Consider the following 72,089-nt stretch of genomic DNA (forward strand, 5'->3'; position numbering starts at 1 on the left):
CAGTATATTGTGGATTTTCACCTATCGCTGATGGGTCTGGAACGTAACTTCCGCAATAGGCGGGGGATCCAGACCCATCAGCAATAGGTGAAAATCCGTGATATGGAAAGACCATATACATAAACTTTTTTATAGTTTAAGCCTTAAAATATATAGTGATCCTCCGTCTATCGCGGAAGGTATGTTCCAGACCCATCAGCGATAGGTGAAAATCCGCCATATAGAAAGACCATATACATAAACTAGAATTGCAATTCTGTGTTATTAATAATCATATATATCAGAACTGTAATACGTAATACACCTTACATATGCCATGAGGTACCAAACTGTGTTTAATAAAAGCTGGATAGGAAAAAAAAAAACATTGGACACGACATCAGGAATCAAATGTTTTTTTTCAGATAAGAGATACCAGCCTAAAAAAACTAAACAAAAGAAACCAATAAAAACATTGTGATATAATTTAAAACCACTAACTGTCTGATTTTTAGCTGCACGTCATGCCTTTCGGCGGAGAAGCAGCACAGACGCAGTGAGATCGGTTGAACGAGGGTTTATTAGAAGGAAGACAAAACAGGAACATCGAAGAAGCGCAAGACGGACGTCAATGACCGGACTTGGGAAAACATACCTAACACAGACTTAAATACATTAAACTAATGAAAACAACTAGAAACAGCTGATAAACACGGGGATTCCACACGGGGTTAACGAGGGGGCGTGGCACACGTCAGGAGCGGACGAGCGGGGCAGGACATACTGCACTTTTAATCAGATTTTTTTCATTCAAATAAGTTTTTTTTCATCTCTATTTTGCTTTTTTGTCTTGGTTTAACTTTTTAAAATCTTGTTTTTATAAAGCACATTAAATATAACCCCTGTGTATGATAATAACAACTTGCCTTGTCTTACCATAAGGAGACCGAGAAACGTTCTCCTCAAGACCACACAAAACTAAAAACTATATGCTGGAAACTAAGACATTCACAAGGTAACTCCATGAAAAGCCCTGTAAAAGTAGAAATGTGTTTATTTTATGATAAGATAACGTGAGCCAACTGGCCAATAGTTGCCTTTTAACTGAAAAAATTCACTCGTCATCAGAGAAAAAAGTTACTAACGCACTACATCAGAACATTTACATTGCAATAATGTATGGCATGAAATAAACTTGTAACTATATCATTCAGTAATACAAATAATAAAACAACATACCGTTCACATTGGCCTCAAGAACTAAGTTAGCGCTTGATTCCCCTGCACTTCCTGTTGTGGCTGAGCATGCACCTGACGTCAGTGGCTGAAAGTGCACGTTCTGCAGCCAGACCCTTCTCAAACTGTTTGTTTGCCTAGCTGCAGTGATCACGCAATGGGATTTGTAGTTTTATTACCGCGCAGACTCCGGTGCAGACCAGAAAACAAAACCAACGGATTAGTTTTACAGCGTTTTACTATTTTATTTTCTGCGGACAACGCTTTTTGGGAATAAACGGAGGTAAGAATTTGAAGACTTGGGTAAATTAAATTTAAGACCTAGCATGAAAATCTAGGCATTTTAAAGACATTTTAAGGCCTTAAATATAACTTTCTTAATTTTAGACTTTTTAAGACCCCGCGTCTGAGTCTTCCAACTCAGTGGGATTCAGCAGGTCCTCAAAATTTCTCCATTTGAGGTCAACAACATTCCATACCTGCTATAAACATGGGTCAAGTCCCGTTTCCCCCACCTGGGTTGCCTGATGGTTTACCAGAATCTTTTCGAAGTTGACCGAAAGCCATTATCCATGACCTCACTTAACTTCTCCCACACCCAATGTTTTGCTCCAGCAATGGCCAAAGCCACTTTCTGCTTGGCCTACCAGTACCTGTCAGTTCCTTCAGGAGTCCCACAAGCTATACTCACACTCAGAAGGCCTCCCTCTTCCCAGCAGCCCCCATTACCAGTGCTGTCTATTGCCACCATCGCCGTCACTAACAGCCTTATGGCCACAGCTTGGTACTGCCACTAATCTGTGCTTGCCCAATCCTGTTGGCTCATCATATCCATGAGGAGTGTACTTAAATCCTCAAGAATTAACAAAAAGTGTACGGACTTAAACAGTCCATAATATATGGACCAAAAACATTAGGGAGGTGGAAATTATTAAGTGAACGTTTTTATTGTTTTAATTATATGACCTTCTCTGTTTTATGCCCCCTGTATTGTGGGATTTATCTTTATTAATATGTGGTTTGTGTATTACTATATATTTTTGTTGTTGTGATGTTAACGTATTTTGAGCTGCATTCTTTGTATGAAAAGTGCTGTACAAATGTCATATTCACGGTCTTGGGGGGTATGGAGCCTATGGGTGTCAGGCAGGGAACAGGATAGGGTACCAACCCTTTGCAGGGCATAATCACTCACACATGCACATACACCTATGGGCAATTTGGTAACTTCAGAGGACCTTTTTTTGGACTGAGGGGGAAAATTGGAGAATCTGGAGGAAATCCCACAATAATATGGGGAGAACATGCAAACTCCTCACACATGGTATTGAAGAAAAAATGTATCTCCGAACGGCCCTCCTATATCTTAGCTCTACAGAGAAAAAATCTAAGTCCATAACTCAGGGTTGGTGAGGTTAAATCTTCTTTGTTAGTGAGATGATGCAAATTAGTGTAACAGAGTGCTCTCCATAACTTGGGTGCTTGCACACCCAACCAACAAAAAGTGTTGTACTTTTCCAACCCCTGCATATCACTGATATTACTGCATATTACTAGCTCAAACTATCACAAACAGTATTCCCCTCCCAGCTTCTCATACACTGTTCACCGTTACCATGACTACCTTCCCCCACAAAACCCGGCTTTCCCTTAGTGAGCTACTAGATGCATCCCCTTCTTTTCAATTATGACAGTTCCCCTAACTGGTGCGAGGTCAGCGTGCTCCACAGCATGTTCCACAAGAACAAGCAGTATATTCTGGCCTAAGCCTCAGGACAGAACAGCAATCCCACAGTGCAACAACACCTAAGGCCTAAGACAAAACATCAAACCCATAACCCACCTAACCACCTAACCATTAATCATTCTTCCATAACAGAGCCATGGCAGAGACTCAAACTCTGGTATCAGGTGTAAGGTAACAGAACTAACCACTGTGCCACCATGCATTAGTTATTATTGTTATTATTAATAATCAGGTACCTTTTTCAGGAACAAGTGCAACAGTAGACTAAGCTAATTTCCTAGATCATCATAAAATTTCCTAGATCTAATTTCCTACATCTCAGTAAAATGACATATTTGGTTAAGTATTTTAAACATTTGAAATATGTAAAACACAATCTCTCCAAATATTTTGTTACAAATTACATCTGTTTTTTTTATGTCCAGCAAAGTACAAATTACAAAATACTCAGAAGTAACTAAGTATATATTTAAAATACATTTCATTGAAGTACTGTCCCTCTCCTTGGATTGCCACCTTATCGTGGTGGAGGGGTTTGCGTGCCTCAGTGAACCTGGGGGCTATGTTGTCGGGGGCAATAGCCCCTGGCAGGGTCTCCCAAGGCAAAAAGGTCCCAGGAGAGGGGTCAGACAAAGAGCAATCCAAAAGAACCCTATGATAAAGCATTCTATCAAAGTCTCGTTTCCCTTGCCCGGACTAGGGTCACCGGGGCCCCACCCTGGAGCCAGGCCTGGGGGAGGGGCCCGTTGGCGAGCGCCTGGTGGCCGGGCCTTGGCCCGTGGGGCCCGGCCGGGCACAGCCCGAAAGAGGCACGCGGGACTGTCCCCAGGAGGGCCCACCACCCACAAAGGGAATGTCAGGGGTTCAGTGCATTGTGGATCGGGTGGCGGCCAAGGGAGGCCCTGGCGGTCCGATCCCCGGCTGACAAAACTGGCTTTCGGGACATGGAATGTCACCTCTCTGGTGGGGAAGGAGCCTGTGCTTGTGCGTGAGGTTGAGAGGTATCGACTAGATATAGTCGGGTTCACCTCAACACATAGCTGGACGCTCTTTTCTTCTGGAGTTGCAGCAGGTGAGCGACGCCGGGCTGGGGCTACTGGTGGCCCCACAGCTCGGTACATTAACACCGCAGTTTACCCCGGTGAACGAGAGGGCTGTCTCCCTGTGCCTTCGGGTCAGGAATAGGTCTCTGACTGTCATCTGCGCTTATGCTCCGAATGACAGTTCAGAGTACCTGGCCTTCTTGGATTCCCTTAGTGGTATGCTGGTTAGCGCGCCACGAGGGGATTCTATCGTTTTGCTGGGGGACTTCAACGCTCACATGGGCAATGACAGTGTGACCTGGAGGGGGGTGATTAGGAGGAACGGCCTCCATGATCTGAACCCGAGTGGTATTCTGTTATTGTGCAATACATGGTTTGTCCATTACGAACACCATGGTCGAGCATAAGGGTGTCCATAAGTGAACATGGTACGAACATGCCCGGGGCTACAGGTCGATGATTGATTTCATAAATGTATCATCTGATCTGCAGCCTTCTGTCTTGGACACTCGGGTAAAGAGAGGGGCAGAGCTGTCAACTGATCACCACCTGGTGGTGAGTTGGCTCAGGTGGCGGGGGAGGAAGCTTGTCAGACATGGTAGGCCCAAGCGCATAGTGAGGGTCTGCTGGGAACGTCTGGCAGAGGCTCCTGTTCGCCGGAGCTTTAACTCACACCTCCGGCCGAATTCCAACTGCGTATTGGAGGAGGTTGGGGACATTGAATCTGAATGGACACTGTTCCGGACCTCCATTGTGGAAGCGGCCATATGGATCTGTGGCTGCAGGGTGGTCGGTGCCAGTAGGTGTTGACCTCACCTGGGGACATCACCCAGAGGTGGAAGGAATACTTTGAGGACCTCCTCAACCCTGCCTCAGATACATCTACGCACACTGTCTTTGAGACATCTGAGGGCACAGAGCCCAAGGGTGCTGGGGGGGGCTTGCCCATCACTGGGGCTGAGGTGGCAAGGGTGGTTAAAGAGCTCCGTGGTGGCCGGGCCTCGGGGGTGGACGAGATCCGCCCGGAGTACCTGAAGGCTCTGGATGTTGTGGGGCTGTCGTGGCTGACACGCCTTCTCAACAGTGCGTGGAGGTCAGGGACAGTGCCGCTGGATGGATGAAGTACTGTACATCTCTGGTCTGTCTCAAGATCATCATCATCTAGTGGCAAAGTCACTTTGGTAGACTGTGGGCTTAATGTTGGCTCAGAGGAAGAAATGCTAAAGTAAGCCTTACTAACAATTGCTTGGCTTAGTATGAATGGTAGCTGACTGGGATGACTTGATTAAAGAAGCATTAGGCGATTTTTGAATATCCATGTTTTATCTTGGTCTACTTAACTATATAGGCTGTGTCCTGTGACCAGTGTTGTGGAAAGATGTTGTGGAAACAGTAATGTGGGCACATACACTCACCTAAAGGATTATTAGGAACACCATACTAATACAGTGTTTGACCCCCTTTCGCCTTCAGAACTGCCTTAATTCTACGTGGCATTGATTCAACAAGGTATTGAAAGCATTCTTTAGATATGTTGGCCCATATTGATAGGATAGCATCTTGCAGTTGATGGATATTTGTGGGATGCACATCCAGGGTACGAAGCTCCCATTCCACCACATCCCAAAGATGCTCTATTGGGTTGAGATCTGGTGACTGTGGGGGCCATTTTAGTACATTGTCATGTTCAAGAAACCAATTTGAAATGATTCGAGCTTTGTGACATGGTGCATTATCCTGCTGGAAGTAGCCATCAGAGGATGGGTACATGGTGGCCATAAAGGGATGGACATGGTCAGAAACAATGCTCAGGTAGGCCGTGGCATTTAAACGATGCCCAATTGGCACTAAGGGGCCTAAAGTGTGCCAAGAAAACATCCCCCACACCATTACACCACCACCACCAGCCTGCACAGTGGTAACAAGGCATGATGGATCCATGTTCTCATTCTGTTTACGCCAAATTCTGACTCTACCATTTGAATGTCTCAACAGAAATCGAGACTCATCAGACCAGGCAACATTTTTCCAGTCTTCAACTGTCCAATTTTGGTGACCAGCAGATTGTGAAATACTCAGACCGGCCCGTCTGGCACCAACAACCATGCCACGCTAAAAATTGCTTAAATCACCTTTCTTTCCCATTCTGACATTCAGTTTGGAGTTCAGGAGATTGTCTTGACCAGGACCACACCCCTAAATGCATTGATGCAACTGCCATGTGATTGGTTGATTAGATAATTGCATTAATGAGAAATTGAACAGGTGTTCGTAATAATCCTTTAGGTGAGTGTACATTAGCACAAACCTATTTATTGGAAAATCGACCACTATATGCTGTAACATTAAATATTCAAGGTGTTTTTGTCTATTTGTTTTAGCATGAATGCCTTTATTAAAAAGTAAAATTGAAATGAAAACCAGTTTTCTTGGTGGGCGGCATTCGGGGGGGGGGGGGGTATGGCCCCCACATGATGACGCATTTAGGGCTGAATAAATCCAAACAAACCCAGAATGACTAGCTTTCACTGGTAGATTCAGGTATGGGTTATACTGGCAGCCTCCCAGGACAGAGTATTGCATGGGGAGTGGCACAGGGTGCCCACACGAAAAAAGGCAGTGATGACATTTGCGTGATCAGATTTCTATCTTTTGTTGGTGTGGGGGCTGAAGGGGTGCGGATTCACCCAAGGCACCACAGCTACTTTGGCTCAGATGTTTTACCAAACCCTAAGCATGATTAGGTCTCTGGACAAAGCCTCAGATGTCCTAAGATCCTAGTAAGTCCCCTGGCTGCTGCTTTGAGTTACTGTTAATCTTTATGTCAATTTATGCCTATATAACCAAGGTTGTCAACTTTGGTCAGCATGCTCCTGTGAGATTTTCAATTCGAGACAACTCTGCACATGCATTTACATGTGTATAACAGTTGTATTACCCTGTAAATAGTCTGTAGGGTTTGCAAACTACCCCAATGCTTTTGATGTAGCTAACGTTAGTGTCATGCTCCGCTCGTCCGATCCTCTCATGTGCTACGCCCCCCCCCCCCCCCCTCCCCCCCCCGCTACCTCATGTGGAATCCCCATGTTACCAGCTGTGTCTAGACTTGTTCAATGTAGTCTGGTGTATTTAAGTCCTTCCCTGTTCGTCCTCCCACAGTCCTGTCATTGATATTGCTTTTTTTTATTATTATTATTATTTTTTATATTCCCTCCTCCACCCCTCCTCTGCGGAGGACTACTTTATCTGTATCTATTTATTTATTTATTTATTAATTTATTTTATTATTATTATTATTATTTTTTTATTATTATTATTTATTTATTTATCTATTTATTTATTTATTTATTTTATATTTTTATTTACTTCCTCAAAAGAAGGAGAGGGAGGGGGGGGACAAAGGAGAAGGAGGGAAGAGAGAGAGAGGGAGAGAGAGGAATGGAAAGAAAACAGAAAAAAAAACAAAAAAAAAAAACAGATAATCTGCTTCCATGTCTGTTGAAAAGAGAAAGACAACATACAACATCTGTACTAATCACAACGACCATCAAACGTTAAATGTTGTTGAACAGCACACACAACCAGCCTTACAACCCATGCCCAGAAACAAGAGCCGATCAAGACAGTGTGTGACCGTGAGCACGTGTCTGTGAGCACCTGTCTGTACACCTGTGTGTCAGCGCGCTGGTGTTCCTAAGGTTTCTCCATGTAATTGTCTAGTACTGTGTGTGGGGAGTCACAGCCCCGCCCACCCAGGACATGAAGTCGACACGGAGGAGACCCGGGCCCCAGATATCCAGAGGCCCCCCAGGGCACGGGAACCCCAGGAGGACCACCGCAGGGACAATTGCAGCCCCCACCGAGAAAAGGGCAGAGGAGCGCTCCGGAGGGGGGCCATCCGGCAGCCACATCACAGGAGCCCCAGGGGGTCGTGGCGACGAGCACGCAGGCCCCGCCGGCGGCCGGCCACACCAGGGCAGACCGGACCCCGGGCCCAGAGATCCAAGGGCCCCCCCACCCCCCAGCCAGGGCCCCGACAGAGCTGGAAGGGCCAGGCCCCGGCAGGCAACCGCCGAGAGTGAGCCAGCACACACCAGAGCATCCAGCCCCGGACATCGAGAACCACCAACGCATCGGCAGCCGGGGGCCTCATCCACCAGCAGGGAGTGTGGCGGGGGGGAATAGACAAACAGGCGTACACATACACAAGCATACGTTCCCACCCTCATGCACACATAAACAAATATTCACTCATTCCCCCAACATGAAGACACAGAAATGAACGCCGTACGCACATTCACACTCCCCATATATACTCTATACTCCGAGATCTAGGCACCACCGCCCCCAGAGGGGCAATCCGCCACCAGACCTCGGAGATGGATCCCTTTTTTCCTCTGGCATGGGGACAAGAAGACCACCCCGGACCCCACAGCAGCCGAGAAGCCCACCAGCCCAGACCCCGACCGGACGGCCAGCTCCTCCCAGCCCCCGGCCCCAGATGGTGAACAGAGAACGGGGGTGTGAAAAGACCCCATGCTTCCCTCCCCCCGCTCATATGTGGTGTTGGTGTGTGTTGTTCTAAAGTGCTTTAAAACAGGGGAAGGGCATGGTGCTAACCACCCTCTGCCAATCAGCAGCTGGTGTCAGCTCGGCCCCTCCCCAGAACCCTCAATGTCTATGTGCAACTTAAAATTGAGAAGTGGGCACTGGCACCAGAGGTAAGGCTGAATGAACAGACCGCCCTCTGGACGCCATTCCTTGTGCCCACCCCCAAGGCCCTAAATGTATGTGTCATGAGAGAGTAAGTAATGAGAGTGTCTAAGTTGTGATGTGTGATTGAGACACAGGTGGTCACGGGGGGACAGAGGAGGAATACCTCCCCTGCATCCCAGCGACGCACCTGCACCTCAAAGCCCTATATGTGTGTTGGGGTGACGGAGCGGGAGGAGGGAAGCATTTAGGGATGGGGAGGAAAGGATCGGGGGGGGTAAAGTACCCCCCCTCTGGAGCCAGCCCCCCCGCTGACCCCCATAAGCACCCCCGTTCCCCGAAATCCACCCAGGGCGGGAGAGCCAAGGCCCATCCAGTCCGGGGGCCCAGAGCCGCGGCACCACCGGGCACCACAGAGCCCGGGGCAGCCAACCAGACCCCACCACAGAGGGAAAAACTACACCCACCCCACCATTCAGTCAACTCCCAGACTACATAAGACAATAGACACCCAGGTTGGGTCCATTCTCCTACTCTATTGGATTCCCCCCCACCCCCGCAGAGTGGATACCCCTAAGGCAGGGACCACCTGCGGACAGATGGTAACAACCTCCCCACCAGCTAAAGAGGCCCCCAGCCCCTCCAATGCGCCGAAGGTCCCCGCGCCGGGGCCGGGCCCCAGTGCACGCGCCAGCCCACACCCCGGCAACCCACCCACCAGGACCCAAGCCCCCCCAGCCCAGCCGGAACCCCAGCCCGGAGGCAGAGCGCCCCCAGAACCCCAAGCCCGCGCTGGACCCACCCAGGAGCAGCACGGCCGCCAGGCCGGCAACCTACGTCCGCCGGCACAGGCTACCCCAGCAGCGCTGCATGCAGCCGCCAGAAAGACGCCACCCAAGAGCCACCAAAGCCCCATCCAGGCCAGGACCACAGTCCCAGCGCCGAACCCCCCCAGAAACCCCCCCCCCCCAGGGAACCCCCAGACACCCCAAGCCCATAAGCCCCCCCCCCACACCAACAACAAAGACCGAAGCGGGACAAACCTGCGACCCCCCACCGCCACTAGGTGATGGAGCTGATCAAAGGAGCCCAGAGAGATTGGTCTAATGTGGCGGCAGAAGCTGTATCAAGACTAATATGGTCCAGCAAACTCTCTCTATATTGGTTGATATTAAGGTTATTTTTATTTTTCCAGTTCATGAGGACAGTCTTCTTAGCAATGCATAAAGCGGTGAAAGCCATGTGGGTTGTGTTAATCTCGGTAGTGACACCATCTAAGTCGCCCAACAAGCAGACTGAAGGAGAGGCTGGAATGGTACATTTCAGACACTTTGATAAGTCCTCACAAATCCTGCGCCAAAACATCTGAACAGGTGGACAGAACCAAAGAGCATGGATGTAATTGTCAGGTGTATCCCCTTGACAGTGTGAGCAGTTGTTAGAAGATGTAAAACCCATCCTGAACATCCGATGCCCTGTATAGTGCACTCTATGCAGGATTTTGTATTGTATTAATTGTAAATTGGGACTTCTAATCAGTTCAAAGGTTTTTAAGCATGTCTTAGACCAGAAATTGTGGTTCCAGCAGATTGATAAATCTGCCTCCCATTTTGCAATAGGAAGGGATATTGAATCTGGGATATTGAATCTTGAATTTGGGGGTTTTGAGATTAAGGAATTCTGCCACCCTTGGTGGTATTTGTAATTTGATTTGATTAGACTTGAATTTCCTTTTTACTATAGATTTAACTTGTTGATATTCTAAAAATCTATTCTTGTTAATCCCATGTCTTTTAACTAATAAGTTAAAGGGGATAAAGTCTATTTCTTCGAATATATGTTCCAAGTATTTAATACCTTTACAACTCCAGTCCGGGAAATTTATCATATTATTGTTTAGTAGTATGTCAGGGTTGTTCCAGATGGGAGTACGTTTGCATGGGATTAATGAAGACTTTCATTAATGAAGAATTCTTTGATGAAGAATTTTAAGAAACTCCCACCATGCTGTCAGAGAAGAGCTGATACTGACGCTTTTGAAGCATTCATGTCGTTTAATGTTTGAGCTAATGAATGGTAGATCCGAAATCTCTATGTTATTGCATAGAGCCTGTTCTACGTCTAGCCAAGGTTCATCTAAGAGGGTATGTTTTAGCCATCCTGAGATGTTTTGAAGCCTGTTGGCTAAGAAGTAGTGGTGAGTTAGGCAGATCTAGTCCTCCTTTGTCCTTGGTCCTTTGCAGCGTTTTTAAGCTAATACGCGGTGGTTTATCTTTCCAAAGGAATTTAGAGATGGCGGAGTCCAGAGATCTAAACCAGTCAGGTGATGGTTTACTTGGAATCATTGCAAATAAATAATTAATTCTTGGTAACACCATCATTTTTATTGATGCAACCCTTCCCATGAGTGATATGGGCAGGGACTTCCATCTAACCAGCTCATCCTCTACCTTCTTTAAAAGTGGGATGTGGTTTAATTTAGTTAAGTCTGCCAGCCTAGGTGAAACATTAATACCTAAATATTTAATATCCCCAGATTGCAGTGGAGTGGAGGAAGAGTTCTGAAAGGAGCAGTTAATTGGAAGAACTGTAGATTTTAACCAGTTTATTGAATAATCTGATACTCTTGAGAAAGAGTTTATTAATGTAATTACCTCAGAGAGAGTGGTTTGTGAATGCTGGAGAAAGAGTAACACATCATCTGCATAAAGACTGACCTTATGTTCCACATTCCTGCATTTGATGCCTTTAATCACTATAGCCTGTCTAATTGCTGCTGCTAGTGGTTCAATAAAAATTGTAAACAGTGAGGGGGAGAGAGGGCATCCCTGCCTGGTGCCCCTCTTGAGACAGAAGCTAGAGGATGTTTGGTCATTTGTCCTAACACATGCTGTTGGGGAACTATATAATATTTTTAACCAGTTTATAAAAGAGGTTCCAAAACCAAATTTGTGTAATGTTGCAAATAAAAAACTCCAACTAACTCTATCGAATGCTTTTTCTGCATCTAGAGACAATATTATGATTTGAAGGTTTTTATTGCACGAATAGTCTATCAGATTGAGTAATCTACGTGTGTTTGTTGATGAGTGCCTCCCTTTTATGAAACCAGTTTGGTCAGGATGAATTATGTGAGGGGTTATCTTCTCTATTCTTTTTGAGAGAGCTTTGCAGATTATTTTAAGGTCAACATTAATAAGGGATATTGGACGATAGCTGGTAGGCAATATAGGGTCTTTGCCTGGTTTTAGCAAGAGACTAATGTCGGCAGAATTCATATTTGGTGGTAGTCTACCATTTTCCTTGGTTTCCTGCAACATTCTGTAGAATGTTGGTGACAGAATTGTCCAGAATTTTTTATAGAATTCTACTGGAAATCCATCTGGGCCTGGAGCCTTATTATTAGGCATACTGTTCAAAGCTTCCTGGAGTTCACCTGGTGTCAGCAGAGAATCCAGTGCCATCGTTTGATTATCTGATAATTTCGGAAGGGTTATACTATCAAGAAACTGATCAATTTCGTCTTTAGATGGGTTTATCTGTGGTAAGTATAAAGATTTGTAAAAGTCCCTGAAAGTGTTGTTTATTCTTTCAGGGTCATATACTGTATCCCCAGTTGAGTCTTTAACAGCACATATAGTTGTTTTTTCTTTATTTATTTTTAACTGGTTAGCTAAAAATCTACCTGATTTATTACCATATTCATAATTTTGCCAGCGAAGTCTTTGTGCTAAGAATTGTGTTTTTTTATGAATAATTTCATTTAATTCTAATTTTGCTTTACGTATTTTATTCAGCATTTCCTGTTCCTGGGATGATACATAAGCTTCTTCTAAGGATTTGATGTTTTCTTCTAATTCCTGAATATACTTGTTTTCTCTTTTCTTTTTATGTGATGAGAATGAGATTATTTTACCTCTCATCACAGCTTTGCCTGCTTCCCAGAGAACAGATGCTGATGTTCCAGGCAGGTCATTATAGTCTAAATATAAAGCCCACTATTTTTTGAAATAGTTAATAAAATCTCCATCTTTAAGCAATGATGTATTAAATCTTCAGTTTCTAATTGGTGGAATGGCTTTCTTATTTATTAGGGTTAAAGATACAGGAGCATGATCGCTGACAGCTATAGGGTGTATCTCAGTGTCTGAAATGTCACTCAGCAGTGAGCTACTGATTAGGAAATAATCCAGACGAGAGTAAGAGTGATGGACGTGTGAGAAGAAAGTATATTCCCTACGGTTGGGGTGAAGAGAACGCCATGCATCACGAAGACCATAGTCGCTCATGTACTGCTTAACTATATTTATGGATTCCCAATTGCGCTGAGCAGCTGTACTGAGCCTGTCCATTTCTTTATTTAGTGCGAAATTGAGGTCTCCCCCAAGAACGAGTGCGCTATCTAGGTGTTCAGAGAGTGCGGTAAAGAAAACGTGGAAGAATGAAGGGTTATCAACATTTGGACCATATATACTAACAATACATAACTTCTTGTTAAGTATAGATAATTTAATGATTATAAATCTACCTTCTGGATCTATAATTGTGTTGAGTAATGTGAAATTAACATTTTTATGTATTAAAATTGCTACTCCCCTTTGCCTAGAGTTATAACAGGCTGAGAACACATTAGGAAACTCAGGTGTTTTAAGTTCATCTGTAGCTGTGGCAGGTCTATGAGTCTCTTGTAATAAAACAACGTCTGCCTGTAGTTTTTTAAGCTGGCTAAATATTTTTAACCTCTTCTCTCTGGAGCCAGCTCCATGCACATTCCATGAGACAAACCTTAGTGTGCCCATAGACATGTGTGTGTAGCTAATATTGCACGTGCAAATGAGTCAGATACGAACGAGCGTGTGAGCGCTTGTGTGCGTGTGTATCCTATATGTCTGTGTGCACTATAAGGTCGGAGTGGTTGTGGTGAAGCTAAGTACATATGTACATGATCATGTCGTGCAGATGTGTAAAAATCGAGGGTGTTGTGTGTGATTGAGTAGAAATTTAAAGCAGGTGATCGGTGCAGGGAAAGCAGGGAGAAGTGAAAAAGACATACAAAGGGGCACGCGAGTAAGGGTATATGTGAGAAACATAGAAACGAAAACATTGTTAGCACTGTAGCGCTGCGGAGACTGACGGTAGTGTATTTATTATGACCTAACATTAAATTAGCGAATTAACATGTATAAGCTAGATTGATGTAAACAGAAGAGGATTTGGGAAAAGAAGAAAAATATAACAGGTTCTTATCTGGAGTGGCGTTAATATAACCAGGGAGTGATGTTAGGGTCGCGGTAGAGCTGTCCATCCACGTAGAGCCGGTCCACGGCGATGACAGCTCGGGAGCCCTTCTGGATGGAGCTGCGTCGGATTGGGAACAGAACTTTGCGTCGCTCCAGAATCTCTTTGGGGAACTGGTCGTTTACGCCAAAGTCCGTTCCTTTCAGCTCCCTGCCGCGGCTCTTCACCTGCTGCTTCTGTTTGAAATTCCCGAATTTGGCCACAATAGGACGCGGTCTCAGGGCACCAGGCCTCTTAGCTCCCAGCCGATGGACTCTGTCAAAGCAGATGCTTTCCACAGTGTCCTCTGGAAGCTTCAGGTGGGTCTTGATAAATGTTTTAACCGTAATTTCTGCGTCCTCTTCAGCAGATTCCGGGATGCCTGAAAACACCAGGTTATCTCTCATACTACGGGCTTGGAGATCGATGACAATCTCTTTTATTGTTTTATTTTCTTCTTTTAGATTGGTCACATTCTCAGTTAGAGACTTGACCGAGCCCCGTAGTGAGGCGTTTTCAGCAGCGAGTGTTTCCACCTGTTGCTGGCTGAATTCCAAAGACTCCCTCAGGGATGTGAACTCCTGATGCAAAATCTCGACCAGAGACAACCTCGCGTCGAAGCTGGACAATCGCTTGTCGATTGACTCCAGGATGTCGGCGAAGTCTTTACTAGTCAGCGAAGTTGCTCCGGGGGAGTCTGCCGGGCGACTTCTTTTGGATGACGGCGTCTCGCTTTTGCCCGGGGAAGATGTATTGAGGTTCTTCTTCATGACTGTAGTGTCGAAGTACCAGTCAATGTATTCTTCGAGTGATTCCAACTTCCCCTCGCTGTCCTCGCTCAGCTCGCTGTTCATTCAGATTTTTTTTGTCATTGATATTGCTACCTGTTTTGCCCTGTGTGCCTTGCTATTTCCCCAATAAAACCTTTGTTTCCCCAATAAAAAAGGGAATCGCTTCCACGACTCCCTGGACTCCTGCTCCTCTGTCCCCGCTCCATGCCCATTCACCGACGTAACAGTTAGGTTTATAACAGAATAAGATTTCTTGCGTGTGCGTGAGAGTCAGAAAATATGAGTGTCACGCCAGATGTGTGAGAGCAACCTTAATAAAAAGCTCCAGGGTTTTATCAAAATGATATGTCAAATTATTTTAAAATAAAAATAATACATTTTTAAATAAACAGTTGATTATTATTCCCACATAACAGACAGATACTGAGTGTGGTCAACACATACTCTGCTGTGATATTATGTTTTGTATTAGTAAGGTATTTCTTTTCAAGAAATATGATTGTGACTTTTATGACGGCTTGTTTGCAAATGCTCAGTGCCACTGTATACTAATGCAGAACTGGGTCAAAGAGCAGTCTCAATTGCCGTTGTGAAGAGATGCTTTTGGCAGAAGCAATTTTTATTAAATAATTTGTCCTGTAGAATTTTGTGTTGGAGTCATATTTAAACACTACTGACAGAAGAAATTGTGCTTTAAACTCACTGTGTCAATTAAACAATTAAATTAATAAAATAGGTTTTGGGCAGTTTGGTAGCAAAGTGTCAAATATAGGATTCTACCAGTGTAATGAAAAATGGGATGAAGCCTTTATACCTGGAAACCAGGGACGGATTATGGGTTGTGTGGGCCCCTGGGCAAAACGTTCGCAACCACCACCACCACCACCAGCACCACCACCACCACAACCACCACAATTCAAGGGCCCTTGGCAGCCAAACGCCCTCCCTCCATGTTTCCATCAGAAGCCCTATAGGGTCAGGGGCCCTTGTAGGCAGAGGATCAAAGAATGTAGGCCCTCTAAAATAGACAAACGAAAATACATTGTTGATAAGCGTTGCAAGGGCCCCTGGGCAGCGGCCCCGCTGGCCCGGTCCGTAATCCGTCCCTGCTGGGAACACACAAGACTATAAAGAAGCCTGGGAAAATTAAAGGAAAAGGCAAAACAAGAACACAAAAAACAGCTACGAACAATGAATTTAACCTCTGCTGCATGTGACAAGGTGTTTATTTATCACAGACTATAGATGCAACAGCTCTACACCCTATCTGCAAGGGACACCACACTTCCTGACAAGCGCAACAATTTCTTTGCATGCTTTGATAGAAAAAACAGTGAACCTGCCACCAGAACCACACCATAAACTGTCACTTGTCCTAGATATGAATCACATACATCACACCGTGCACAGGCTGAATGCCAAAAAGCAGTTTGGTCGAATCGAGTCACCAGATGAGTACTCAAGGCTGGCGTGGATGAGCTGGCAGGTATATTTATTCACATACAGTATTCAATCTCTCCCTATCTCTGTCAGTGTCTTGACATCTCGTAAATCAACAACCATTCTACTGATACCCAAAAAGCTGCAGTCAGTTCTCTGAACGGGTGCTGTCCATTTGCACTTACATATATGATTTCAAAATGCTTTGAAAAACTGGTACGGGCTCACATTAAAGCCAGTCTCCTTCCAGGAGTTCATCAGATGCAGTATGCCTACAAGGAAAATACATAATCAGACAACATCTATAGCAGGGGTGGGGAACCTGATCCATGGAGGGCCGGTGTGAGTGCAGATTTTTGGGATGACCTCTCAATCAGCCAATAACAGTGGGTCTCCAGGACAGGAGTTGAGAACCACTGTTTTATTATTGGCTGATTGAGAGGTCATCCCAAAAACCTTCACCCACACCGGCCCTCCATGGAATAGGTTCCCCACCCCTGATCTATAGCTATCAATATAGCCCTAACCCTTATGGATCAGGAGAACACATATGTCAGAATGCTTTTTGTCAATTTTAAGGTGAGCATTGAATTCAGTGATCCCTGCCAAATATGTCTCCAAACTCCTCTGTAACTGTATCATGGATCCCTGGAACATGCACCTATTCACTATGACCCTGAATGCGGGTGTTCCACAAGGCTCTGTGCTGAGCCCAATACTCACCTATGATTGCATATCCCCCAGCACAAACACATACCTGTCAAGTTTTGGATTTGAAAATAAGGGAAATTTTCCGGCACCCGCCGCAAGCCATCCCACCACCCAACCAAGCTCCAGTATCCCTTACGTTTTAAGACAGGTGTACAAGAAATCTAAAATAACCACTTGTCATTTACATTTTATTTTCATTATACATTTTCTTTTAATTTCTCATGTTCACTCATGTGGCTCTCTGGCATTCACTAATGACTTATTATACAGATTTGTTGCAGACTTTGTATCCTTGATGAAGTCGTCACAGAAGGTGAAAGTAACGTTGTTTTTCGCACACAGCATTGCCATTTTAATCTCCGCATTTATGACCTGGTTAATGTTGTAAATGACCTGCAGACTACTGCAGGTGGCAGTTCTCGCGAGGCTACTGACAGTTCAGTTTGGAGAGGCAGAGGAATTTTTTTTTTAAATGATATTATAATACGGGAGATTTATGGGAAAATACTAATATGGAAGGACGGCGGGAAAGAGGGGTAAAATACGGTAGTTTCCCGGCCAAAACGGGAGACTTGACAGCTATGCAAACAGTATTATCAAATTTGCAGATGACACCACCCTCCTGGGATTTATCTGAGTAATTTCAGCCTATAGAGAAGAAGCACTAAATCTAACCAGATGGTATTTGGACAACAACCTGTGGACAACAACCAATGAAGTTATGTTTTACTTTACTGTCTGCCTTTGCAGGATCCAAATTCCTCGACTGTAGTGACCCAGTACCAGGGGCGGACTGGTAGGCGGGGCAGCCGGGGCATCTGCCTAAGCATGAAATTGGGGGGGGGGGGGGGTCCATGATCCACCAACATTTTTTATCATAACCATCTGTTTACAGTAAGTCATCAAGCCTGTGGTATTTGTAGCTGCAAAGCTGAAATTCAAAGACTGTATCAAAGTCTTCACAGGATATCCGCAATAAAAACCTAAATATGATTTTGAATATGAATACAAACATTTATTAATGCATGAAATTACATGTTCATTAAAAAGCATACAGCAAAACCTATGCGTGTAAAAACAAATTATGAGAAAAACACTTCGTTATGTAATAACTCGACAAAGACATCCATTTTGATTGGTTATTACAAACTGCACTGTACAGTTACATTTTCATCATAAGAAAGCACAGTGGTCAAACATGCAAAAACTAAATATGCTAAACTGCAGCTTGGTTTCGCATATCCATGGCCTAAGAGGTAATCCAGGTGTCATTTATTTTACATTTTATGTTGTAGCAACCAGCAAATTGGGCCAGAAATGCAGACCTCAATACATGTAAGAGCACCTGAACTTTGTCAACAGGATAGAAAACTCATGGCACCACTCATCTGTCAAACAAATTTTTAAATTGTTCTAAGAGTGTAACAACATCTTTATATAAACTCTCTAAAAGCAAGACATTTATTTTTTCTGACCTGGACCCAGCAGACAGAAATTGTTCTATTATTTACTTATGTGGGCCCCGGAAAGCATGTCCGGGTTCCAAATGAGCATCAAAGACCAGCTGCACACGCTCATCTCAGTCCTTTCCTGTGTCAAAATAAAAACCATTTAACATTTATTCAAAAACTACTTCTTGCGACTCAGGGTGTTAGGAGTTAGAGAAGCATGCTCACTACTTAATTGTTGTTAAACTTTTTTCAAACAATGTTCCTCTTTAGGGCTTTTTGCAACAGGAAGGGGCAATCGTCTTATTAGGACAACCTTCTCTGGAAAAACATATGCCTGAGCTTTTCATTTCAGACGGCTGCGAACTAGACCATTTAATTAAACTGTATGCCTTCAGTATGTGGATTAGTGGCTCACAAGTTATAGGGAAATACAAAAATGTAACCACCATTAGTGTGAGACTCTCTTTGTTGGCTATGAAAGTGTCAGATCGTCCCACCACATCCGCCAGCTTATGCGACAGACTGTGGGCTACAGCACAGGCAGGAAACACCCCCAGAAACTCATCAGCAAACTTCTCATTCTATTGCAGCACAGGAGCCTCTAACATGGCCAATACCTTCCCTACTATGAGTGATACCCCTTTATGGGGAATCATGGGCAAAGCCGACCTTTAACATAAACAGATTTCGGCAGTGATTTTAAGTGAACACTATGTAAAGGAACACTAGCAAATCCCATTTCAATTACTGTACCAAATGAAAAGACTGTCAGAATGTCTCCTGTGAGAAAAGGGGTTCATAATTGGGATCAGCCTCACTGTTAAGATATAGAGCAGAACTGGGGCTGGACTACTAACTATACCAACATTCTCAGGTTTAGTCAGTTTCACAAGCTAATTTTCCATTCAAGGAATATGTCAATCTGAAATTATATGGTCCAGGTGATAACAAAAAAAACAAGTTCACATAGTAAATTTGCAAGGGTCAAATTAACACTGCATGGTGTTTATATGTGTCACAACAATCAATGTTACATTTAACACTTTAGAGAGTACAGTGACAGGTGTTTTTATAGTGTTAAACTTTATTAAGTCTTGTACTCTTGCCCTATTCAACACCATCATGCTGGATAAAAAAATCTGTTAAATCAAAGACCATACCATGTCATGCTCTGCAAATATACATCCAGCACCATCGGTTACAGGGGAGTGAGCGGTACTAGCAGTTGCACAGAAAAGGGTGTTGCAACTCTCCTAACACCTTTCTGCATATGATACCCATCATCCAAGGCCAGGACTGGTATATAATCACAATGGCCTTACATCAACAAATACACCTCTCCACCATTAAAATATATACCACTCTGCAGACTTGTTTCAACAGTGTTTCTCTGACTCAATGCCAATATAAAATCACAGGACAAAGCATCAATATAAAATGAGAAAAGGTGGAGATGACAGTAGACTTCCAGAGGTGCCCCACAGCACCGTCCCACCTCACCCTACACAACAGCATTCTGTCTGCTGTGGAAACCTTCAGGTTTCTGGGATCGACAATCAGGACCTAAGTGGGCCAACATTTGCCACAATTGCCAAAAGGGCCCAGCAGAAGATGTACTTCCTGCGCCAGTTCAGGAAGTTCAACATGCTTCAGTAGCTGCTGATCCACTTCTACTCTGCAATAAGCTGGTCTGTTTTCTGCACACCCATCACTGTCTGGTTTGGTTTGGCCACCAAACTGGACAGGAAAAGACTACAACGGACAGTCAGGACTTCAGAAAATATCATTGGTGCTGACCTGCCCTCCATTCAGGAGTCAGGACATATACATGTCGAGAGTCAGGAAACGGGCAGGCAAAATCACTGCAGACCCCTCACACCCTGGTCACAACCTGTTTGAACTCCTCCCCTCTGGTAAGTGCTACAGATCACTGTACACCAAAACAACCAGACACGTCAACAGTTTCTTTCTACAGGCCATCACTCTGATGGACACTTAAGTGTCAAGGACAATATATGTGCAATATCTGCTATTACCAAGTATCCACTGTCCCTCATGTATACACAACAAGCAGCATCTTGCACTATGTCCTTCTGGCTTAAGTCTCTTCTGTACATAATTTATTTAATTGTTTCATTTTTTTTCTGTATGTCTGTCCTGTTTAAGTACACCGAGAGTGACGATAAACCAGAGACAAATTCCTTTTATGCATAAACATACTTGGCTAATAAAGCTGATTCTGATTCTGATAAGGTTCATTTTGGTCAGTATTTCTCATGATGGTGGGTAAATCTGAGGTGGCTCTTATGATCCTCATATGAGTTCTTGTGTGCATAGTAAGATGGGGCAGATATGGGCCACCCATTTTGTACCTGTGTGCCACCCATATGGGTTTGCAATCTGGGAAGAGGTGAAATCCCAGTGACTTAACACTCTATGGTGTCAATTATACATTATAAGAACTAATAAAGTTTAACACCATAAAAACAAAACTCAAGGCACTCTGTAAAGTGTTAAATGTAACTCGGTGTGATACATATAAACACCATGCAGTGTTAGTTGCTGGTGTACAGCCTGCAGGCGTAGCAAACTGGGAGTGAGAAGCTGAATGTGTTGGTGGCTGAACTACTGTCTTATGATGTGAAATGATAACTCCCTTACATGTTAATGCAAACTCATCTGCCATCATCACAACCTTTGTTACAGACTCCACTTTCTGTTAATTTAAAACTGACCTCAACTGGGTTAGCATCTTTCATACTCTTCCAAACGCACTTCCACCCTAAGTGAGGTGAAATCAGAGACTTCACAAACAGCTGTCCCATTACCAAACAACACCATTTACTCTATGAATTTTTGGCTAAAAGATTCTTTCATGGTGCCGGAATCACTGCTTATACCATCAGGAACCAACTCATTAACATGGAGAGCAGAGGATTTATATCATAGTCTAAATCCTCTTTAATAGACAGGGCAGCACCATAATATGAAAAACTGGAGGACTCAGTGGAGAGACTATTGACTGCCCATCATATGAAAAAAATGATTGAGTGCCATCTAAGATGCCCCCTTCTTGGGAGTTGATGTGTGCTATAGAGCAACAGAATGTAAAATATTTTAATGAGTCCCCTTCGTGGAGAGAATGTGATGCAGTGCTGTATACCACGCTCTTACAATGGCCTAAACAGTTCCTGTGGATGCTCTTCCAATGGAAAAGAACGCCATTACAAAGTGCCCTGTATGCCACCCCTACATGAGTATCTCATAGGGTGCCCTTTCCAGTAAAGGTAATGGTATGCAGTGCTATTTAGGGTATCCGTCAATGTGTGAGAATGTGGGGGGTTGTTCTAATGAATGTCCCTCCAGTGAGAAAGTGTGATGTAGTGCGATATAAGGCGCCCTTACAATTGGGTAAACCTGAGGTGCCCTGTCGGTGCATTTCTGGTGTCTCTGGCCCTTCCTAGTGAGAAAACATGATGAAGTGACCTTATAAGGAAAAGAAAAATATCTCTAATGGGTGCTGTTCCAGTAAAGGAAATGAGATACAGCACCGCACTGTCAGACGTGTTTCCTGTACACGTGAGAAAAGCAGATGTGTAATCCATAAAACACTACTGAAGCGCTTTCATTTGAGGCCTTCATTCTTTTTAAAACCAAACAAAAATTAAGACTAAATTTTGAAGCTTGGTAAAAATACAAATAAAAAAATCGTCAAAAACTTATAAAGTAAAACTGAAATTAAACTGCAAAGGAAACAAAACTATAGAAAGCATAAAAAATAAAAATAAATTTAAAATAATGTAACTAAAATTACCTTGCAAGGGACTCAGATTTCATCAATTTCCACATTTTACTCATGAGTATATTAATCCTTTAATGCACAGATTTAATGCACAGAATGGACAGAGTGTACAAGGCTGGGCCCAACTGTGGAAAGAACTGGGCTGACAGTAGATAGGGAAAATCAGGGGAGAAGAACCATGTAGAAGCTAGAGGTGCACAGCAACCTCAGTATCCCTCTGTATCTGTTCAACTAACAAAATTACCTGCCTCTGGATCAGTATTCAGATAGTAGACCTGAAATGGGTGTGGTATACACTCACCTAAAGGATTATTAGGAACACCATACTAATACGGTGTTTGACCCCCTTTCGCCTTCAGAACTGCCTTAATTCTACGTGGCATTGATTCAACAAGTTGCTGAAAGCATTCTTTAGAAATGTTGGCCCATATTGATAGGATAGCATCTTGCAGTTGATGGAGATTTGTGGGATGCACATCCAGGGCACGAAGCTCCCGTTCCACCACATCCCAAAGATGCTCTATTGGGTTGAGATCTGGTGACTGTGGGGGCCATTTTAGTACAGTGAACTCATTGTCATGTTCAAGAAACCAATTTGAAATGATTCGAGCTTTGTGACATGGTGCATTATCCTGCTGGAAGTAGCCATCAGAGGATGGGTACATGGTGGTCATAAAGGGATGGACATGGTCAGAAACAATGCTCAGGTAGGCCGTGGCATTTAAACGATGCCCAATTGGCACTAAGGGGCCTAAAGTGTGCCAAGAAAACATCCCCCACACCATTACACCACCACCACCAGCCTGCACAGTGGTAACAAGGCATGATGGATCCATGATCTCATTCTGTTTACGCCAAATTCTGACTCATCAGACCAGGCAACATTTTTCTAGTCTTCAACTGTCCAATTTTGGTGAGCTCGTGCAAATTATAGCCTCTTTTTCCTATTTGTAGTGGAGATGAGTGGTACCCGGTGGGGTCTTCTGCTGTTGTAGCCCATCCGCCTCAAGGTTGTGCGTGTTGTGGCTTCACAAATGCTTTGCTGCATACCTCGGTTGTAACGAGTGGTTATTTCAGTCAAAGTTGCTCTTCTATCAGCTTGAATCAGTCGGCCCATTCTCCTCTGACCTCTACCATCAACAAGGCATTTTCGCCCACAGGACTGCCGCATACTGGATGTTTTTCCCTTTGCACACCATTCTTTGTAAACCCTAGAAATGGTTGTGCATGAAAATCCCAGTAACTGAGCTGATTGTGAAATACTCAGACCGGCCCGTCTGGCACCAACAACCATGCCACGCTCAAAATTGCTTAAATTACCTTTCTTTCCCCATGGAGCCAGGCCTAGGGGTGGGGCTCGATGGCCGAGCGCCTGCTGGCCAGGCCTATACCCATGGGGCCTGGTCGGGCACAGCCCGAACAAGGCATGTGGGTCCCCCTTCCAATGGGCTCACCACCCATAGGAGGGGCCATAGGGGTTGGGTGCGTTGTGAGCTGGACAGTGGTCAAAGGCAGGGACCTTGGCGGTCCGATCCTCGGCTGCAGAAGCTAGCTCTTGGGACATGGAATGTCACCTCTCTGATGGGGAAGGAGCCTGAGCTGGTGCGTGAGGTTGTGAAATTCCGGCTAGACATAGTCGGGCTCACCTCGGTGCACGGCTTGGGCTCTGGAACCAGTCTCCTTGAAGGGGGTTGGACCCTCTTCTACTCTGGAGTTGCCTGCGGGGAGAGGCACCGAGCGGGGGTGGGCATACTTATTGCCCCCTGGCTGGGCGCCTGTACATTGGGGTTTACTGCAGTGGACAAGAGGGTGGCCTCCCTTCGCCTTCGGGTGGGGGGACGGATTCTGACTGTTGTTTGCGCTTATGCGCCGAGCGGCAGTTCAGAGTACCCACCCTTTTTAGAGTCTCTGGAAGGGGTGTTGGAGAGCACTCCTTCTGGGGACTCTCTTGTTCTGCTGGGGGACTTCAATGCTCACGTGCAGGGGCGCCGTAAGGGGGAGGAAAGCTAGGACGATTCCAAGGGCCCCTGAGCGACAGGGGCCCTAAAAAATTAGGAAAATAACTGGATTGGTTTAGACTGGGGGGCCTAATATGATATGCTTTCATGGGGCCCAAAATCTCTAGCAGCGCCCCTGCTCACGTGGGCAATGATAGTGAGACCTGGAGTGGCGTGATTGGGAGGAACGGCACCCCGATCTGAACCCGAGTGGTGTTCTGTTGTTGGACTTCTGTGCTCGCCACGGATTGTCCATAATGAACACCATGTTCAGGCATAAGGGTGTTCATATGTGCACTTTGCACCAGGACACCCTAGGCCGCAGTTCGATGATCGACTTTGTAGTCGTGTCATGGGACTTGCGGCCGCATGTCTTGGACACTCGGGTGAAGAGAGGGGCGGAGCTGTCAACTGATCACTACGTGGTGGTGGGTTGGCTCCGCTGGTGGGGAAGGAAGCCGGCCAGGCCTGGCAGGCCCAAGTGTATAGTGAGGGTCTGCTGGGAACGTCTGGCAGAATCCCCTGTCAGGAGGAGTTTCAACTCCTACCTCTGGCAGAACTTCTCCCATGTCCTGGGGGAGGCGGGGGACATTGAGTCTGAATGGGCCATGTTCCGCGTCTCCATTGTGGAGGCGGCTGACCGGAGCTGTGGCCGTAAGGTGGTCAGTGCCTGTCGCGGCGGCAATCCCCGAACCCGCTGGTGGACACCAGTGGTGAGGGATGCCGTCAAGCTGAAAAAGGAGTCCTATCGGGCCTATTTAGCCTGTGGGACTGCAGAGGCAGCTGACAGGTACCGGCAGGCCAAGCGGGATGCAGCTTCGGCGGTCGCTGAGGCAAAAACTCGGGTTTGGAAGGAGTTTGGCGAGGCCATGGAAAACGACTTCCAAACGGCTTCGAGGTGATTCTGGTCCACCATCTAGCGGCTCCGGGTGGGAAAGCGGTGCAACATCAACACTGTTTATGGTGGAGATGGGGTGCTGCTGACCTCAACCCGGGACGTTTTGGGTCAGTGGAGGGAGTACTTCAAAGACCTCCTCAATCCCACCGACACGCCTTCCGATGTGGAGGCAGAGTATGGGGACTTGGGTGTGGACTCCCCTATCTCGGGGGCGGAGGTCGCTGAGGTGGTTAAAAAGCTCCTCGGTGGCCGAGCCCCGGGGGTGGATGAGATCCGCCTAGAGTTCCTTAAGGCTCTGGATGCTGTGGGGCTGTCTTGGTTAACACGCATCTGCAGCATCGCGTGGACATCGGGGGCAGTGCCTCTGGACCGGCAGACCGGGGTGGTGGTCCCCCTCTTTAAGAAGGGGGACCAGAGGGTGTGCTCCAACTATAGGGGGATCACACTCCTCAGCCTCCCTGGTAAGGTCTATTCGGGGATTCTGGAGAGGAGGGTCCACCGGATTGTCGAACCTCGGATTCAGGAGGAACAGTGTGGTTTTCGCCCCGGCCATGGAACAGTGGACCAGCTCTATACTCTCCACAGGGTTCTGGAGGGTTCATGGGAGTTTGCCCAACCAGTCTACATGTGTTTTGTGGACTTGGAGAAGGCATTCAACCGTGTCCCTCATGGAGTCCTGTGGGGGGTGCTCTGGGAGTATTGTTTCCGGTGAGGGTTGGACTCCGTCAGAGCTGCCCTTTGTCACCGATTCTGTTCATAACTTTTATGGACAGAATTTCTAGGCGCAGCCAGGGCATTGAGGGTGTCCGGTTTAGTGACCTCAGGATTAGGTCTCTGCTTTTTGCAGATGATGTGGTCCTGTTGGCCTCATCGGACCGTGACCTTCGGCTCTCGCTGGGACAGTTTGCAGCCGAGTGTGAAGCGGCTGGGATGACAATAAGCACCTCCAAATCCGAGACCATGGTCCTCAGCCGGAAAAGGGTAGAATGCTCTCTCCGGGTCGGGGATGGGATCCTTCCCCAAGTGGAGGAGTTTAAGTATCTCGGGGTCTTGTTCACGAGTGGGGGGATGATGGAGCGGGAGGTCGACAGGTGGATCGGTGCGGCGTCCGCAGTGATGCGGGCGCTGCATCGGTCTGTCATGGTGAAGAAGGAGCTGAGCCAAAAGGTGAAGCTCTCGATTTACCAGTCGATCTACGTTCCTACCCTCACCTATGGTCACGAGCTGTGGGTAGTGACCGAAAGAACGAGATCGCGAGTGCAAGCGGCCGAAATGAGTTTCCTCCGCAGGATGGCTGGGCTCTTCCTTAGAGATAGGGTGAGGAGCACGGTCATTCGAGAGGGACTCAGAGTAGAGCCACTGCTCCTCCGCATTGAGAGGAGTCAGATGAGGTGGCTCGGGCATCTGATTAGGATGCCTCCTGGACGCCTCCCTGGTGAGGTGTTCTGGGCATGTCCCACTGGGAGGAGGCCCCGGGGAAGACCCAGGACACGCTGGAGGGACTATGTCTCTCGGCTGGCCTGGGAACGCCTGCAACACGTCTCAAAAAAGTTGGGACGGGGCAATAGGAGGCTGGAAAAGTTAGTGGTACAAAAAAGCAACAGCTGGAGGAACAATTTGCAACTAATTAAGTCAATTGGCAACAGGTCAGTAACATGATTGGGTATAAAAAGAGCGTCTTATAGTTGCAGTGTCTCTCTGAAGTAAAGATGGACAGAGGATCACCAATCCCCCTAATACTGCATCGACAAATAGTGGAGCAATTTCAGGAAAAAAGGTCCTCGGTGTAAAATTGCAAAGAGGTCGAAAATATGATCATCTATAGTACATAATATAATCAAAAGATTCAGAGAATCCAGAGAAATCTCTGTACGCAAGGGACAACATAGAAAACTAATACTGGATGGCTGTAATCTTCAGGTCCTCAGGTAGTACAGCATTAAAAACAAACACAACCCTATAGTGGAAAACATTGCATGGACCATTTCCAAAAACCATTGTCTGTGAACACAATTCATCCCTGAATCATGCAGGATGAAACTCTACCATGCAAAGAAGGCACTCTATCTAAACATGATCCAAAATTTCAGATTCTTTTCGGAAATCATGGACGCCACATCCTCCGAGCTAAAGAGGAGAGGGACCATCCTGCTGGTTATCAGCAGACAGTTCAAAAGCCAGCATCCGTGATGGTAAAGCGATGCATTAGTGCCCATGGCTTGGGTAGCTTTCACATCTAGGAAGGCACCATTAATGTTGAATGATATATATTGGTTTTCGGATAACATGTGTTACCATCCAGAAAATGTCTTTTTCAGAGAAGGTCTTGTATATTTCAGCAAGACAATGGCAAACCACATTTTGCATGTGTTACAACAACATGGCTCTGTATTAGAAGAGTCCAGGTACTATACTGGACTGCCTGCAGTCCAGGCCTGTCACCCATTGAAAACATTTGGTGCATCGTGAAACAAAAAATATATCAAAGGAGACCTGAACTATTGCGCAGTAGAAATCATATATCAGGTATGAATGGGACATTTCACATTCAAAACTCCAGCAACTGGATTCCTCAGTTCTCAAATGTTTACAGTGTTGTTAAAAGAGGTGATGCAACACAGTGGTAAACGTGTCCCTGTCCTAACTTTACTGAAATGTATGGCTGACATCAAATACAAACTGAGCATATATTTGTCATAAAACAATAATTTTTTTCAGTTCCAGTATTTAATATACTGTAAATTAACATGGTCTTATATGATTTGTGAATCATTGCATTCTGTTTTTTGGAAACGGGGTCGTAGTCATGTTTACCTGTCCTCTTCTTCTCTTATGTTAAAAACTTAACTCCTCCTCAACCGTATTCTCTCTTGCTTTTCAAACGTGCTTTAAAATGTAACGAAAACCACAAAACTGTGGTACTGTACACAAACCACTGTGTACTGCACAGTTCACAGAGTTTAAGGCAGTAGACATACAGCTGGTTACTATAAAGCATTCTCCAGGAAAGAGGGATACTAGTGATCAATCTAGAATTTCAAAAATAAAGATGCCTCCAAGGTCTCACCATTTTGGTAAGTACTGACAAACACAAAGAAACCTCATTACCCTCAGCTGGATTGTCAGGGGAAAGCTAAGGGTAAATCAATTGAATGTTATGTATGTGTAAATATTAATTTTTAAAAGAGCTTTATGTCTTTGCAGGATACTTAATTTCCAAACAGTGTTTCCAAATGTTTTAATTTCCAAAATGTTTTAGAACCATGTATACAAGAACAGAGTATAGAAAATGGATGGATAGATTTTTTAAAATTTCTGAATATTATTGTACTTATGTGTACTTTAAATTATTCATAATTTCTTTATTAATTTACTACTCTAGGGTTGGTAATATTATAATATAGACTGGTAGTATACAGATTAGTCATATATAATTATTTCAAATCATGCTGATTATTTTCCAGAAAGCATAACAAGCTACATAAATTTCTTGACCCAGACAAATATCTGTTATACATATAACATTATTCAATTTATATTCTGATTTGTATTCTGCTTTCCAAAATTATTTTAGCAGTAATTGCATGATCAATGAATTATTAAGTTAAGCGTGATCTGGTGCTGGGAATGGAGATGGTGCCAGTAGGACTAACTCCAGTTTTGTCTGATTTGAGTCCACACTGTTCAATTAGATTTTATGTTTAGGGGAAAAAAGACATTGATGAAGAATACAAAATAGGAGTGTTGTGCATTAAATAACCAAGTGTATTGTAACACATTATGTAATAACACTGCATTATGTAATAACTTACCAAAATGCAACAAATTTTCAATTCAGTTATTTTATTGCATCTGCATTTTGTGATAATCTGTCGTATTTTGTAATAGACACCTTGAACGCGATAAGTAATAAATTTCCGCTACTTTTAATTATTATTTTAATAAATTATTACATATTGCGGTGGTTATTATAAAATGCGAGTCACACTTTTTTATAATGAAAATGTAATTATACAATGCATTATGCAATATCCAGTCAATATTGATGTCTTCATTCACACTTTGTCAAGTTATTACATAATGCAGTGTTATTATATAATGTGTTGTTACACACCATATTATGCAATAATTCAACCAAATGTAACAAATTTTCAGTTAATTTATGTAATGGCACCCGCATTTTGTGATAATCTGTCGCATCTGGTACTACACAGCTTGAACGCATTTTGTAAATAATTATTACCTACTGCAGTAGTTATTATAAAATAAAATAAAGTTTTGTAATAACACTTTTTATAATGAAAATGTAATACAGTGGATTATGTAATGACTAACCAATATGGATGTCTTCCTTCACACTTTCTTGAGTTATTACATAATGTGATGTTTTTACATAATGCATTGTTACACCCCCTATTCTCCCATGATCCCCAGTGATAGAACTGTTTGTGTCCCACCCAGTATCTGAGCCCGCAGGGAGACGACACTACAGACTGGCCACAGTGTGTCTTGGGATTCTGTGTTTGCTCCTGCTGTTGATCACAACAGTGCTTTATGTTTACTGTGAGTTTGTTTGTCCTACTTCAGTCTGAGTTAGGAGATTTTCTACATCTCACAATTTAGATTCCTTACCAGGCTACAAACAATTCAGCTCTTCTGCCAGCTGACCCCTGCTTGCCCACACTGCTGTCAGCGTACTCTCCTTTGTTGGCATCGGCACATGCAGTCCAGCATCACGCCTTCTAAAGTCCTCTAACGTGTCCTCATTTATGTCCAACAGACATCCATCATGCATGTAAATGTTACGCAACATACAACATGCCACAAAGAATGCCGTGACAGTCTGGAGGCTGTATTGTAATGTTTCATATTACATATCTAAATATCTGAAACACATTTTTAGCAATCTAAATATCTATATCAATCAGAGTACAGTACGTCCAAATTCACTATTCTAATTAATAACTCAAAAGATTTTTTTTAATTATACAGGTTGTTCTCCACTTAACGTTATTGTATATTTTTTCTTTTGGTGTTTTACTATACGATATGATTAAGTGAAATGACCAGACATACTCTATAATAAAACGCATATAGGCCTAAGTGTAATAAAATGATTTAAAAAAATGAGGGCACTTCGAGTGCGTACATGAGTCTGTACGGAGCATCGTGCACCCGCATGTCACTGACTTTAGTGGTTTTCGTTGGCCAAAAGTGTAATGATTTTATATTTTGAGCGTGTTTGCACATGGCATGAAAATAACCAATGCACTGCTTCCAAACTAGCAAAACCACTTTGCGCCGTGCTTTGCGCAGGTGGAAAATAGAGCCCTGTGCACGCCCCAATTGCCTTTTCCCCCATGTTTCCTGTGGTGTGGCACTAACGAGCCACACCTGTTCCTCGTTTAACCCTGAATCTCGTTTCAGCCCTCGTGTGGATGATCCCAGGTGCCTCTCGTCTGCTCCTCATCTGTGGTCTACATAGTGCCTCCTTGTCCTAACCTCCCCAGTCCAGTCATTGTATTGTTGCGTGTGTGCTCCTGCTGCCTGCCTGTGTGACCCCTCCGGTTATCCTAAGCCCTGTTTTCTTCCCCTGTTCTCTCAGCCTGGTTTTGACCCCTTGTGGTCTATTTCCTATTCCCCTTTGTATTGTGTTTTGGTTGGAATAAAGCCTCTTCCGCTTTCTCTGATACCTGCCTTTGCTCCCTCCTTCCCGAGTCGTGACACTGTGTGTTTACACTTGTGACATTTAAGGCAATATGTGTGCTAACTGCACTATGCACATCCCATAGGTCAGGTACTTAATTTGTTATTTGTTATTTAGGTCATGACATCAATGCCATGAAGTGACTTATGATTATTATTTTTTTAGATAAAGGAGCTCTAAGTGACATTGAAAAGAACCAAAAAATACTGACGAAAGAGAGATGCTTATTACAGACCAATTACAGCAGAGTGAAGGCAAAGAGGGACCAGCTACAGACCAATTACAGCACAATGTTAGCAGATGCTTCTCAGTTACTGGAGAAATATAGTAGATGCATTACAAAGAAGAAGCAAGGTGAGTCCACAACATTTAAATAACATTTATTTTGACTGAAAATTCTGCAAAATGAATGATAATCAAATTAGTACATTTACCTCCCCTTTATTAACCAGATATGTTTTACATTGTCTGTGCGTCACCTTAGCCATTATCTATAACTATGGAAGCTGATGAGGTAAACATGGCACAGAACATGACAGGAATCTCATAATGGGGAAATCAACCTGCTTTTTGAATGAGGACATGAAAAACTGATCACTGATTAGAAAAACGTAATGGTTGGCAGCCAGTGTTTCCAGTGCAGCTATTCATTGGCTACAGAATTTAGCCATTTTGAATTCTCTTCTCACTCTGTCTGGCTCTTCACTCACATGCAATGCTTTTGAACTCAACACAGCTGTACCAGATACCAAGTCCTGAATGCAAGTCCCAGAAGATGCCATGAGATGTACAGTATTTGTGTACATTTGTGTACCGCATTTTCTTGGATCACACTATCCTTAAGATTACTGTGTTTTTTTACTGCAGAACACAGATGTCCTGTGGATTGGAAAAGTTTCGATTTAAAATGTTATTACATCTCTAATACAAAGAACAACTGGGTCGACAGTCAGAGGGACTGTAGACAGAGAGGAGCAGATCTGGTGGTTATAGACAGCAAAGAGGAACAGGTAAGAGAGAGAAAAATGTAACAGTTGATTATATTCAAAGGAGTTTCTTTTATGTAAGATTATAAATGATGTCAAAAGACTGAGATGGAGTCCTGAATGTGACAGGAAGCAGGCAGAGGACCTGTAGATTCAACCCTTTTCACACTTTGCATTACGAAATGAATTTGCATTTTAGTAAATCAGATGTGTCATCATAATCATGCACAGATATTAATACAGCGTTTTCCAAACTCTAGACTTTTTTCAGTCAGTACCAGAGAACCTGGATTGGTCTGACAGACAGAGAACAAGAAGGCGTCTTTAAATGGGTGGATGGGACAGCAGTGGCCACGAGGTGAGAGAGATCGATATTAAACCGTACTGCTGCCTCATAAATGCTCATAAACATGACATTTTGTTACATCTAAATCAGTGAGCTCCGACTGGTTCGTACCAGTTCGTTCATGATTAGCTCTCATCATTTTGATGTCTCTTCTCCTAATTGGTTATTCTTCACGGGAATGAATAATGGTTTGCCTTTGTTGTAGTGTAAATGATTCAAAATATATACTTTGGCACTTCTATAATAACAAAAAAATTTGGTTGGACAAAAAACATGCAAATAACATGTACTCGATCTATAACAAACTAGAGGTGGAGATTGCAGGTCCAGAGAGTACAAATCCAGACCAAGATTTCAACCAATCAGTTGAGTATAAAGAGTCACAGTCACAGAGTACTGGACCAACCAGTTGAGTACTCTGTGACTGTGACTCTTTATACTCAACTGGTTAGTCCAGTACTCTGTGACTGTGACTCATTATACTCAACTGGTTGGTACACCTCTGCAACAAACAAACTATAAACTGTGCCACTTCTAAAAATATATTATAACAATATATTAACAATCACTCATATACAATATATACAATTACACAAATGCTAAAGCTAATTATTTGTGTAGTCGTAAGCTATGTCATTTGCCATTTTTCTAAACTAGTGATAACGGTAGTGTGGACGCAGTTCTTTTTTTCAGAAACTCCTGTAAAAAAATTAAATGTAATAGGGCAGCTGCATGTAGCCTTAGTTTCTTTTTATCAGGTTTGTTTTGACCCCTTGTGATGCCTTTACTTTCTGGTTCTCCCTTTGTGTTCTGGTTCATTAAATAAGACGCTGTTATGCTGGAGCCGCTACGTGGATTGTCTATCCCCTGCCATGCCACGCCGTAGCACTAAGAAGCCAAAGATTTACATGACGCTCATACTCAGGGCAGACGTTAATGAAGACACATACTCTACAATATAACACTACATGTGTACAGCACTTATTTGCAATATAAAATACATGGATACACACATTAAATACAATTACAAATATGAGCAGCATAAACATGCCAGTAATCTTCATAATCCGACCGACCACATGCCATCACAATAAGTTTGGTTATGGTGTATTTTGTTTCAGGACAAATATTGAACTCCTTCTTTGTTTTATAATTATCATTTTCTTGCAAAAATGTAAACTTATTCCGGTAACATTTTATTTGAGTGGACACTAATACACAATTATTTTCTTTATTAATCATAAATCAACTCCTACGTAATGTATTAAACTAAGTGTTAGTTACAAGCAAATTAGTGATTTTGTACTTAGTAGCAAGTCGGTGTCAACATAAAATTTAGTTAACTATTATTTAATAAGGGACATAATCATTATCTATCTAATAAAGACTGGTAATTATGCTTCTAATGAACCAAAAAGTAAGTTTGCTTAAGTAAAAAAAACGACGTTGGAAATTACCATTACTTATTTATTTGTTCCATTAATTAATTTAGTTATCTACTATATACTAACCATTAAGTTAAGTATTCTTGATCAAGAGATGTGCAAGTCACAAGATGACACAGTCTCTGGCTCTTCTGAAAATGAACTTGAGATGGTGGAATTAGTACAGGATTGTTTTTTTACTCAGTTTGTTAATACTCCTACCAGGGGAGAAGCCCTTCTTGATCTCGTTTTTTGTAATAACCAGGATAGGATTGGAAAATTAGAGGTTTTAGACCCATTGTACGGCAGTGATCATAACATGGTTAAATTCGAGGTTAATTTTAGTGTCCGAAGAGCAAAGTCTAAATTAAAAGTATACAATGTTAGGAAGGCTAACTTTAATGGTATGAGACGGAAATTAGAAACTGTAAACTGGACAGAGTTAAATAGCAAAACAGTTGAAGAGGCATGGGAATTTTTCAAAAGCACATTGTTGCAAGTGCAGGAGGACTTCATACCTGTTTCCAGCAAAACTAAATCTAGGAAACGACAACCAAGGTGGTTTACTAAGGAAATTAAGAATAAAGTCAGGAGGAAAAGGGCTCTGTTCCACAACTGGAAAATAACTAATGATTTCAAAATCAAGCAGGAGTATCTAAGTCTACAGGCAGAGTTAAAAAATGACATTAGGCTATCAAAGAGGGATGTAGAAAGAAAAATTGCATTGGAGGCTAAGCATGACAGTAAAGGTTTCTTCCAATATTTTAACTCCAAGAGAGCACTAAAAGCTGAAATCACTAATTTCCAGGATAGTAAGGGCCTTATAATTGATAACGAAATTGATATGGTAAACGAGTTTAATGATTATTTTTCAAGGGTGTTCACAATAGAGAACACAAGTAACTTACCACCAATTAATACGAATACAGCATCGTCTATGACCAATATATGTATAACTGAGGTTGATGTGATACTAAGCCTAGCTAAACTCAAAATAAATAAATCGCAGGGGCCTGATGGCATCTTACCTTTAGTCTTGAAAGAGATGAGGGATATTATTAGCCAACCTTTGACTTTAATATTCCAGAAATCGTTATCTGCGGGTGTGGTACCATCAGATTGGAAGCATGCTAATATAACACCCATATTCAAAAAAGGGGATAGAAGTAATCCAGCAAACTATAGGCCAATCAGTTTAACTAGCATTACTGGAAAAATAATGGAAGCTATAATTCAAGTGAAAATGGTAGATTACCTAGATGCAAATAACATTATAAAGGATAGCCAACATGGATTTAGGAGAGGTAGATCCTGCTTAACGAATCTACTTGAGTTCTTTGAGGAAGCTACAAGTGAAATTGATCACAAAAAGGCCTATGATGTGATTTACTTAGATTTCCAGAAAGCCTTTGATGTTGTCCCCCACAAACGGCTCTTGTTAAAGCTTAAAGCTGCAGGAATTTTAGGAACTGTGGCAGCTTGGATCAAAAACTGGCTAACTGATAGGAAGCAGCGAGTAGTTATTAGAGGCACTATGTCACAGTGGGCCTCCGTTTATAGTGGGGTACCGCAGGGTTCAATTTTAGGACCACTATTGTTCCTAATTTACATTAATGATATTGACACAAATACATACAGTAAACTGGTTAAATTTGCAGACGACACTAAGGTGGGCGGGGTAGCAGATACTAATCTAGCAGCAGAGAGGCTTCAACGGGATCTGGATTTAATTAGCGAATGGGCTGATACTTGGCAGATGAAATTTAACACAGATAAATGTAAGGTAATCCATGCAGGGAGCAGAAATATACAGTACAGATATTTTATGGGTTCCACTGAAATAAAGGTAGCTGATTACGAGAAAGATCTCGGTATGTATGTTGATGCTTCCATGTCCCACTCTCGCCAATGTGGGGAAGCAATAAAAAAGGCGAACAGAATGTTGGGTTATATCTCTAGATGTGTGGAGTTTAAGTCAAGGGAGGTGATGTTACACTTATATAATTCCTTGGTAAGACCCCACCTAGAATACTGTGTGCAGGTTTGGTCACCATACCTCAAGAAGGACATTGCTGCCTTAGAAAAGGTGCAACGAAGAGCTACGAGAATGATTCCTGGTCTTAGAGGAATGTCTTACGAGGAGAGGTTAGCGGAACTGAATCTGTTCAGCCTTGAGCAAAGGAGACTAAGGGGGGATATGATTCAGGTCTATAAGATTCTAACGGGTCTGGATGCTGTTCAGCCAGATGACTATTTCAATATTAGTCTAAATACTAGAACTCGTGGCCATAAGTGGAAATTAGCGGGAGAACATTTTAAAACAAATTTGAGGAAGCACTTTTTTACACAGCGTGTAGTCAGAGTATGGAATAGTCTTCCTGCTATTGTAGTGGAAGCTAAAACCATGGGTTCCTTTAAATCAGAGCTAGATAAGATTTTAACAACTCTGAGCTATTAGCTAAGTTCTCCCCAAACAAGCTTGATGGGCCGAATGGCCTCCTCTCGTTTGTAAATTTCTTATGTTCTTATGTTCTTATTTACAGAATATTTTTGCAAAATTAAAAAAATGGAAAAATTCCAAATTGTATATTATTATTATTGTTGTTGTTGTTATTATTTTTATTATTAATATTATATTTCAACAATGAGTATTACAACACCACCACCAAAAACGACAATAATAATATAAATTATTATTATCATTATTTTTATATATCATTACTATCATTATTATTATTAGGCTATATCGTATATTATTTGTGTTGTCTCAAGTAAACTGTGCCCCTTATTCCAATATCGTTCCGCCCTACTCCATACGTACAATACATTCTCAAAAAATATTATTTAGTTATTATGTACTGTTTTTTTTAGACCTATTATGTAAGATGATACATAAGTGACGGGACTGACCTTCGTAAAGTAAATTAAAGCAAAGTAATTTCAATCAAAGTGATGACAGAGACAGCTGTCTATTGTTATCTATGGCTAACCACGCGATGTTGATTTTAGTTTATCAAAATTGAATGTCTCCTTTTAGTATTGACAGCATTTTCATTCACTTTTAAGGTGAATCAACAGGTAGTTGGAAAGTAGGCAATATGCTACTAAAGCAAGCTGAATTGTGGTTTCTCATCCGTGTGGGGAGCAGAACTGTCATAAAAACACATGTTGATGTCTGGATATGCCATAGTTTTTCTAACCCTAACCATAGCCTGAGTTTGCTAACCCTAATTTGGGGCCTTAGGGTGAATCAACAGGTAGTTGGAAAGTAGGCAATATGCTACTAAAGCAAGCTGAATTGTGGTTTCTCATCCGTGTGGGGAGCAGAATTGTCATAAAAACACATGTTGATGTCTCGATATGCCATAGATTTTCTAACCCTAACCCTAGCCTGAGTTTGCTAACCCTAATTTGTGGCCTTATGGTGAATCAACAGGTAGTTGGAAAGTACTCAATATGCTACTAAAGCAAGCTGAATTGTGGTTTCTCATCCGTGTGGGGAGCAGAATTGTCATAAAAACACATGTTGATGTCTGGATATGCCATACTTTTTCTAACCGTAACCCTAGCCTGAGTTTGCTAACCCTAATTTGGGGCCTTAGGGTGAATCAACAGGTAGTTGGAAAGTACTCAATATGCTACTAAAGCAAGCTGAATTGTGGTTTCTCATCCGTGTGGGGAGCAGAACTGTCATAAAAACACATGTTGATGTCTGGATATGCCATAGTTTTTCTAACCGTAACCCTAGCCTGAGTTTGCTAACCCTAATTTGGGGCCTTAGGGTGAATCAACAGGTAGTTGGAAAGTAGGCAATATGCTACTAAAGCATGCTGAATTTTGTTTTCTCATCCTTGTGGGGAGCAGTACTGTCATAAAAACACATGTTGATGTCTCGATATGCCATAGTTTTTCTAACCATAACCTTAGCCTGAGTTTGCTAACCCTAATTTGGGGCCTTAGGGTGAATCAACAGGTAGTTGGAAAGTAGGCAATATGCTACTAAAGCAAGCTGAATTGTGGTTTCTCATCCGTGTGGGGAGCAGAACTGTCATAAAAACACATGTTGATGTCTGGATATGCCATAGTTTTTCTAACCATAACCGTAGCCTGAGTTTGCTAACCCTAATTTGGGACCTTATGGTGAATCAACAGGTAGTTGGAAAGTAGGCAATATGCTACTAAAGCAAGCTGAATTGTGGTTTCTCATCCATGTGGGGAGCAGAACTGTCATAAAAACACATGTTGATGTCTGAATATGCCATAGTTTTTCTAACCCTAACCCTAGCCTGAGTTTGCTAACCATAATTTGGGCCTTATGGTGAATCAACAGGTAGTTGGAAAGTAGGCAATATGCTACTAAAGCAAGCTGAATTGTGGTTTCTCATCCGTGTGGGGAGCAGAATTGTCATAAAAAGACATGTTGATGTCTGGATATGTCATAGTTTTTCTAACCGTAACCCTAGCCTGAGTTTGCTAACCATAATTTGGGGCCTTATGGTTAATCAACAGGTAGTTGGAAAGTAGGCAATATGCTACTAAAGCAAGCTGAATTGTGGTTACTCATCCGTGTGGGGAGCAGAACTGTCATAAAAACACATGTTGATGTCTGGATATGCCATAGTTATTCTAACCCTAACCGTAGCCTCAGTTTGCTAACCCTAACCGTAATTTGGGGCCTTAAGGTGAATCAACAGGTAGTTGGAAAGTAGGCAATATGCTACTAAAGCAAGCTGAATTGTGGTTTCTCATCCGTGTGGGGAGCAGAACTGTCATAAAAACACATGTTGATGTCTGGATATGCCATACTTTTTCTAACCGTAACCCTAGCCTGAGTTTGCTAACCCTAATTTGGGGCCTTAGGGTGAATCAACAGGTAGTTGGAAAGTACTCAATATGCTACTAAAGCAAGCTGAATTGTGGTTTCTCATCCGTGTGGGGAGCAGAACTGTCATAAAAACACATGTTGATGTCTGGATATGCCATAGTTTTTCTAACCGTAACCCTAGCCTGAGTTTGCTAACCCTAATTTGGGGCCTTAGGGTGAATCAACAGGTAGTTGGAAAGTACTCAATATGCTACTAAAGCATGCTGAATTTTGTTTCCTCATCCTTGTGGGGAGCAGAATTGTCATAAAAACACATGTTGATGTCTCGATATGCCATAGATTTTCTAACCCTAACCCTAGCCTGAGTTTGCTAACCCTAATTTGGGGCCTTAGGGTGAATCAACAGGTAGTTGGAAAGTAGGCAATATGCTACTAAAGCAAGCTGAATTGTGGTTTCTCATCCGTGTGGGGAGCAGAATTGTCATAAAAACACATGTTGATGTCTCGATATGCCATAGATTTTCTAACCCTAACCCTAGCCTGAGTTTGCTAACCCTAATTTGTGGCCTTATGGTGAATCAACAGGTAGTTGGAAAGTAGGCAATATGCTACTAAAGCAAGCTGAATTGTGGTTTCTCATCCGTGTGGGGAGCAGAACTGTCATAAAAACACATGTTGATGTCTGGATATGCCATAGTTTTTCTAACCCTAACCCTAGCCTGAGTTTGCTAACCCTAATTTGGGGCCTTATGGTGAATCAACAGGTAGTTGGAAAGTAGGCAATATGCTACTAAAGCAAGCTGAATTGTGGTTTCTCATCCGTGTGGGGAGCAGAACTGTCATAAAAACACATGTTGATGTCTGGATATGCCATAGTTTTTCTAACCGTAGCCTGAGTTTGATAACCATAATTTGGGGCCTTATGGTGAATCAACAGGTAGTTGGAAAGTAGGCAATATGCTACTAAAGCAAGCTGAATTTTCTTTTCTCATCCTTGTGGGGAGCAGTACTGTCATAAAAACACATGTTGATGTCTCGATATGCCATAGTTTTTCTAACCCTAACCTTAGCCTGAGTTTGCTAACCCTAATTTGGGGCCTTAGGGTGAATCAACAGGTAGTTGGAAAGTAGGCAATATGCTACTAAAGCAAGCTGAATTGTGGTTACTCATCCGTGTGGGGAGCAGAACTGTCATAAAAACACATGTTGATGTCTGGATATGCCATAGTTATTATAACCCTAACCGTAGCCTCAGTTTGCTAACCCTAACCCTAATTTGGGGCCTTAAGGTGAATCAACAGGTAGTTGGAAAGTAGGCAATATGCTACTAAAGCAAGCTGAATTGTGGTTTCTCATCCGTGTGGGGAGCAGAACTGTCATAAAAACACATGTTGATGTCTGGATATGCCATAGTTTTTCTAACCCTAACCCTAGCCTGAGTTTGCTAACCCTAATTTGGGGCCTTATGGTGAATCAACAGGTAGTTGGAAAGTAGGCAATATGCTACTAAAGCAAGCTGAATTGTGGTTTCTCATCCGTGTGGGGAGCAGAACTGTCATAAAATAACATGTTGATGTCTGGATATGCCATAGTTTTTCTAACCCTAACCATAGCCTGAGTTTGCTAACCCTAATTTGGGGCCTTATGGTGAATCAACAGGTAGTTGGAAAGTAGGCAATATGCTACTAAAGCAAGCTGAATTGTGGTTACTCATCCGTGTGGGGAGCAGAACTGTCATAAAAACACATGTTGATGTCTGGATATGCCATAGTTTTTCTAACCATAACCGTAGCCTGAGTTTGCTAACCCTAATTTGGGGCCTTATGGAGAATCAACAGGTAGTTGGAAAGTAGGCAATATGCTACTAAAGCAAGCTGAATTGTGGTTTCTCATCCGTGTGGGGAGCAGAACTGTCATAAAAACACATGTTGATGTCTGGATATGCCATAGTTATTCTAACCCTAACCGTAGCCTCAGTTTGCTAACCCTAACCGTAATGTGGGGCCTTAAGGTGAATCAACAGGAAGTTGGAAAGTAGGCAATATACTACTAAAGCAAGCTGAATTGTGGTTTCTCATCCTTGTGGGGAGCAGAACTGTCATAAAAACACATGTTGATGTCTGGATATGCCATGGTTATTCTAACCCTAACCGTAGCCTCAGTTTGCTAATCATAACCATAATTTGGGGCCTTAGGGTGAATCAACAGGTAGTTGGAAAGTAGGCAATATGCTACTAAAGCAAGCTGAATTGTGGTTTCTCATCCGTGTGGGGAGCAGAATTGTCATAAAAACTCATGTTGATGTCTGGATATGTCATAGTTTTTCTAACCGTAACCCTAGCCTGAGTTTGATAACCATAAGTTGGGGCCTTATGGTGAATCAACAGGTAGTTGGAAAGTAGGCAATATGCTACTAAAGCAAGCTGAATTGTGGTTTCTCATCCGTGTGGGGAGCAGAACTGTCATAAAAACACATGTTGATGTCTGGATATGCCATAGTTTTTCTAACCCTAACCCTAGCCTGAGTTTGCTAACCCTAATTTGGGGCCTTATGGTGAATCAACAGGTAGTTGGAAAGTAGGCAATATGCTACTAAAGCAAGCTGAATTGTGGTTTCTCATCCGTGTGGGGAGCAGAACTGTCATAAAAACACATGTTGATGTCTGGATATGCCATAGTTTTTCTAACCGTAGCTTGAGTTTGATAACCATAATTTGGGGCCTTATGGTGAATCAACAGGTAGTTGGAAAGTAGGCAATATGCTACTAAAGCAAGCTGAATTTTCTTTTCTCATCCTTGTGAGGAGCAGTACTGTCATAAAAACACATGTTGATGTCTCGATATGCCATAGTTTTTCTAACCCTAACCCTAGCCTGAGTTTGCTAACCCTAATTTGGGGCCTTAGGGTGAATCAACAGGTAGTTGGAAAGTAGGCAATATGCTACTAAAGCAAGCTGAATTGTGGTTACTCATCCGTGTGGGGAGCAGAACTGTCATAAAAACACATGTTGATGTCTGGATATGCCATAGTTATTATAACCCTAACCGTAGCCTCAGTTTGCTAACCCTAACCCTAATTTGGGGCCTTAAGGTGAATCAACAGGTAGTTGGAAAGTAGGCAATATGCTACTAAAGCAAGCTGAATTGTGGTTTCTCATCCGTGTGGGGAGCAGAACTGTCATAAAAACACATGTTGATGTCTGGATATGCCATAGTTTTTCTAACCCTAACCCTAGCCTGAGTTTGCTAACCCTAATTTGGGGCCTTATGGTGAATCAACAGGTAGTTGGAAAGTAGGCAATATGCTACTAAAGCAAGCTGAATTGTGGTTTCTCATCCGTGTGGGGAGCAGAACTGTCATAAAAACACATGTTGATGTCTGGATATGCCATAGTTATTCTAACCCTAACCGTAGCCTCAGTTTGCTAACCCTAACCGTAATGTGGGGCCTTAAGGTGAATCAACAGGAAGTTGGAAAGTAGGCAATATACTACTAAAGCAAGCTGAATTGTGGTTTCTCATCCGTGTGGGGAGCAGAACTGTCATAAAAACACATGTTGATGTCTGGATATGCCATAGTTTTTCTAACCCTAACCATAGCCTGAGTTTGATAACCATAAGTTGGGGCCTTATGGTGAATCAACAGGTAGTAGGAAAGTAGGCAATATGCTACTAAAGCAAGCTGAATTGTGGTTTCTCATCCGTGTGGGGAGCAGAATTGTCATAAAAACACATGTTGATGTCTGGATATGTCATAGTTTTTCTAACCCTAACCCTAGCCTGAGTTTGATAACCATAAGTTGGGGCCTTATGGTGAATCAACAGGTAGTTGGAAAGTAGGCAATATGCTACTAAAGCAAGCTTAATTTTCTTTTCTCATCCTTGTGGGGAGCAGTATTGTCATAAAAACACATGTTGATGTCTGGATATGCCATAGTTTTTCTAACCCTAACCATAGCCTGAATTTGCTAACCCTAATTTGGGGCCTTAGGGTGAATCAACAGGTAGTTGGAAAGTAGGCAATATGCTACTAAAGCAAGCTGAATTGTGGTTACTCATCCGTGTGGGGAGCAGAACTGTCATAAAAACACATGTTGATGTCTGGATATGCCATAGTTATTCTAACCCTAACCGTAGCCTCAGTTTGCTAACCATAACCGTAATTTGGGGCCTTAAGGTGAATCAACAGGTAGTTGGAAAGTAGGCAATATGCTACTAAAGCAAGCTGAATTGTGGTTTCTCATCCGTGTGGGGAGCAGAACTGTCATAAAAACACATGTTGATGTCTGGATATGCCATAGTTTTTCTAACCTTAACCCTAGCCTGAGTTTGCTAACCCTAATTTGGGGCCTTATGGTTAATCAACAGGTAGTTGGAAAGTAGGCAATATGCTACTAAAGCAAGCTGAATTGTGGTTACTCATCCGTGTGGGGAGCAGAACTGTCATAAAAACACATGTTGATGTCTGGATATGCCATAGTTATTCTAACCCTAACCGTAGCCTCAGTTTGCTAACCATAACCCTAATTTGGGGCCTTAAGGTGAATCAACAGGTAGTTGGAAAGTAGGCAATATGCTACTAAAGCAAGCTGAATTGTGGTTTCTCATCCGTGTGGGGAGCAGAACTGTCATAAAAACACATGTTGATGTCTGGATATGCCATAGTTTTTCTAACCTTAACCCTAGCCTGAGTTTGCTAACCCTAATTTGGGGCCTTATGGTGAATCAACAGGTAGTAGGAAAGTAGGCAATATGCTACTAAAGCAAGCTGAATTGTGGTTTCTCATCCGTGTGGGGAGCAGAACTGTCATAAAAACACATGTTGATGTCTGGATATGCCATGGTTTTTCTAACCCTAACCCTAGCCTGAGTTTGCTAACCCTAATTTGGGGCCTTATGGTTAATCAACAGGTAGTTGGAAAGTAGGCAATATGCTACTAAAGCAAGCTGAATTGTGGTTACTCATCCGTGTGGGGAGCAGAACTGTCATAAAAACACATGTTGATGTCTGGATATGCCATAGTTATTCTAACCCTAACCGTAGCCTCAGTTTGCTAACCATAACCCTAATTTGGGGCCTTAAGGTGAATCAACAGGTAGTTGGAAAGTAGGCAATATGCTACTAAAGCAAGCTGAATTGTGGTTTCTCATCCGTGTGGGGAGCAGAACTGTCATAAAAACACATGTTGATGTCTGGATATGCCATAGTTTTTCTAACCTTAACCATAGCCTGAGTTTGCTAACCCTAATTTGGGGCCTTAGGGTGAATCAACAGGTAGTTGGAAAGTAGGCAATATGCTACTAACGCAAGCTGAATTGTGGTTACTCATCCGTGTGGGGAGCAGAACTGTCATAAAAACACATGTTGATGTCTGGATATGCCATAGTTATTCTAACCCTAACCGTAGCCTCAGTTTGCTAACCATAACCCTAATTTGGGGCCTTAAGGTGAATCAACAGGTAGTTGGAAAGTAGGCAATATGCTACTAAAGCAAGCTGAATTGTGGTTTCTCATCCGTGTGGGGAGCAGAACTGTCATAAAAACACATGTTGATGTCTGGATATGCCATAGTTTTTCTAACCTTAACCCTAGCCTGAGTTTGCTAACCCTAATTTGGGGCCTTATGGTGAATCAACTGGTAGTAGGAAAGTAGGCAATATGCTACTAAAGCAAGCTGAATTGTGGTTTCTCATCCGTGTGGGGAGCAGAACTGTCATAAAAACACATGTTGATGTCTGGATATGCCATGGTTATTCTAACCCTAACCGTAGCCTCAGTTTGCTAACCATAACCATAATTTGGGGCCTTAGGGTGAATCAACAGGTAGTTGGAAAGTAGGCAATATGCTACTAAAGCAAGCTGAATTGTGGTTTCTCATCCGTGTGGGGAGCAGAACTGTCATAAAAACACATGTTGATGTCTGGATATGCCATAGTTTTTCTAACCCTAACCATAGCCTGAATTTGCTAACCCTAATTTGGGGCCTTAGGGTGAATCAACAGGTAGTTGGAAAGTAGGCAATATGCTACTAAAGCAAGCTGAATTGTGGTTTCTCATCCGTGTGGGGAGCAGAACTGTCATAAAAACACATGTTGATGTCTGGATATGCTATAGTTATTCTAACCCTAACCGTAGCCTCAGTTTGCTAACCATAACCCTAATTTGGGGCCTTAAGGTGAATCAACAGGTAGTTGGAAAGTAGGCAATATGCTACTAAAGCAAGCTGAATTGTGATGTCTGGATATGCCATAGTTTTTCTAACCTTAACCCTAGCCTGAGTTTGCTAACCCTAATTTGGGGCCTTATGGTGAATCAACAGGTAGTAGGAAAGTAGGCAATATGCTACCAAAGCAAGCTGAATTGTGGTTTCTCATCCGTGTGGGGAGCAGAACTGATATAAAAACACATGTTGATGTCTGGATATGCCATAGTTTTTCTAACCCTAACCCTAGCCTGAGTTTGCTAACCCTAATTTGGGGCCTTATGGTGAATCAACAGGTAGTTGGAAAGTAGGCAATATGCTACTAAAGCAAGCTGAATTGTGGTTTCTCATCCGTGTGGGGAGCAGAATTGTCATAAAAACACATGTTGATGTCTGGATATGTCATAGTTTTTCTAACCCTAATCCTAGCCTGAGTTTGATAACCATAAGTTGGGGCCTTATGGTGAATCAACAGGTAGTTGGAAAGTAGGCAATATGCTACTAAAGCAAGCTTAATTTTCTTTTCTCATCCTTGTGGGGAGCAGTATTGTCATAAAAACACATGTTGATGTCTCGATATGCCATAGTTTTTCTAACCCTAACCCTAGCCTGAGTTTGCTAACCCTAATTTGGGGCCTTAGGGTGAATCAACAGGTAGTTGGAAAGTAGGCAATATGCTACTAAAGCAAGCTGAATTGTGGTTTCTCATCCTTGTGGGGAGCAGAACTGTCATAAAAACACATGTTGATGTCTGGATATGCCATGGTTATTCTAACCCTAACCGTAGCCTCAGTTTGCTAACCATAACCATAATTTGGGGCCTTAGGGTGAATCAACAGGTAGTTGGAAAGTAGGCAATATGCTACTAAAGCAAGCTGAATTGTGGTTTCTCATCCGTGTGGGGAGCAGAACTGTCATAAAAACACATGTTGATGTCTGGATATGCCATAGTTATTCTAACCCTAACCGTAGCCTCAGTTTGCTAACCATAACCCTAATTTGGGGCCTTAAGGTGAATCAACAGGTAGTTGGAAAGTAGGCAATATGCTACTAAAGCAAGCTGAATTGTGGTTTCTCATCCGTGTGGGGAGCAGAACTGTCATAAAAACACATGTTGATGTCTGGATATGCCATAGTTTTTCTAACCTTAACCCTAGCCTGAGTTTGCTAACCCTAATTTGGGGCCTTATGGTGAATCAACAGGTAGTAGGAAAGTAGGCAATATGCTACTAAAGCAAGCTGAATTGTGGTTTCTCATCCGTGTGGGGAGCAGAACTGATATAAAAACACATGTTGATGTCTGGATATGCCATAGTTTTTCTAACCCTAACCCTAGCCTGAGTTTGCTAACCCTAATTTGGGGCCTTATGGTGAATCAACAGGTAGTTGGAAAGTAGGCAATATGCTACTAAAGCAAGCTGAATTGTGGTTTCTCATCCGTGTGGGGAGCAGAATTGTCATAAAAACACATGTTGATGTCTGGATATGTCATAGTTTTTCTAACCCTAATCCTAGCCTGAGTTTGATAACCATAAGTTGGGGCCTTATGGTGAATCAACAGGTAGTTGGAAAGTATGCAATATGCTACTAAAGCAAGCTTAATTTTCTATTCTCATCCTTGTGGGGAGCAGTATTGTCATAAAAACACATGTTGATGTCTCGATATGCCATAGTTTTTCTAACCCTAACCCTAGCCTGAGTTTGCTAACCCTAATTTGGGGCCTTAGGGTGAATCAACAGGTAGTTGGAAAGTAGGCAATATGCTACTAAAGCAAGCTGAATTGTGGTTTCTCATCCTTGTGGGGAGCAGAACTGTCATAAAAACACATGTTGATGTCTGGATATGCCATGGTTATTCTAACCCTAACCGTAGCCTCAGTTTGCTAACCATAACCATAATTTGGGGCCTTAGGGTGAATCAACAGGTAGTTGGAAAGTAGGCAATATGCTACTAAAGCAAGCTGAATTGTGGTTACTCATCCGTGTGGGGAGCAGAACTGTCATAAAAACACATGTTGATGTCTGGATATGCCATAGTTATTCTAACCCTAACCGTAGCCTCAGTTTGCTAACCATAACCCTAATTTGGGGCCTTAAGGTGAATCAACAGGTAGTTGGAAAGTAGGCAATATGCTACTAAAGCAAGCTGAATTGTGGTTTCTCATCCATGTGGGGAGCAGAACTGTCATAAAAACACATGTTGATGTCTGGATATGCCATAGTTTTTCTAACCTTAACCCTAGCCTGAGTTTGCTAAGCATAATTTGGGGCCTTATGGTGAATCAACAGGTAGTAGGAAAGTAGGCAATATGCTACTAAAGCAAGCTGAATTGTGGTTTCTCATCCGTGTGGGGAGCAGAACTGTCATAAAAACACATGTTGATGTCTGGATATGCCATAGTTTTTCTAACCCTAACCCTAGCCTGAGTTTGCTAACCCTAATTTGGGGCCTTATGGTGAATCAACAGGTAGTTGGAAAGTAGGCAATATGCTACTAAAGCAAGCTGAATTGTGGTTTCTCATCCATGTGGGTAGCAGAATTGTCATAAAAACACATGTTGATGTCTGGATATGTCATAGTTTTTCTAACCGTAACCCTAGCCTGAGTTTGATAACCATAAGTTGGGGCCTTATGGTGAATCAACAGGTAGTTGGAAAGTAGGCAATATGCTACTAAAGCAAGCTTAATTTTCTTTTCTCATCCTTGTGGGGAGCAGTACTGTCATAAAAACACATGTTGATGTCTGGATATGCCATAGTTTTTCTAACCCTAACCCTAGCCTGAGTTTGCTAACCCTAATTTGGGGCCTTATGGTGAATCAACAGGTAGTTGGAAAGTAGGCAATATGCTACTAAAGCAAGCTGAATTGTGGTTTCTCATCCATGTGGGGAGCAAAACTGTCATAAAAACACATGTTGATGTCTGGATATGCCATAGTTTTTCTAACCCTAACCCTAGCCTGAGTTTGCTAACCCTAATTTGGGGCCTTATGGTTAATCAACAGGTAGTTGGAAAGTAGGCAATATGCTACTAAAGCAAGCTGAATTGTGGTTACTCATCCGTGTGGGGAGCAGAACTGTCATAAAAACACATGTTGATGTCTGGATATGTCATAGTTTTTCTTACCCTAATCCTAGCCTGAGTTTGATAACCATAAGTTGGGGCCTTATGGTGAATCAACAGGTAGTTGGAAAGTAGGCAATATGCTACTAAAGCAAGCTGAAATGTGGTTTCTCATCCTTGTGGGGAGCAGAACTGTCATAAAAACACATGTTGATGTCTGGATATGCCATGGTTATTCTAACCCTAACCGTAGCCTCTGTTTGCTAACATAACCATAATTTGGGGCCTTAGGGTGAATCAACAGGTAGTTGGAAAGTAGGCAATATGCTACTAAAGCAAGCTGAATTGTGGTTTCTCATCCGTGTGGGGAGCAGAACTGTCATAAAAACACATGTTGATGTCTGGATATGCCATAGTTTTTCTAACCCTAACCATAGCCTGAATTTGCTAACCCTAATTTGGGGCCTTAGGGTGAATCAACAGGTAGTTGGAAAGTAGGCAATATGCTACTAAAGCAAGCTGAATTGTGGTTTCTCATCCGTGTGCGGAGCAGAACTGTCATAAAAACACATGTTGATGTCTGGATATGCCATAGTTTTTCTAACCTTAACCCTAGCCTGAGTTTGCTAACCCTAATTTGGGGCCTTATGGTGAATCAACAGGTAGTAGGAAAGTAGGCAATATGCTACTAAAGCAAGCTGAATTGTGGTTTCTCATCCGTGTGGGGAGCAGAACTGTCATAAAAACACATGTTGATGTCTGGATATGCCATAGTTTTTCTAACCCTAACCCTAGCCTGAGTTTGCTAACCGTAATTTGGGGCCTTATGGTGAATCAACAGGTAGTTGGAAAGTAGGCAATATGCTACTAAAGCAAGCTTAATTTTCTTTTCTCATCCTTGTGGGGAGCAGTATTGTCATAAAAACACATGTTGATGTCTCGATATGCCATAGTTTTTCTAACCCTAACCCTAGCCTGAGTTTGCTAACCCTAATTTGGGGCCTTAGGGTGAATCAACAGGTAGTTGGAAAGTAGGCAATATGCTACTAAAGCAAGCTGAATTGTGGTTTCTCATCCGTGTGGGGAGCAGAACTGTCATAAAAACACATGTTGATGTCTGGATATGCCATAGTTTTTCTAACCCTAACCATAGCCTGAATTTGCTAACCCTAATTTGGGGCCTTAAGGTGAATCAACAGGTAGTTGGAAAGTAGGCAATATGCTACTAAAGCAAGCTGAATTGTGGTTTCTCATCCGTGTGGGGAGCAGAACTGTCATAAAAACACATGTTGATGTCTGGATATGCCATAGTTTTTCTAACCTTAACCCTAGCCTGAGTTTGCTAACCCTAATTTGGGGCCTTATGGTGAATCAACAGGTAGTAGGAAAGTAGGCAATATGCTACTAAAGCAAGCTGAATTGTGGTTTCTCATCCGTGTGGGGAGCAGAACTGATATAAAAACACATGTTGATGTCTGGATATGCCATAGTTTTTCTAACCCTAACCCTAGCCTGAGTTTGCTAACCCTAATTTGGGGCCTTATGGTGAATCAACAGGTAGTTGGAAAGTAGGCAATATGCTACTAAAGCAAGCTGAATTGTGGTTTCTCATCCGTGTGGGGAGCAGAATTGTCATAAAAACACATGTTGATGTCTGGATATGTCATAGTTTTTCTAACCCTAATCCTAGCCTGAGTTTGATAACCATAAGTTGGGGCCTTATGGTGAATCAACAGGTAGTTGGAAAGTAGGCAATATGCTACTAAAGCAAGCTGAATTGTGGTTTCTCATCCGTGTGGGGAGCAGAACTGTCATAAAAACACATGTTGATGTCTGGATATGCCATAGTTTTTCTAACCCTAACCCTAGCCTGAGTTTGCTAACCCTAATTTGGGGCCTTAGGGTGAATCAACAGGTAGTTGGAAAGTAGGCAATATGCTACTAAAGCAAGCTGAATTGTGGTTTCTCATCCTTGTGGGGAGCAGAACTGTCATAAAAACACATGTTGATGTCTGGATATGCCATGGTTATTCTAACCCTAACCGTAGCCTCAGTTTGCTAACCATAACCATAATTTGGGGCCTTAGGGTGAATCAACAGGTAGTTGGAAAGTAGGCAATATGCTACTAAAGCAAGCTGAATTGTGGTTTCTCATCCGTGTGGGGAGCAGAACTGTCATAAAAACACATGTTGATGTCTGGATATGCCATAGTTATTCTAACCCTAACCGTAGCCTCAGTTTGCTAACCATAACCCTAATTTGGGGCCTTAAGGTGAATCAACAGGTAGTTGGAAAGTAGGCAATATGCTACTAAAGCAAGCTGAATTGTGGTTTCTCATCCGTGTGGGGAGCAGAACTGTCATAAAAACACACGTTGATGTCTGGATATGCCATAGTTTTTCTAACCTTAACCCTAGCCTGAGTTTGCTAACCCTAATTTGGGGCCTTATGGTGAATCAACAGGTAGTAGGAAAGTAGGCAATATGCTACTAAAGCAAGCTGAATTGTGGTTTCTCATCCGTGTGGGGAGCAGAACTGATATAAAAACACATGTTGATGTCTGGATATGCCATAGTTTTTCTAACCCTAACCCTAGCCTGAGTTTGCTAACCCTAATTTGGGGCCTTATGGTGAATCAACAGGTAGTTGGAAAGTAGGCAATATGCTACTAAAGCAAGCTTAATTTTCTTTTCTCATCCTTGTGGGGAGCAGTATTGTCATAAAAACACATGTTGATGTCTCGATATGCCATAGTTTTTCTAACCCTAACCCTAGCCTGAGTTTGCTAACCCTAATTTGGGGCCTTAGGGTGAATCAACAGGTAGTTGGAAAGTAGGCAATATGCTACTAAAGCAAGCTGAATTGTGGTTTCTCATCCGTGTGGGGAGCAGAACTGTCATAAAAACACATGTTGATGTCTGGATATGCCATAGTTTTTCTAACCCTAACCATAGCCTGAATTTGCTAACCCTAATTTGGGGCCTTAAGGTGAATCAACAGGTAGTTGGAAAGTAGGCAATATGCTACTAAAGCAAGCTGAATTGTGGTTTCTCATCCGTGTGGGGAGCAGAACTGTCATAAAAACACATGTTGATGTCTGGATATGCCATAGTTTTTCTAACCTTAACCCTAGCCTGAGTTTGCTAACCCTAATTTGGGGCCTTATGGTGAATCAACAGGTAGTAGGAAAGTAGGCAATATGCTACTAAAGCAAGCTGAATTGTGGTTTCTCATCCGTGTGGGGAGCAGAACTGATATAAAAACACATGTTGATGTCTGGATATGCCATAGTTTTTCTAACCCTAACCCTAGCCTGAGTTTGCTAACCCTAATTTGGGGCCTTATGGTGAATCAACAGGTAGTTGGAAAGTAGGCAATATGCTACTAAAGCAAGCTGAATTGTGGTTTCTCATCCGTGTGGGGAGCAGAATTGTCATAAAAACACATGTTGATGTCTGGATATGTCATAGTTTTTCTAACCCTAATCCTAGCCTGAGTTTGATAACCATAAGTTGGGGCCTTATGGTGAATCAACAGGTAGTTGGAAAGTAGGCAATATGCTACTAAAGCAAGCTGAATTGTGGTTTCTCATCCGTGTGGGGAGCAGAACTGTCATAAAAACACATGTTGATGTCTGGATATGCCATAGTTTTTCTAACCCTAACCCTAGCCTGAGTTTGCTAACCCTAATTTGGGGCCTTAGGGTGAATCAACAGGTAGTTGGAAAGTAGGCAATATGCTACTAAAGCAAGCTGAATTGTGGTTTCTCATCCTTGTGGGGAGCAGAACTGTCATAAAAACACATGTTGATGTCTGGATATGCCATGGTTATTCTAACCCTAACCGTAGCCTCAGTTTGCTAACCATAACCATAATTTGGGGCCTTAGGGTGAATCAACAGGTAGTTGGAAAGTAGGCAATATGCTACTAAAGCAAGCTGAATTGTGGTTTCTCATCCGTGTGGGGAGCAGAACTGTCATAAAAACACATGTTGATGTCTGGATATGCCATAGTTATTCTAACCCTAACCGTAGCCTCAGTTTGCTAACCATAACCCTAATTTGGGGCCTTAAGGTGAATCAACAGGTAGTTGGAAAGTAGGCAATATGCTACTAAAGCAAGCTGAATTGTGGTTTCTCATCCGTGTGGGGAGCAGAACTGTCATAAAAACACATGTTGATGTCTGGATATGCCATAGTTTTTCTAACCTTAACCCTAGCCTGAGTTTGCTAACCCTAATTTGGGGCCTTATGGTGAATCAACAGGTAGTAGGAAAGTAGGCAATATGCTACTAAAGCAAGCTGAATTGTGGTTTCTCATCCGTGTGGGGAGCAGAACTGATATAAAAACACATGTTGATGTCTGGATATGCCATAGTTTTTCTAACCCTAACCCTAGCCTGAGTTTGCTAACCCTAATTTGGGGCCTTATGGTGAATCAACAGGTAGTTGGAAAGTAGGCAATATGCTACTAAAGCAAGCTTAATTTTCTTTTCTCATCCTTGTGGGGAGCAGTACTGTCATAAAAACACATGTTGATGTCTCGATATGCCATAGTTTTTCTAACCCTAACCCTAGCCTGAGTTTGCTAACCCTAATTTGGGGCCTTAGGGTGAATCAACAGGTAGTTGGAAAGTAGGCAATATGCTACTAAAGCAAGCTGAATTGTGGTTTCTCATCCGTGTGGGGAGCAGAACTGTCATAAAAACACATGTTGATGTCTGGATATGCCATAGTTTTTCTAACCCTAACCATAGCCTGAATTTGCTAACCCTAATTTGGGGCCTTAAGGTGAATCAACAGGTAGTTGGAAAGTAGGCAATATGCTACTAAAGCAAGCTGAATTGTGGTTTCTCATCCGTGTGGGGAGCAGAACTGTCATAAAAACACATGTTGATGTCTGGATATGCCATAGTTTTTCTAACCTTAACCCTAGCCTGAGTTTGCTAACCCTAATTTGGGGCCTTATGGTGAATCAACAGGTAGTAGGAAAGTAGGCAATATGCTACTAAAGCAAGCTGAATTGTGGTTTCTCATCCGTGTGGGGAGCAGAACTGATATAAAAACACATGTTGATGTCTGGATATGCCATAGTTTTTCTAACCCTAACCCTAGCCTGAGTTTGCTAACCCTAATTTGGGGCCTTATGGTGAATCAACAGGTAGTTGGAAAGTAGGCAATATGCTACTAAAGCAAGCTGAATTGTGGTTTCTCATCCGTGTGGGGAGCAGAATTGTCATAAAAACACATGTTGATGTCTGGATATGTCATAGTTTTTCTAACCCTAATCCTAGCCTGAGTTTGATAACCATAAGTTGGGGCCTTATGGTGAATCAACAGGTAGTTGGAAAGTAGGCAATATGCTACTAAAGCAAGCTTAATTTTCTTTTCTCATCCTTGTGGGGAGCAGTATTGTCATAAAAACACATGTTGATGTCTCGATATGCCATAGTTTTTCTAACCCTAACCCTAGCCTGAGTTTGCTAACCCTAATTTGGGGCCTTAGGGTGAATCAACAGGTAGTTGGAAAGTAGGCAATATGCTACTAAAGCAAGCTGAATTGTGGTTTCTCATCCTTGTGGGGAGCAGAACTGTCATAAAAACACATGTTGATGTCTGGATATGCCATGGTTATTCTAACCCTAACCGTAGCCTCAGTTTGCTAACCATAACCATAATTTGGGGCCTTAGGGTGAATCAACAGGTAGTTGGAAAGTAGGCAATATGCTACTAAAGCAAGCTGAATTGTGGTTTCTCATCCGTGTGGGGAGCAGAACTGTCATAAAAACACATGTTGATGTCTGGATATGCCATAGTTATTCTAACCCTAACCGTAGCCTCAGTTTGCTAACCATAACCCTAATTTGGGGCCTTAAGGTGAATCAACAGGTAGTTGGAAAGTAGGCAATATGCTACTAAAGCAAGCTGAATTGTGGTTTCTCATCCGTGTGGGGAGCAGAACTGTCATAAAAACACATGTTGATGTCTGGATATGCCATAGTTTTTCTAACCTTAACCCTAGCCTGAGTTTGCTAACCCTAATTTGGGGCCTTATGGTGAATCAACAGGTAGTAGGAAAGTAGGCAATATGCTACTAAAGCAAGCTGAATTGTGGTTTCTCATCCGTGTGGGGAGCAGAACTGATATAAAAACACATGTTGATGTCTGGATATGCCATAGTTTTTCTAACCCTAACCCTAGCCTGAGTTTGCTAACCCTAATTTGGGGCCTTACGGTGAATCAACAGGTAGTTGGAAAGTAGGCAATATGCTACTAAAGCAAGCTGAATTGTGGTTTCTCATCCGTGTGGGGAGCAGAATTGTCATAAAAACACATGTTGATGTCTGGATATGTCATAGTTTTTCTAGCCCTAATCCTAGCCTGAGTTTGATAACCATAAGTTGGGGCCTTATGGTGAATCAACAGGTAGTTGGAAAGTATGCAATATGCTACTAAAGCAAGCTTAATTTTCTTTTCTCATCCTTGTGGGGAGCAGTATTGTCATAAAAACACATGTTGATGTCTCGATATGCCATAGTTTTTCTAACCCTAACCCTAGCCTGAGTTTGCTAACCCTAATTTGGGGCCTTAGGGTGAATCAACAGGTAGTTGGAAAGTAGGCAATATGCTACTAAAGCAAGCTGAATTGTGGTTTCTCATCCTTGTGGGGAGCAGAACTGTCATAAAAACACATGTTGATGTCTGGATATGCCATGGTTATTCTAACCCTAACCGTAGCCTCAGTTTGCTAACCATAACCATAATTTGGGGCCTTAAGGTGAATCAACAGGTAGTTGGAAAGTAGGCAATATGCTACTAAAGCAAGCTGAATTGTGGTTTCTCATCCGTGTGGGGAGCAGAACTGTCATAAAAACACATGTTGATGTCTGGATATGCCATAGTTTTTCTAACCTTAACCCTAGCCTGAGTTTGCTAACCCTAATTTGGGGCCTTATGGTGAATCAACAGGTAGTAGGAAAGTAGGCAATATGCTACTAAAGCAAGCTGAATTGTGGTTTCTCATCCGTGTGGGGAGCAGAACTGTCATAAAAACACATGTTGATGTCTGGATATGCCATAGTTTTTCTAACCCTAACCCTAGCCTGAGTTTGCTAACCCTAATTTGGGGCCTTATGGTTAATCAACAGGTAGTTGGAAAGTAGGCAATATGCTACTAAAGCAAGCTGAATTGTGGTTACTCATCCGTGTGGGGAGCAGAACTGTCATAAAAACACATGTTGATGTCTGGATATGCCATAGTTATTCTAACCCTAACCGTAGCCTCAGTTTGCTAACCATAACCCTAATTTGGGGCCTTAAGGTGAATCAACAGGTAGTTGGAAAGTAGGCAATATGCTACTAAAGCAAGCTGAATTGTGGTTTCTCATCCGTGTGGGGAGCAGAACTGTCATAAAAACACATGTTGATGTCTGGATATGCCATAGTTATTCTAACCCTAACCGTAGCCTCAGTTTGCTAACCATAACCGTAATTTGGGGCCTTAAGGTGAATCAACAGGTAGTTGGAAAGTAGGCAATATGCTACTAAAGCAAGCTGAATTGTGGTTTCTCATCCGTGTGGGGAGCAGAACTGTCATAAAAACACATGTTGATGTCTGGATATGCCATAGTTTTTCTAACCTTAACCCTAGCCTGAGTTTGCTAACCCTAATTTGGGGCCTTATGGTGAATCAACAGGTAGTAGGAAAGTAGGCAATATGCTACTAAAGCAAGCTGAATTGTGGTTTCTCATCCGTGTGGGGAGCAGAACTGATATAAAAACACATGTTGATGTCTGGATATGCCATAGTTTTTCTAACCCTAACCCTAGCCTGAGTTTGCTAACCCTAATTTGGGGCCTTATGGTGAATCAACAGGTAGTTGGAAAGTAGGCAATATGCTACTAAAGCAAGCTGAATTGTGGTTTCTCATCCGTGTGGGGAGCAGAATTGTCATAAAAACACATGTTGATGTCTGGATATGTCATAGTTTTTCTAACCCTAATCCTAGCCTGAGTTTGATAACCATAAGTTGGGGCCTTATGGTGAATCAACAGGTAGTTGGAAAGTAGGCAATATGCTACTAAAGCAAGCTTAATTTTCTTTTCTCATCCTTGTGGGGAGCAGTATTGTCATAAAAACACATGTTGATGTCTCGATATGCCATAGTTTTTCTAACCCTAACCCTAGCCTGAGTTTGCTAACCCTAATTTGGGGCCTTAGGGTGAATCAACAGGTAGTTGGAAAGTAGGCAATATGCTACTAAAGCAAGCTGAATTGTGGTTTCTCATCCTTGTGGGGAGCAGAACTGTCATAAAAACACATGTTGATGTCTGGATATGCCATGGTTATTCTAACCCTAACCGTAGCCTCAGTTTGCTAACCATAACCATAATTTGGGGCCTTAGGGTGAATCAACAGGTAGTTGGAAAGTAGGCAATATGCTACTAAAGCAAGCTGAATTGTGGTTTCTCATCCGTGTGGGGAGCAGAACTGTCATAAAAACACATGTTGATGTCTGGATATGCCATAGTTATTCTAACCCTAACCGTAGCCTCAGTTTGCTAACCATAACCCTAATTTGGGGCCTTAAGGTGAATCAACAGGTAGTTGGAAAGTAGGCAATATGCTACTAAAGCAAGCTGAATTGTGGTTTCTCATCCGTGTGGGGAGCAGAACTGTCATAAAAACACATGTTGATGTCTGGATATGCCATAGTTTTTCTAACCTTAACCCTAGCCTGAGTTTGCTAACCCTAATTTGGGGCCTTATGGTGAATCAACAGGTAGTAGGAAAGTAGGCAATATGCTACTAAAGCAAGCTGAATTGTGGTTTCTCATCCGTGTGGGGAGCAGAACTGATATAAAAACACATGTTGATGTCTGGATATGCCATAGTTTTTCTAACCCTAACCCTAGCCTGAGTTTGCTAACCCTAATTTGGGGCCTTATGGTGAATCAACAGGTAGTTGGAAAGTAGGCAATATGCTACTAAAGCAAGCTGAATTGTGGTTTCTCATCCGTGTGGGGAGCAGAATTGTCATAAAAACACATGTTGATGTCTGGATATGTCATAGTTTTTCTAACCCTAATCCTAGCCTGAGTTTGATAACCATAAGTTGGGGCCTTATGGTGAATCAACAGGTAGTTGGAAAGTATGCAATATGCTACTAAAGCAAGCTTAATTTTCTTTTCTCATCCTTGTGGGGAGCAGTATTGTCATAAAAACACATGTTGATGTCTCGATATGCCATAGTTTTTCTAACCCTAACCCTAGCCTGAGTTTGCTAACCCTAATTTGGGGCCTTAGGGTGAATCAACAGGTAGTTGGAAAGTAGGCAATATGCTACTAAAGCAAGCTGAATTGTGGTTTCTCATGCTTGTGGGGAGCAGAACTGTCATAAAAACACATGTTGATGTCTGGATATGCCATGGTTATTCTAACCCTAACCGTAGCCTCAGTTTGCTAACCATAACCATAATTTGGGGCCTTAGGGTGAATCAACAGGTAGTTGGAAAGTAGGCAATATGCTACTAAAGCAAGCTGAATTGTGGTTACTCATCCGTGTGGGGAGCAGAACTGTCATAAAAACACATGTTGATGTCTGGATATGCCATAGTTATTCTAACCCTAACCGTAGCCTCAGTTTGCTAACCATAACCCTAATTTGGGGCCTTAAGGTGAATCAACAGGTAGTTGGAAAGTAGGCAATATGCTACTAAAGCAAGCTGAATTGTGGTTTCTCATCCGTGTGGGGAGCAGAACTGTCATAAAAACACATGTTGATGTCTGGATATGCCATAGTTTTTCTAACCTTAACCCTAGCCTGAGTTTGCTAACCATAATTTGGGGCCTTATGGTGAATCAACAGGTAGTAGGAAAGTAGGCAATATGCTACTAAAGCAAGCTGAATTGTGGTTTCTCATCCGTGTGGGGAGCAGAACTGTCATAAAAACACATGTTGATGTCTGGATATGCCATAGTTTTTCTAACCCTAACCCTAGCCTGAGTTTGCTAACCCTAATTTGGGGCCTTATGGTGAATCAACAGGTAGTTGGAAAGTAGGCAATATGCTACTAAAGCAAGCTGAATTGTGGTTTCTCATCCATGTGGGTAGCAGAATTGTCATAAAAACACATGTTGATGTCTGGATATGTCATAGTTTTTCTAACCGTAACCCTAGCCTGAGTTTGATAACCATAAGTTGGGGCCTTATGGTGAATCAACAGGTAGTTGGAAAGTAGGCAATATGCTACTAAAGCAAGCTTAATTTTCTTTTCTCATCCTTGTGGGGAGCAGTACTGTCATAAAAACACATGTTGATGTCTCGATATGCCATAGTTTTTCTAACCCTAACCCTAGCCTGAGTTTGCTAACCCTAATTTGGGGCCTTAGGGTGAATCAACAGGTAGTTGGAAAGTAGGCAATATGCTACTAAAGCAAGCTGAATTGTGGTTTCTCATCCTTGTGGGGAGCAGAACTGTCATAAAAACACATGTTGATGTCTGGATATGCCATGGTTATTCTAACCCTAACCGTAGCCTCAGTTTGCTAACCATAACCATAATTTGGGGCCTTAGGGTGAATCAACAGGTAGTTGGAAAGTAGGCAATATGCTACTAAAGCAAGCTGAATTGTGGTTTCTCATCCGTGTGGGGAGCAGAACTGTCATAAAAACACATGTTGATGTCTGGATATGCCATAGTTTTTCTAACCCTAACCATAGCCTGAATTTGCTAACCCTAATTTGGGGCCTTAGGGTGAATCAACAGGTAGTTGGAAAGTAGGCAATATGCTACTAAAGCAAGCTGAATTGTGGTTACTCATCCGTGTGGGGAGCAGAACTTTCATAAAAACACATGTTGATGTCTGGATATGCCATAGTTATTCTAACCCTAACCCTAATTTGGGGCCTTAAGGTGAATCAACAGGTAGTTGGAAAGTAGGCAATATGCTACTAAAGCAAGCTGAATTGTGGTTTCTCATCCATGTGGGGAGCAAAACTGTCATAAAAACACATGTTGATGTCTGGATATGCCATAGTTTTTCTAACCCTAACCCTAGCCTGAGTTTGCTAACCCTAATTTGGGGCCTTATGGTTAATCAACAGGTAGTTGGAAAGTAGGCAATATGCTACTAAAGCAAGCTGAATTGTGGTTACTCATCCGTGTGGGGAGCAGAACTGTCATAAAAACACATGTTGATGTCTGGATATGTCATAGTTTTTCTAACCCTAATCCTAGCCTGAGTTTGATAACCATAAGTTGGGGCCTTATGGTGAATCAACAGGTAGTTGGAAAGTAGGCAATATGCTACTAAAGCAAGCTGAATTGTGGTTTCTCATCCTTGTGGGGAGCAGAACTGTCATAAAAACACATGTTGATGTCTGGATATGCCATGGTTATTCTAACCCTAACCGTAGCCTCAGTTTGCTAACCATAACCATAATTTGGGGCCTTAGGGTGAATCAACAGGTAGTTGGAAAGTAGGCAATATGCTACTAAAGCAAGCTGAATTGTGGTTTCTCATCCGTGTGGGGAGCAGAACTGTCATAAAAACACATGTTGATGTCTGGATATGCCATAGTTTTTCTAACCGTAACCATAGCCTGAATTTGCTAACCCTAATTTGGGGCCTTAGGGTGAATCAACAGGTAGTTGGAAAGTAGGCAATATGCTACTAAAGCAAGCTGAATTGTGGTTTCTCATCCGTGTGCGGAGCAGAACTGTCATAAAAACACATGTTGATGTCTGGATATTCCATAGTTTTTCTAACCTTAACCCTAGCCTGAGTTTGCTAACCCTAATTTGGGGCCTTATGGTGAATCAACAGGTAGTAGGAAAGTAGGCAATATGCTACTAAAGCAAGCTGAATTGTGGTTTCTCATCCGTGTGGGGAGCAGAACTGTCATAAAAACACATGTTGATGTCTGGATATGCCATAGTTTTTCTAACCCTAACCCTAGCCTGAGTTTGCTAACCCTAATTTGGGGCCTTATGGTGAATCAACAGGTAGTTGGAAAGTAGGCAATATGCTACTAAAGCAAGCTTAATTTTCTTTTCTCATCCTTGTGGGGAGCAGTATTGTCATAAAAACACATGTTGATGTCTCGATATGCCATAGTTTTTCTAACCCTAACCCTAGCCTGAGTTTGCTAACCCTAATTTGGGGCCTTAGGGTGAATCAACAGGTAGTTGGAAAGTAGGCAATATGCTACTAAAGCAAGCTGAATTGTGGTTTCTCATCCGTGTGGGGAGCAGAACTGTCATAAAAACACATGTTGATGTCTGGATATGCCATAGTTTTTCTAACCCTAACCATAGCCTGAATTTGCTAACCCTAATTTGGGGCCTTAAGGTGAATCAACAGGTAGTTGGAAAGTAGGCAATATGCTACTAAAGCAAGCTGAATTGTGGTTTCTCATCCGTGTGGGGAGCAGAACTGTCATAAAAACACATGTTGATGTCTGGATATGCCATAGTTTTTCTAACCTTAACCCTAGCCTGAGTTTGCTAACCCTAATTTGGGGCCTTATGGTGAATCAACAGGTAGTAGGAAAGTAGGCAATATGCTACTAAAGCAAGCTGAATTATGGTTTCTCATCCGTGTGGGGAGCAGAACTGATATAAAAACACATGTTGATGTCTGGATATGCCATAGTTTTTCTAACCCTAACCCTAGCCTGAGTTTGCTAACCCTAATTTGGGGCCTTATGGTGAATCAACAGGTAGTTGGAAAGTAGGCAATATGCTACTAAAGCAAGCTGAATTGTGGTTTCTCATCCGTGTGGGGAGCAGAATTGTCATAAAAACACATGTTGATGTCTGGATATGTCATAGTTTTTCTAACCCTAATCCTAGCCTGAGTTTGATAACCATAAGTTGGGGCCTTATGGTGAATCAACAGGTAGTTGGAAAGTAGGCAATATGCTACTAAAGCAAGCTTAATTTTCTTTTCTCATCCTTGTGGGGAGCAGTATTGTCATAAAAACACATGTTGATGTCTCGATATGCCATAGTTTTTCTAACCCTAACCCTAGCCTGAGTTTGCTAACCCTAATTTGGGGCCTTAGGGTGAATCAACAGGTAGTTGGAAAGTAGGCAATATGCTACTAAAGCAAGCTTAATTTTCTTTTCTCATCCTTGTGGGGAGCTGTATTGTCATAAAAACACATGTTGATGTCTCGATATGCCATAGTTTTTCTAACCCTAACCCTAGCCTGAGTTTGCTAACCCTAATTTGGGGCCTTAGGGTGAATCAACAGGTAGTTGGAAAGTAGGCAATATGCTACTAAAGCAAGCTGAATTGTGGTTTCTCATCCGTGTGGGGAGCAGAACTGTCATAAAAACACATGTTGATGTCTGGATATGCCATAGTTTTTCTAACCCTAACCGTAGCCTCAGTTTGCTAACCCTAATTTGGGGCCTTAAGGTGAATCAACAGGTAGTTGGAAAGTAGGCAATATGCTACTAAAGCAAGCTGAATTGTGGTTTCTCATCCGTGTGGGGAGCAGAACTGTCATAAAAACACATGTTGATGTCTGGATATGCCATAGTTTTTCTAACCTTAACCCTAGCCTGAGTTTGCTAACCCTAATTTGGGGCCTTATGGTGAATCAACAGGTAGTAGGAAAGTAGGCAATATGCTACTAAAGCAAGCTGAATTGTGGTTTCTCATCCGTGTGGGGAGCAGAACTGATATAAAAACACATGTTGATGTCTGGATATGCCATAGTTTTTCTAACCCTAACCCTAGCCTGAGTTTGCTAACCCTAATTTGGGGCCTTATGGTGAATCAACAGGTAGTTGGAAAGTAGGCAATATGCTACTAAAGCAAGCTGAATTGTGGTTTCTCATCCGTGTGGGGAGCAGAATTGTCATAAAAACACATGTTGATGTCTGGATATGTCATAGTTTTTCTAACCCTAATCCTAGCCTGAGTTTGATAACCATAAGTTGGGGCCTTATGGTGAATCAACAGGTAGTTGGAAAGTATGCAATATGCTACTAAAGCAAGCTTAATTTTCTTTTCTCATCCTTGTGGGGAGCAGTATTGTCATAAAAACACATGTTGATGTCTCGATATGCCATAGTTTTTCTAACCCTAACCCTAGCCTGAGTTTGCTAACCCTAATTTGGGGCCTTAGGGTGAATCAACAGGTAGTTGGAAAGTAGGCAATATGCTACTAAAGCAAGCTGAATTGTGGTTTCTCATCCTTGTGGGGAGCAGAACTGTCATAAAAACACATGTTGATGTCTGGATATGCCATGGTTATTCTAACCCTAACCGTAGCCTCAGTTTGCTAACCATAACCATAATTTGGGGCCTTAAGGTGAATCAACAGGTAGTTGGAAAGTAGGCAATATGCTACTAAAGCAAGCTGAATTGTGGTTTCTCATCCGTGTGGGGAGCAGAACTGTCATAAAAACACATGTTGATGTCTGGATATGCCATAGTTTTTCTAACCTTAACCCTAGCCTGAGTTTGCTAACCCTAATTTGGGGCCTTATGGTGAATCAACAGGTAGTAGGAAAGTAGGCAATATGCTACTAAAGCAAGCTGAATTGTGGTTTCTCATCCGTGTGGGGAGCAGAACTGATATAAAAACACATGTTGATGTCTGGATATGCCATAGTTTTTCTAACCCTAACCCTAGCCTGAGTTTGCTAACCCTAATTTGGGGCCTTATGGTGAATCAACAGGTAGTTGGAAAGTAGGCAATATGCTACTAAAGCAAGCTGAATTGTGGTTTCTCATCCGTGTGGGGAGCAGAATTGTCATAAAAACACATGTTGATGTCTGGATATGTCATAGTTTTTCTAACCCTAATCCTAGCCTGAGTTTGATAACCATAAGTTGGGGCCTTATGGTGAATCAACAGGTAGTTGGAAAGTAGGCAATATGCTACTAAAGCAAGCTTAATTTTCTTTTCTCATCCTTGTGGGGAGCAGTATTGTCATAAAAACACATGTTGATGTCTCGATATGCCATAGTTTTTCTAACCCTAACCCTAGCCTGAGTTTGCTAACCCTAATTTGGGGCCTTAGGGTGAATCAACAGGTAGTTGGAAAGTAGGCAATATGCTACTAAAGCAAGCTGAATTGTGGTTTCTCATCCGTGTGGGGAGCAGAACTGTCATAAAAACACATGTTGATGTCTGGATATGCCATAGTTTTTCTAACCCTAACCGTAGCCTCAGTTTGCTAACCCTAATTTGGGGCCTTAAGGTGAATCAACAGGTAGTTGGAAAGTAGGCAATATGCTACTAAAGCAAGCTGAATTGTGGTTTCTCATCCGTGTGGGGAGCAGAACTGTCATAAAAACACATGTTGATGTCTGGATATGCCATAGTTTTTCTAACCTTAACCCTAGCCTGAGTTTGCTAACCCTAATTTGGGGCCTTATGGTGAATCAACAGGTAGTAGGAAAGTAGGCAATATGCTACTAAAGCAAGCTGAATTGTGGTTTCTCATCCGTGTGGGGAGCAGAACTGATATAAAAACACATGTTGATGTCTGGATATGCCATAGTTTTTCTAACCCTAACCCTAGCCTGAGTTTGCTAACCCTAATTTGGGGCCTTATGGTGAATCAACAGGTAGTTGGAAAGTAGGCAATATGCTACTAAAGCAAGCTGAATTGTGGTTTCTCATCCGTGTGGGGAGCAGAATTGTCATAAAAACACATGTTGATGTCTGGATATGTCATAGTTTTTCTAACCCTAATCCTAGCCTGAGTTTGATAACCATAAGTTGGGGCCTTATGGTGAATCAACAGGTAGTTGGAAAGTATGCAATATGCTACTAAAGCAAGCTTAATTTTCTTTTCTCATCCTTGTGGGGAGCAGTATTGTCATAAAAACACATGTTGATGTCTCGATATGCCATAGTTTTTCTAACCCTAACCCTAGCCTGAGTTTGCTAACCCTAATTTGGGGCCTTAGGGTGAATCAACAGGTAGTTGGAAAGTAGGCAATATGCTACTAAAGCAAGCTGAATTGTGGTTTCTCATCCTTGTGGGGAGCAGAACTGTCATAAAAACACATGTTGATGTCTGGATATGCCATGGTTATTCTAACCCTAACCGTAGCCTCAGTTTGCTAACCATAACCATAATTTGGGGCCTTAAGGTGAATCAACAGGTAGTTGGAAAGTAGGCAATATGCTACTAAAGCAAGCTGAATTGTGGTTTCTCATCCGTGTGGGGAGCAGAACTGTCATAAAAACACATGTTGATGTCTGGATATGCCATAGTTTTTCTAACCTTAACCCTAGCCTGAGTTTGCTAACCCTAATTTGGGGCCTTATGGTGAATCAACAGGTAGTAGGAAAGTAGGCAATATGCTACTAAAGCAAGCTGAATTGTGGTTTCTCATCCGTGTGGGGAGCAGAACTGATATAAAAACACATGTTGATGTCTGGATATGCCATAGTTTTTCTAACCCTAACCCTAGCCTGAGTTTGCTAACCCTAATTTGGGGCCTTATGGTGAATCAACAGGTAGTTGGAAAGTAGGCAATATGCTACTAAAGCAAGCTGAATTGTGGTTTCTCATCCGTGTGGGGAGCAGAATTGTCATAAAAACACATGTTGATGTCTGGATATGTCATAGTTTTTCTAACCCTAATCCTAGCCTGAGTTTGATAACCATAAGTTGGGGCCTTATGGTGAATCAACAGGTAGTTGGAAAGTATGCAATATGCTACTAAAGCAAGCTTAATTTTCTTTTCTCATCCTTGTGGGGAGCAGTATTGTCATAAAAACACATGTTGATGTCTCGATATGCCATAGTTTTTCTAACCCTAACCCTAGCCTGAGTTTGCTAACCCTAATTTGGGGCCTTAGGGTGAATCAACAGGTAGTTGGAAAGTAGGCAATATGCTACTAAAGCAAGCTGAATTGTGGTTTCTCATCCTTGTGGGGAGCAGAACTGTCATAAAAACACATGTTGATGTCTGGATATGCCATGGTTATTCTAACCCTAACCGTAGCCTCAGTTTGCTAACCATAACCATAATTTGGGGCCTTAAGGTGAATCAACAGGTAGTTGGAAAGTAGGCAATATGCTACTAAAGCAAGCTGAATTGTGGTTTCTCATCCGTGTGGGGAGCAGAACTGTCATAAAAACACATGTTGATGTCTGGATATGCCATAGTTTTTCTAACCTTAACCCTAGCCTGAGTTTGCTAACCCTAATTTGGGGCCTTATGGTGAATCAACAGGTAGTAGGAAAGTAGGCAATATGCTACTAAAGCAAGCTGAATTGTGGTTTCTCATCCGTGTGGGGAGCAGAACTGATATAAAAACACATGTTGATGTCTGGATATGCCATAGTTTTTCTAACCCTAACCCTAGCCTGAGTTTGCTAACCCTAATTTGGGGCCTTATGGTGAATCAACAGGTAGTTGGAAAGTAGGCAATATGCTACTAAAGCAAGCTGAATTGTGGTTTCTCATCCGTGTGGGGAGCAGAATTGTCATAAAAACACATGTTGATGTCTGGATATGTCATAGTTTTTCTAACCCTAATCCTAGCCTGAGTTTGATAACCATAAGTTGGGGCCTTATGGTGAATCAACAGGTAGTTGGAAAGTAGGCAATATGCTACTAAAGCAAGCTTAATTTTCTTTTCTCATCCTTGTGGGGAGCAGTATTGTCATAAAAACACATGTTGATGTCTGGATATGTCATAGTTTTTCTAACCCTAATCCTAGCCTGAGTTTGATAACCATAAGTTGGGGCCTTATGGTGAATCAACAGGTAGTTGGAAAGTATGCAATATGCTACTAAAGCAAGCTTAATTTTCTTTTCTCATCCTTGTGGGGAGCAGTATTGTCATAAAAACACATGTTGATGTCTCGATATGCCATAGTTTTTCTAACCCTAACCCTAGCCTGAGTTTGCTAACCCTAATTTGGGGCCTTAGGGTGAATCAACAGGTAGTTGGAAAGTAGGCAATATGCTACTAAAGCAAGCTGAATTGTGGTTTCTCATCCTTGTGGGGAGCAGAACTGTCATAAAAACACATGTTGATGTCTGGATATGCCATGGTTATTCTAACCCTAACCGTAGCCTCAGTTTGCTAACCATAACCATAATTTGGGGCCTTAAGGTGAATCAACAGGTAGTTGGAAAGTAGGCAATATGCTACTAAAGCAAGCTGAATTGTGGTTTCTCATCCGTGTGGGGAGCAGAATTGTCATAAAAACACATGTTGATGTCTGGATATGTCATAGTTTTTCTAACCCTAATCCTAGCCTGAGTTTGATAACCATAAGTTGGGGCCTTATGGTGAATCAACAGGTAGTTGGAAAGTAGGCAATATGCTACTAAAGCAAGCTTAATTTTCTTTTCTCATCCTTGTGGGGAGCAGTATTGTCATAAAAACACATGTTGATGTCTCGATATGCCATAGTTTTTCTAACCCTAACCCTAGCCTGAGTTTGCTAACCCTAATTTGGGGCCTTAGGGTGAATCAACAGGTAGTTGGAAAGTAGGCAATATGCTACTAAAGCAAGCTTAATTTTCTTTTCTCATCCTTGTGGGGAGCAGTATTGTCATAAAAACACATGTTGATGTCTCGATATGCCATAGTTTTTCTAACCCTAACCCTAGCCTGAGTTTGCTAACCCTAATTTGGGGCCTTAGGGTGAATCAACAGGTAGTTGGAAAGTAGGCAATATGCTACTAAAGCAAGCTGAATTGTGGTTTCTCATCCGTGTGGGGAGCAGAACTGTCATAAAAACACATGTTGATGTCTGGATATGCCATAGTTATTCTAACCCTAACCGTAGCCTCAGTTTGCTAACCCTAATTTGGGGCCTTAAGGTGAATCAACAGGTAGTTGGAAAGTAGGCAATATGCTACTAAAGCAAGCTGAATTGTGGTTTCTCATCCGTGTGGGGAGCAGAACTGTCATAAAAACACATGTTGATGTCTGGATATGCCATAGTTTTTCTAACCTTAACCCTAGCCTGAGTTTGCTAACCCTAATTTGGGGCCTTATGGTGAATCAACAGGTAGTAGGAAAGTAGGCAATATGCTACTAAAGCAAGCTGAATTGTGGTTTCTCATCCGTGTGGGGAGCAGAACTGATATAAAAACACATGTTGATGTCTGGATATGCCATAGTTTTTCTAACCCTAACCATAGCCTGAGTTTGCTAACCCTAATTTGGGGCCTTATGGTGAATCAACAGGTAGTTGGAAAGTAGGCAATATGCTACTAAAGCAAGCTGAATTGTGGTTTCTCATCCGTGTGGGGAGCAGAATTGTCATAAAAACACATGTTGATGTCTGGATATGTCATAGTTTTTCTAACCCTAATCCTAGCCTGAGTTTGATAACCATAAGTTGGGGCCTTATGGTGAATCAACAGGTAGTTGGAAAGTATGCAATATGCTACTAAAGCAAGCTTAATTTTCTTTTCTCATCCTTGTGGGGAGCAGTATTGTCATAAAAACACATGTTGATGTCTCGATATGCCATAGTTTTTCTAACCCTAACCCTAGCCTGAGTTTGCTAACCCTAATTTGGGGCCTTAGGGTGAATCAACAGGTAGTTGGAAAGTAGGCAATATGCTACTAAAGCAAGCTGAATTGTGGTTTCTCATCCTTGTGGGGAGCAGAACTGTCATAAAAACACATGTTGATGTCTGGATATGCCATGGTTATTCTAACCCTAACCGTAGCCTCAGTTTGCTAACCATAACCATAATTTGGGGCCTTAAGGTGAATCAACAGGTAGTTGGAAAGTAGGCAATATGCTACTAAAGCAAGCTGAATTGTGGTTTCTCATCCGTGTGGGGAGCAGAATTGTCATAAAAACACATGTTGATGTCTGGATATGTCATAGTTTTTCTAACCCTAATCCTAGCCTGAGTTTGATAACCATAAGTTGGGGCCTTATGGTGAATCAACAGGTAGTTGGAAAGTAGGCAATATGCTACTAAAGCAAGCTTAATTTTCTTTTCTCATCCTTGTGGGGAGCAGTATTGTCATAAAAACACATGTTGATGTCTCGATATGCCATAGTTTTTCTAACCCTAACCCTAGCCTGAGTTTGCTAACCCTAATTTGGGGCCTTAGGGTGAATCAACAGGTAGTTGGAAAGTAGGCAATATGCTACTAAAGCAAGCTTAATTTTCTTTTCTCATCCTTGTGGGGAGCAGTATTGTCATAAAAACACATGTTGATGTCTCGATATGCCATAGTTTTTCTAACCCTAACCCTAGCCTGAGTTTGCTAACCCTAATTTGGGGCCTTAGGGTGAATCAACAGGTAGTTGGAAAGTAGGCAATATGCTACTAAAGCAAGCTGAATTGTGGTTTCTCATCCGTGTGGGGAGCAGAACTGTCATAAAAACACATGTTGATGTCTGGATATGCCATAGTTATTCTAACCCTAACCGTAGCCTCAGTTTGCTAACCCTAATTTGGGGCCTTAAGGTGAATCAACAGGTAGTTGGAAAGTAGGCAATATGCTACTAAAGCAAGCTGAATTGTGGTTTCTCATCCGTGTGGGGAGCAGAACTGTCATAAAAACACATGTTGATGTCTGGATATGCCATAGTTTTTCTAACCTTAACCCTAGCCTGAGTTTGCTAACCCTAATTTGGGGCCTTATGGTGAATCAACAGGTAGTAGGAAAGTAGGCAATATGCTACTAAAGCAAGCTGAATTGTGGTTTCTCATCCGTGTGGGGAGCAGAACTGATATAAAAACACATGTTGATGTCTGGATATGCCATAGTTTTTCTAACCCTAACCATAGCCTGAGTTTGCTAACCCTAATTTGGGGCCTTATGGTGAATCAACAGGTAGTTGGAAAGTAGGCAATATGCTACTAAAGCAAGCTGAATTGTGGTTTCTCATCCGTGTGGGGAGCAGAATTGTCATAAAAACACATGTTGATGTCTGGATATGTCATAGTTTTTCTAACCCTAATCCTAGCCTGAGTTTGATAACCATAAGTTGGGGCCTTATGGTGAATCAACAGGTAGTTGGAAAGTATGCAATATGCTACTAAAGCAAGCTTAATTTTCTTTTCTCATCCTTGTGGGGAGCAGTATTGTCATAAAAACACATGTTGATGTCTCGATATGCCATAGTTTTTCTAACCCTAACCCTAGCCTGAGTTTGCTAACCCTAATTTGGGGCCTTAGGGTGAATCAACAGGTAGTTGGAAAGTAGGCAATATGCTACTAAAGCAAGCTGAATTGTGGTTTCTCATCCTTGTGGGGAGCAGAACTGTCATAAAAACACATGTTGATGTCTGGATATGCCATGGTTATTCTAACCCTAACCGTAGCCTCAGTTTGCTAACCATAACCATAATTTGGGGCCTTAAGGTGAATCAACAGGTAGTTGGAAAGTAGGCAATATGCTACTAAAGCAAGCTGAATTGTGGTTTCTCATCCGTGTGGGGAGCAGAACTGTCATAAAAACACATGTTGATGTCTGGATATGCCATAGTTTTTCTAACCTTAACCCTAGCCTGAGTTTGCTAACCCTAATTTGGGGCCTTATGGTGAATCAACAGGTAGTAGGAAAGTAGGCAATATGCTACTAAAGCAAGCTGAATTGTGGTTTCTCATCCGTGTGGGGAGCAGAACTGTCATAAAAACACATGTTGATGTCTGGATATGCCATAGTTTTTCTAACCCTAACCCTAGCCTGAGTTTGCTAACCCTAATTTGGGGCCTTATGGTTAATCAACAGGTAGTTGGAAAGTAGGCAATATGCTACTAAAGCAAGCTGAATTGTGGTTACTCATCCGTGTGGGGAGCAGAACTGTCATAAAAACACATGTTGATGTCTGGATATGCCATAGTTATTCTAACCCTAACCGTAGCCTCAGTTTGCTAACCATAACCCTAATTTGGGGCCTTAAGGTGAATCAACAGGTAGTTGGAAAGTAGGCAATATGCTACTAAAGCAAGCTGAATTGTGGTTTCTCATCCGTGTGGGGAGCAGAACTGTCATAAAAACACATGTTGATGTCTGGATATGCCATAGTTTTTCTAACCTTAACCCTAGCCTGAGTTTGCTAACCCTAATTTGGGGCCTTATGGTGAATCAACAGGTAGTAGGAAAGTAGGCAATATGCTACTAAAGCAAGCTGAATTGTGGTTTCTCATCCGTGTGGGGAGCAGAACTGTCATAAAAACACATGTTGATGTCTGGATATGCCATGGTTTTTCTAACCCTAACCCTAGCCTGAGTTTGCTAACCCTAATTTGGGGCCTTATGGTTAATCAACAGGTAGTTGGAAAGTAGGCAATATGCTACTAAAGCAAGCTGAATTGTGGTTACTCATCCGTGTGGGGAGCAGAACTGTCATAAAAACACATGTTGATGTCTGGATATGCCATAGTTATTCTAACCCTAACCGTAGCCTCAGTTTGCTAACCATAACCCTAATTTGGGGCCTTAAGGTGAATGAACAGGTAGTTGGAAAGTAGGCAATATGCTACTAAAGCAAGCTGAATTGTGGTTTCTCATCCGTGTGGGGAGCAGAACTGTCATAAAAACACATGTTGATGTCTGGATATGCCATAGTTTTTCTAACCTTAACCATAGCCTGAGTTTGCTAACCCTAATTTGGGGCCTTAGGGTGAATCAACAGGTAGTTGGAAAGTAGGCAATATGCTACTAACGCAAGCTGAATTGTGGTTACTCATCCGTGTGGGGAGCAGAACTGTCATAAAAACACATGTTGATGTCTGGATATGCCATAGTTATTCTAACCCTAACCGTAGCCTCAGTTTGCTAACCATAACCCTAATTTGGGGCCTTAAGGTGAATCAACAGGTAGTTGGAAAGTAGGCAATATGCTACTAAAGCAAGCTGAATTGTGGTTTCTCATCCGTGTGGGGAGCAGAACTGTCATAAAAACACATGTTGATGTCTGGATATGCCATAGTTTTTCTAACCTTAACCCTAGCCTGAGTTTGCTAACCCTAATTTGGGGCCTTATGGTGAATCAACTGGTAGTAGGAAAGTAGGCAATATGCTACTAAAGCAAGCTGAATTGTGGTTTCTCATCCGTGTGGGGAGCAGAACTGTCATAAAAACACATGTTGATGTCTGGATATGCCATGGTTATTCTAACCCTAACCGTAGCCTCAGTTTGCTAACCATAACCATAATTTGGGGCCTTAGGGTGAATCAACAGGTAGTTGGAAAGTAGGCAATATGCTACTAAAGCAAGCTGAATTGTGGTTTCTCATCCGTGTGGGGAGCAGAACTGTCATAAAAACACATGTTGATGTCTGGATATGCCATAGTTTTTCTAACCCTAACCATAGCCTGAATTTGCTAACCCTAATTTGGGGCCTTAGGGTGAATCAACAGGTAGTTGGAAAGTAGGCAATATGCTACTAAAGCAAGCTGAATTGTGGTTTCTCATCCGTGTGGGGAGCAGAACTGTCATAAAAACACATGTTGATGTCTGGATATGCCATAGTTATTCTAACCCTAACCGTAGCCTCAGTTTGCTAACCATAACCCTAATTTGGGGCCTTAAGGTGAATCAACAGGTAGTTGGAAAGTAGGCAATATGCTACTAAAGCAAGCTGAATTGTGGTTTCTCATCCGTGTGGGGAGCAGAACTGTCATAAAAACACATGTTGATGTCTGGATATGCCATAGTTTTTCTAACCTTAACCCTAGCCTGAGTTTGCTAACCCTAATTTGGGGCCTTATGGTGAATCAACAGGTAGTAGGAAAGTAGGCAATATGCTACTAAAGCAAGCTGAATTGTGGTTTCTCATCCGTGTGGGGAGCAGAACTGATATAAAAACACATGTTGATGTCTGGATATGCCATAGTTTTTCTAACCCTAACCCTAGCCTGAGTTTGCTAACCCTAATTTGGGGCCTTATGGTGAATCAACAGGTAGTTGGAAAGTAGGCAATATGCTACTAAAGCAAGCTGAATTGTGGTTTCTCATCCGTGTGGGGAGCAGAATTGTCATAAAAACACATGTTGATGTCTGGATATGTCATAGTTTTTCTAACCCTAATCCTAGCCTGAGTTTGATAACCATAAGTTGGGGCCTTATGGTGAATCAACAGGTAGTTGGAAAGTAGGCAATATGCTACTAAAGCAAGCTTAATTTTCTTTTCTCATCCTTGTGGGGAGCAGTATTGTCATAAAAACACATGTTGATGTCTCGATATGCCATAGTTTTTCTAACCCTAACCCTAGCCTGAGTTTGCTAACCCTAATTTGGGGCCTTAGGGTGAATCAACAGGTAGTTGGAAAGTAGGCAATATGCTACTAAAGCAAGCTGAATTGTGGTTTCTCATCCTTGTGGGGAGCAGAACTGTCATAAAAACACATGTTGATGTCTGGATATGCCATGGTTATTCTAACCCTAACCGTAGCCTCAGTTTGCTAACCATAACCATAATTTGGGGCCTTAGGGTGAATCAACAGGTAGTTGGAAAGTAGGC

This window comes from Paramormyrops kingsleyae, chromosome 25 (genome assembly GCF_048594095.1).
Source record: "Paramormyrops kingsleyae isolate MSU_618 chromosome 25, PKINGS_0.4, whole genome shotgun sequence".
NCBI lineage: Eukaryota > Metazoa > Chordata > Actinopteri > Osteoglossiformes > Mormyridae > Paramormyrops > Paramormyrops kingsleyae.